At 38.2% G+C, this 72,089-nt stretch overlaps 2 protein-coding genes across 2 annotated transcripts; one reads left to right on the forward strand and one right to left on the reverse strand.

Moving 5' to 3' along the window:
* Positions 1-9,566: 9,566 nt before the first annotated feature.
* Positions 9,567-11,436, reverse strand: LOC134805978 (uncharacterized). Its single transcript, XM_063779152.1, has 2 exons — positions 10,698-11,436; positions 9,567-9,721 (listed from the first exon to the last, which is right to left on the reverse strand). Exons 1-2 carry the CDS (start codon positions 11,434-11,436, stop codon positions 9,567-9,569), a joined length of 894 nt encoding a protein of 297 aa, XP_063635222.1.
* Positions 11,437-26,148: 14,712 nt separating this feature from the next.
* LOC134805981 (uncharacterized) lies at positions 26,149-29,180 on the forward strand. Its single transcript, XM_063779155.1, has 3 exons — positions 26,149-26,295; positions 26,438-26,554; positions 26,661-29,180. The coding sequence occupies exon 3, from the start codon at positions 26,838-26,840 to the stop codon at positions 28,983-28,985; it is 2,148 nt and encodes a 715-aa protein (XP_063635225.1). The 5' UTR covers positions 26,149-26,295; positions 26,438-26,554; positions 26,661-26,837; the 3' UTR covers positions 28,986-29,180.
* The last annotated feature ends 42,909 nt before the right edge of the window (positions 29,181-72,089 follow it).

Genomic DNA, 72,089 nt, shown 5'->3' on the forward strand with positions numbered 1-72,089 from the left:
TACTAGAAAAGTAAGTTAAACTGCTATCAGTTACGTGGGTTAGGTTAGGTTAGCACTGCGACCCTTACAGAAACGAAATGGTACTAGAAAAGTAGGTTAGGTTAAGTTTCAACTGCTACCCATACAGATACGAAACGCTACTAGAAAAGTGAGTTAGGTTAGGTTTGAACTGCGACCCTTACAGAAAAGAAATGCTACTAGAAAAGTGGGTTAGGTTAGGTTTGAACTGCGACCCATACAGAAACGAAATGCTACTAGAAAAGTGGGTTAGGTTAGGTTTGAACTGCGACCCTTGCAGAAAAGAAATGCTACTAGAAAAGCGGGTTAGGTTAGGTTTGAACTGCGACCCTTACAGAAACAAAATGATACTAGAAAAGTGGGTTAGGTTAGGTTAGAACTGCGACTGTTACAGAAATAAAATGCTACTAGAAAAAGGTGACGAAGTGGATTAATTAATTTTTTTTTTTTTTTTTATGTGGTTTTGTGATCATTTATTATTTTTGCGTTTACAATAATTATTTAGAGACATTTGCTTTAATAGGATAGCAAGAATTAAAAATTTGGTTATCATTTTACATTAAAATGGAGTTCTAATTTTGGTGGTCATTTACTATTTTTGGGTTTACAATGATTATTTTGATGTCATTTTCTTTAATAGGATAGCAAGATGTAAACATTTGGTTATCATTTCACATTAAAATGGGGTTTGAAGTTTGGTAATCATTGACTATTTTTGGGTTAATAATGATTAGTTTGGTGTCATTTCCTTTATAAGGATAGTAAAATGTAATAAAATTGGTAATCATTTCACATTAAAATGGTGTTATAATTTTGGTGATCATTCATGATTTTAGGGTGGTAAAATAGATTTTTTTGGTATTAAATTTTACTAAATCTGGTGATCAGTTCAATAGCAGCCAAAAAGTAATCAGTTTGAAATTATTATTTTCAATAAAAGGGAGGGAGACGAATGACCCAAATAACACAGGTATGATTGACTCATTGTGGGTTTAATTTATAGCTCTGAGCACATAAATATCTTTATAAGGTACACTTCTGGTATTTAAACTATATTATGGTCGAGAAAAGAACTATTTTTACGCTAATAGTATTACTATAGGGCACATTTCAACGTCTTATTCAGTTTAAATACTATTTTATGCTTATACCTTTCCAAAAAACGGGTCGATGAACAGAAGTTAAGCCAAACACGGTAAAATAAGTTATTATAAAATAGAACTAAAACTTTAATAGCGACTGTGAATTTAAGGAAGCGTGTAAAACCATAAATAAGCGACACGTATAATAAATAAACTGTCGCGCATATTGCTGTGTAGTGCTGAATATGTCTGTTCACCGGTAATTTACTACAGGTAACTAAGTATACCAACGTGGTGCTATCTGCGTTAATCGTTGTTGAAACAGTATCTAGGTGCGCTGTAGTGCCTGTAGTTTATTATTAGCTCACAAATGTTTCAAATTGACGACAAATGCTTAATAATAGTTCACATAATAGGTTTATTACTTTTAACCAGAAGTTATCTACCTAAATAAATAATAAGTGTACGCTTTATTTAGATTCAGACTCAATAAAAAATCAACTGATCAGCTGTTATACAACATGTGCTACTTAGTTTACGTGTGCTACTTAGATATGCATTTAAATGATTTAACCAAATCAGCATAATATTTATCTGGGTCTGGTTTCTATAATGCAACAGGAAAAAATAAGTAAACAAACTGATACTGTCGGTGAAATTTGTCGTAAAGCTTAAGCTTAATACGAGTATTCTCCAAAACAGGGAATTTATAGTTGTCAATGTTGTTGTGTTAATATTGCACTTACCCTCCTGGGGCCCAGTCATACAAGGAAAAAGTCTGAAATTTGCTTTTGAAATCTGAATCTATAATGTAGGATTTAGGGTTGATTTTGTTTTGTTTAAAATGGAACGAAGCAAAACAGGATGCAACTCTGCTTCAATTAAACATTAGGTTGTGACACTAAGGAGCAAAATGTCATGGTTACGGCGACGGCGAACATTGAATCCTGAACGAAGCGAGGGATTCTAAAATGGAATACTGACCGTAGTGAGGGATTCAAGTGTTAACGCCCAAAGTGAAAATAATTTTGCTACCATATGACCCATACTGCTTTCCACATCACATAGTATATAAGGAAAAAAAACAAAATAAGTCTAGTCTAAAGGACCTAGAGAGTCTAAAGAGTCTAAAGCGTATAAAGAGTCTAAAGAGTCTAAAGAGTCTAAAGAGTCTAAAGAGTCTAAAGAGTCTAAAGAGTCTAAAGAGTCTAAAGAGTCTAAAGAGTCTAAAGAGTCTAAAGAGTCTAAAGAGTCTAAAGAGTGTAAATAGTCTAAATAGTCTAAAGAGTCTAAATAGTCTAAATAGTCTAAATAGTCTAAATAGTCCAAATAATCCAAATAGTCTAAATAGTCTAAATAGTCTAAATAGTCTAAATAGTCTAAATAGTCTAAATAGTCTAAATAGTCTAAATAGTCTAAATAGTCTAAATAGTCTAAATAGTCTAAATAGTCTAAATAGTCTAAATAGTCTAAATAGTCTAAATAGTCTAAATAGTCTAAATAGTCTAAATAGTCTAAATAGTCTAAATAGTCTAAATAGTCTAAATAGTCTAAATAGTCTAAATAGTCTAAATAGTCTAAATAGTCTAAATAGTCTAAATAGTCTAAATAGTCTAAATAGTCTAAATAGTCTAAATAGTCTAAATAGTCTAAATAGTCTAAATAGTCTAAATAGTCTAAATAGTCTAAATAGTCTAAATAGTCTAAATAGTCTAAATAGTCTAAATAGTCTAAATAGTCTAAATAGTCTAAATAGTCTAAATAGTCTAAATAGTCTAAATAGTCTAAATAGTCTAAATAGTCTAAATAGTCTAAATAGTCTAAATAGTCTAAATAGTCTAAATAGTCTAAATAGTCTAAATAGTCTAAATAGTCTAAATAGTCTAAATAGTCTAAATAGTCTAAATAGTCTAAATAGTCTAAATAGTCTAAATAGTCTAAATAGTCTAAATAGTCTAAATAGTCTAAATAGTCTAAATAGTCTAAATAGTCTAAATAGTCTAAATAGTCTAAATAGTCTAAATAGTCTAAATAGTCTAAATAGTCTAAATAGTCTAAATAGTCTAAATAGTCTAAATAGTCTAAATAGTCTAAATAGTCTAAATAGTCTAAATAGTCTAAATAGTCTAAATAGTCTAAATAGTCTAAATAGTCTAAATAGTCTAAATAGTCTAAATAGTCTAAATAGTCTAAATAGTCTAAATAGTCTAAATAGTCTAAATAGTCTAAATAGTCTAGTCCGTGCATGTTAGAACCCCAGGGTCTTAGTCGGACGGACGGGAAGAGGCCAGACGGTCTCACTCTTGTTCCTTGGGCTAAAGGTCGGAGTCTGCTGTGGGATGCTACATGTGTGAGCACCTTTGCCGCATCGCATCTTGCACAGACGACACGTGCGGCTGGGGGGGCTGCGGAGAACGCCGCGAGACGGAAGCATGCCAAGTACTCAAACTTGAAGCCGGTTCACGATTTTGTCCCTCTCGCTGTTGAGTCGGCTGGTCCTTGGTGTTCCGAGGCGAAGGTTTTTGTGAGGGACCTGGGAAAACGCATGCGGGATAGGGGTTGCGATCCTAGGTCTGGTTCGTACCTGGTCCAGCGTATATCGTTGGCTATTCAGCGCGGGAACGCCGCTGGTATTTTGGGGACGTTTGTGCCGGGTACTTACCGGATTAGGATATAGGTTTATGGCTTGCTTGTGTTTTGTAATGACCAATTTCCTTTTAAATTTGACGATGCATGTTGCAGATGACATATGTGAACGTATACATTTTATTTTGACGAAACCTGAGGTGGATGAGCTATCTGTATGATGACGAAGCCTGCGCTGTGGATCTGAAGGTACCTATGCTGTTATTATAATGTTTTTCTTTTTTGGGTCAATAAATTATTGTTTTATCAAATAGATCAAGTCTAGCTAATTCAAGAACTAATAGTTTTAATATGTTTATGTCCAAAACAGATAAGTTCTTATTGTTCTTAATTACATCATCGTTTAGCGCGAGATTAGCGCTGCGTGATCTTTGTGTATTCCACGTTTTTCGCGTTTTTTGCGCAAATGCGTTTATAATTGCGTTTTTGCACGCACGTGCTTCGCACAATGTTCAAACAGGAAACAGGAAACGCCAAACCAAAATTCGCTTAAAGGAAATTTTATTACAAATAACTTTAGGCAATGTCTTGCGAAAGAAAATCTGGTTTTGTTGTAAACAAATAAATTTATTTTGGTATTGTCACATTATTTAATTCATCAAAAGTACTCGAGCGCGGGTAACGAGGAGGCCTATTCGACATTTAAAATCTTAGCTTATTATTTTGTAGATATGATACGAATATGACAAGACTTGGGGTGCATCTCCTATGAATCCTCAAAATACACTACAATAGTCTAAATAGTCTAAATAGTCTAAATAGTCATAGTCTAAATAGTCTAAATAGTCTAAATAGTCTAAATAGTCTAAATAGTCTAAATAGTCTAAACAGTCTAAACAGTCTAAACAGTCTAAACAGTCTAAACAGTCTAAACAGTCTAAACAGTCTAAACAGTCTAAACAGTCTAAACAGTCTAAACAGTCTAAACAGTCTAAATAGTCTAAATAGTCTAAACAGTCTAAACAGTCTAAATAGTCTAAATAGTCTAAATAGTCCAAATAGTCTAAATAGCCTGGAGGGGGAGGGGGCCTGGATGGGGAGGGGGAGGGACCTAGAGGGAAGGGTAGGGGCCTGGAGGGGGAGGGGGTGGGGCCTGGAGGGGGTGGGAGGGGTTAGGGGTCGGGGAGGGGTCTGGAGGGGCAAGGGGGTGAGAGGGGAAGGTGAGGGGAGCAGGGGAAGGGGTGACGGGAGCAGGGGAAGGGGTGAGGGGGAAAGGTTGAAAGGGGGAGAGGTGAGAGGGGCCAAAGGGGTGGGGCGAGGAAAGAGGAGAGGTTCAGAAATGCTCCGCTAGATGGCGCTACTTGTTAGTTCGGCAAACAATCCGTCGAATGACGTCACTTGTTCGTTTGGCATAGATCCGTTAGAGGGCGCTACTTTGTGTAAGTGAGTTTGTTTACGGAGCTTTTAAAAAATACCTACCACCACCTTCCTATATGGCGCCAGTTCGGTGAGCGAGTGCATCGGGCGGAAGCCCGACGACACCCAGGTCACGTCGCGACATTAAAACGTCGTAAGCGCTGTGAAAAATTCGTGGTGCTTACGTCGGTACGGAAGCGGGGCGTGAACGTCGCGACCTAAACGTGTAAGCGCCGTGAAAAATTCATGGCCCTTACGACGTTTTGATCCATGCCCCTTCGTTCGAGTATTTTTGCATCGGGGTCGGCCGGCCGGCCACGTGCGCGCTCAAGATCGCACAGGTGCAAGCTACCTGCGCATTGTGGAATGCGGTGGCACGTGCACATTCGCGTCACAAAACGTCGTAAACGCCGTGAGATACTCATGACGGTTACAATGTTACGGAAGGACCTACATTCTAAATTAGGTATACCTACTGAAATAAAAAAAGTTTAAAATTGAATGAGTAATTATTTATTTATCAATTATTTAGTTATTTTACAATGTCCCCATGCAAGGGTTTTAATGCCATCGTCTAAAATTAACCTCTTTTCATCTTTACCACATAGAATTTTCTTTCTTTTAATTTGGGTGTACATATTGTGCTTATTACTAATTAAATTATACATACTATCGTACACGGTTTTACTCAAGTCTAAACAGGTATAGTATTTATTAAAATTTAACCGACGGACAGCCGCGGCGCTAACACCTTTGTTTTTTTTTATACATTCAATTACGTTTTTGTCATCAGAGTCTAGTACATAGGCATACATTTTTGCCCTTAACGCAACAAATTCGCTCACTATTCTTCCATTGCTTTCGTCCTTCATCATGCCAACAACTTTTTTATTGACTTGTGGTAAATTATATACATTGTTTTGAGGAAAGTCTGAAGTGTCAAATCTACTATGCAAGTCAGGTTTAATGTCTTCGTAAAAGTTGTCTGTTTTGATATGATAAACAAAAGAGTCGGTGTTTGTATATAAAAGCCTTACATTATCACCGTATTTGTTTAGCATGTACTGGTAATGAAAATTGTACATGATTTGTTTACTTTAATACACTAAAACCTACATAAATAGGTTTGTCATATACAATTTTGGTTTTGTTGAATTGTACAGCAACCAATTCTTCAGAGAAAATAGAGGCACTGTGGAAATTTGGTCTGGAAATATAACGATCAAGACCATATATAGGTTTTGTTCGTTTCTTGTGTTCCCTGTGTACAGTATCCCACTGTTTACACAACTTTACATCAACCCTTTTCTCGACATTCTCAATAGTTTTCCCGAATATGGAGTTATTCATGAGCTTAAAGAAATCTTTTTCAAAACTGTTTTTAGCTTGGATTCTCATTTGCGAATTCAAGTCAATGTATGATTTTAGCCAAGATGATTGACGAAAAGTGAGAATTCTATGAATTTTCTTACAAATCAATCCATTTTCAATATATTGTTTGAAGTTAGTATAGTGCACAACATAATTCGTTTTGTCATCAAATGTCAGTAATAACTTTTTAATTTTACCCTCAATCGGTAGTTTAGTTTCCGCACATAAAGGGTAATCATTATGCAAGTCATGTAAGCTATGCGGATACTCTAAATCTACTTCTAATATATATCCAACATTAGAGTCTGTCCGCAGTGTTGCTATATTAAACAGTTTAATCTAGTCTTCACTCATCCACCTAAAGTTATCGATTGGAAGCGGGCGACGCATGGCATCACCGTAAAGATTATTTATATCCAAATAGATGATAAAACTACTGTCCTGATTCGGGTCATAATCATGCATAAATATATTATTGGCCTTAGCATAGCGATTAGACGCTTGGCAGACACCACCTCTTATACCTTTCTTTATAAATTGAATCATTTCATAGTCTATAAACAATTCTAGCCATACTCCGGTATATTTCAACATTGCGTCCCAACTCAAACCGGATGCAGTGAAATATTGACACGGATCAAATTCATACGCACCTATACACACTTGTCTAAAGTTTTCAAAGACTTCAGTCAATATTAGAACATCAGTCTTTAAATATAAGTCACAGTATTCACCCAGAGTTCTAATATTGAATGCGTCCCAAACATCTTTTGCATGTTGGTAATCCTCGTTGGAAATATTTAAATCGGTGAGGCTGCTATAGAAAGCGGGCTGAGGGGGTAATGCAGTCTCCTCGAGCCGGCTCCAGTCACTTACATACTCATAAGGGAAAACTCCCTTACGCGTAAGCAACTTTATATATTTCTCACGCTCGTTACTGTTATCGGATGGTGGTAAAAAATGTGGTAGTATTTTGAATTGCTCCCGTGAAAGGTTTGAAGCTAGTTTATCCAAGCTACTTGGCATGAATTTATACGAGTCGATAAACCTTAGGCTGTATTCGTTTATTTCTAAATTAAATGAAATATATTTTTCCTTGTTATTGGGAATGCAGGTTAACTTTCCCTTAATCTTAGCCAATTCTTTAATGAATAGATGACAATCGTAACCGCTTAAATTGTGAAAGACGATCGGTATAAACTTTGGTAATTGGTAATTCAAATTACATGAATTGTGTGTTTTGCCTCTTATAATACCCGTTAAATGACAATGGTCCATTACATACGCTTCATCTGTTCCAATTATTTTCTTACAAATATGACATATATCGGAGGAGGTGTTTGCACCGCTGTTATTTTTTGGTGGCACGACTTTTTGCAAGATTTCTATAATTCTGTCAGCGTCTTTACGAATGCTCTGTATAAATTTCTCCACACAATCTTCACCACGATATATGACAAATTTTGATAAATTACTATCATAATCACAATGAATATAATAGGAAAAACTACATGGCACATGTTTATGGGTGTTATAAGTAGCATTTGTAGACTTTTCACTATCCAACGGAACTAGAATCGATTCAAAGTCACCATAAACTACAAATGGTATTTTCATTTTATTTTTATCCTTCCTTCTTCCTCGCGTTATCCCGGCATTTTGCCACGGCTCATGGGAGCCTGGGGTCCGCTTAACAACTAATCCCAAGAATTGACGAAGGCACTAGTTTTTACGAAAGCGACTGCCATCTGACCTTTCAACCCAGAGGGGAAACTAAGCCTTATTGGGATTAGTCCGGTTTCCTCACGATGTTTTCCTTCACCGAAAAGCAACTGGTAAATATCAATGATATTTCGTACATAAGTTCCGAAAAACTCATTGGTACGAGCCGGGGTTTGAACCCGCGACCTCCGGATTGAAAGTCGCACGCTCTTACCGCTAGGCCACCAGCGCTTCATTTCATTTTATTTTTATAATTTTTGAAATGTAGGTATTTATCATTTTGCTCGGGTAGCTCGACAAGTATCTCCCCGCAACCAATTGCTCGGTGTTGGCCCAGTTTATTTTTATTTGCAAAGGGGTGTAAACACCCATCACATATCCATGTAGCTTTTCCATGCTTACTAATTTGCGAACTCACCAAACGAGACAAGTTCTTAATCCAACAATAATGTGAAATATGACCCCTCTCAAAATAAGGCAAATTTACATGGTTTTCGAGTGATATTTTCGAAATACGTAGAGGTACAATAGTCAGGCCCCTATCATTCCTTTGCTCATCTATTCCATAAACATTAACACTCATTTTATTTAATTTTTCAAATTTCTTAATGTCTGAAATACAAACTGGATGTTTTATATCTGTCACATTTAAAATGTCCGTATAATGTGGGTACGATGAAATACGATCACTATGGTTATCGGCGGGATAGAGCGCACTAATGACAGCCCAGAAAAAACACTTGTCATCACTGTTTTTCACGTTAACACATGCCTTCTTCGCACGCACCTCGGGCGGGAGCGGTATATATGTTGATCCTTTGAGTGGTTGGTATTTATTAATGTTCACATTAAGATACTCAATTTTCTCGAGCGCCCAACCGCTGTCGCGCTCTGTAAAATCTTCACATTTCTTAGAAATAGACATGGATATTTGTTCAAAGTACGATGGAAAATCCATACTCTCTTTAAGCATAACCACGTTTTTAGTGTTGAAGGACTTTAGATCACGTATCACTTCACCTTCAGTATTGGTTTTCATAAAAGTACCAAAAAGTTCCACATTTATTTTTACATTTTTATGTCTTTCTAATTCAATGTTGATCACCTTTTCAAGCTTTTCTCCAATACTCAGCAAATACAATTTAGGATCCAAAATGTCTGCACTCCCGTTAATTCGGTAACTGACAATCCTACATTTAAATGCACTTTCCACAATGTAAACAGCACAATCGTCCGACTTTTCTTGCTCATACAGCAGATTATGACGCTCACTTTCCGAGTGAAGTATTAATTGATTTGATAATACGTCTTCGTGATAAAAGTCGCAGTGAAGTAACAGCGCCATGGTGATGATTTAATTCACGAACGCGCTCAGACGACGGGAACGGGTGGGCTGTGCGGCGAGCCACGTGCAACTGAGCCAGTTGCGTCAGCCTTGCAGCGCGTGAGTCTGCGGTGCGCGGCGGAGGGGGCGAGGGAAATTCTTCTCTCGCCCGCTCCGCCGTCGCCTCGGCCGTCTAGACTTACTGGCGAGACACCGTCACGCATATACCTAATGTAATGTTGTGGAATTTGCACGTGTTTCGGGGAATTCCCCGCGGGTAAGTAAATTAATGCATATTATTTATTAATCCGATGTTCGAGTAGATCGCGAGATTCAATTATTACTACATGTAGGGGTTTATATTGTGTTAAAATAAAAAATAGGTTAGGTATTGTTATTTTTTTTATATTCATCATCATCATACTTTAACCAATTAATGAAAAATATAGGTATTACACAAAATATCGGCGGCATAACACTTGATTTCAGAGTCGACAATATCGTTGACATTGCACAAACTACCTATAATATTGCGTGCCTGTTGAATATTTACGGGGTGATATATCTTGAAATGTTTCTTGAAAAAGTTGAGACGGTTTTCGTAGGTAGACTTTATTTTGTTCAAGTATCCGATACGTGCGTTAATACACTCCACGACATGTTCGATATGGCTCCATTCCATGTGGTTAATCACCAAGGGGTGTGAGTTTGTCATGGGTTCGTTGTCGTCGTCACAGGTGAGTAAAAGTAACGGTACTGGAGAGATACACATCCGAAGACGATCGCACTGAATCAGCTCTGGTGAAACACTCATTGGGTTATGAAAGAAGTTTCCAATGACTTCAACTTTTTCCGCAAACATTGCATTCCATTCTTCACAGGTGAGTTCATATCGTCCATTAAAACTGACACAGGCATCTAGTCTGATTAAACTGGAACTTCAAGTATACATGGATATTTTCAATCAGAGCACTTGCACCAGCAGGACAGCGTTTGAGATTGTAGACACTCTTGCTCAGCTCACAGCAATCGGGACCATCACCGCCGGAACAATCAATCGACGGTGTGTAAGAAGGTGAAAAAATATTTGAATAATTCATTTTTAATTAAAAAAGCTCCAAGGCACGTTTACAAGTGAGGACGGTCAATGGTCTACTGAATTATTTTACGTGTGGTACTAGTGAGAGCGTTGTACTCAAACAGTGAATCGTTGATAATTAGACAGTATGCCGTGGTGTTAGAAGGCATATTCTCCTTAAACTCCATTTCCAATTTAATATCAATAGCACCAGCTCCCGAGTTGTAGCTGTCACACTGTCTTGACGCGTCGATGACTATTAATGGAGACTGTGTCTTGTAATGAGCATAATTCACTTGAGGGCTGGTATGATCACGGTTGTAGTACGACCGTTGGAAATTGGTAAATGCGTCATATAAGAGCGCATAGTTGTTGGTTTTAAATTCGGCCGAAAAGGGATCGTATGGATAATACTGTGCGTTCAAATACACCCTGCAATTGGTAAGATTACAGTGGTCGAATATGCTCATATCTTTGGTCTTGTCATTTCTACGATCCGTTTGGAAACCAACAATGAGGTAGCGAGGTTTCTCCAGCTGAGTGCTAGTCTTGATGCACCAAATATGACGTTGTGAGGCAGGTAGTATGGGATATTCGTACAGTTCCCATGTACGGAACGCTATCTGAACCGGTATGCTCCTCTCAACATACGACATTAAACGCAGTTTCTCCTTATCAGATACTTTTATGACTGGCATCCTCCATGTGACACGACTAATTTCAATCTCACCATTTGGAATCGGCGGTTGCGGTACCTTGTCCGCATCAACGGGTGCTAAATCTAAACAGTTTACATCTGTACTGGCGCGATTTAATATCAACTCGTGTTTCCCATTCATAATAACCTTTTTATAGTCCTCGGCGAAACCCAAGAAATGGGATAGTGGTATAGTTATAGTAAACTTGTCATGTATTTTTTGGCACCGACTTCCCATCCCGCTGTCTGAAGACTATGGTCCATTTCCTTGGTGTATGAGACTAGTCCCTTAATGGTGGACGTGATACCGCAGTTTCTCGCTCGATCAATCTCCACACCGTTCAATTCATAACGAATGTCTTGAAATAAAAATGCAGCACCGTTGTTGACCAGTAGACATCCTTTCTCCACTGTGCCTTCCACTAATATTTGACTCTGACTCGGTAGTAGGATTAGATCTTGCCGGTTGATGCATATGTGGATATTGTGGATGTTGTCGTTATTTTTGAAAGAGTCATTATACGGAGTGTACGGGTGAAATTCAATACTTTCTATTCTATCATCGAATAACACCTTCTCACCAATGTCTAATATAGATGACGAGGACATACTTTAAAACCGATACTCTGTAAAAATGCACTATTTTCTCTAGTCAATTTCTTTGGTTGTTGTAGTGACTGGCGCTGTCTCTCGTTGTTAATACGACGATGACGACGACGAGTAGTACTTGCCCCAACGAGAGCAAGATCTCGACTAATTGTAGAGGTGATGTTACCAAGGCTTTTATTGTTATGAATAATCATTTCTTTTTTTACTTTTTACGAATATGTAAACGAAGTGCAATGCTTTCACCTCGGAAATTCACCGTGTTACCGTGCTCGTTTAGAATGCGCAATTCAATGTTTTGTATGCGATTGTTACTCTTCTTGACCGGTAGATATATAATGTTGGTAGGTTGTTCAATAATTTGATAGCCGGGCGGGACGTCAGGTGAAAACTCGTGTAAAACATGTGACGGCTTGTTGTTTACGAATGAGCCCTCCACAATATTGCACTCTATTATTATAGTGTTTGTAATGATTATGTTGATTGTTTTATCCGACCAATGTGATGTGTTTGCTTTAAGCTTTTTCGGTGAATAACCAAACAATGACCCTATGCTGTTTGGTTTGTCAAAGTGAATGTCATACTTTGGCGAGGATATCATACACTTGGAGGTATTGTTGTTTACAAAGATATCTGCCACCGCCATTCCTTCACCCTCTGGCCCTTTGGCCCTCTTTGTCATTTCCTCCTTCAAGAGGTGTATTATAATTAATAATCAAACGAACTTACCTGTGAAGTTTGATTACAATTATACGAGTATCCAAATCCAAGACAACAATATAATTTACTGAGCAGCAGTACATGGAATCATGCCGTCCTTGTCACACATTTTAGAGATATAATATTTAAAAAAACAAGTTCGCACTGTCCCTCTCACTCGCTACGCTATCATCCCCCGCCATCCCACTCCGACACCGCTCCTCAGATACCCGTCATTATTTCAGAGTGAATCTTTTTGTGTTATGCACTGAGACTATTTTATTTTTGTTTTCGGGGTTGGGGGGCGGGACTTTGTTGTCTTGGATTTGGATACTCGTATAATTGTAATCAAACTTCACAGGTAAGTTCGTTTGATTATTAATTATACTTCCTATCCAAATCCAAGACAACAATATAATTTACTGAGCAGATGTTCAGAGCCTTGTATCTAAATACATATGCGAAAATAAAATGAAATATCGATATCAAATCAGTAAGTTACGTATACCGTTACTGATATTACTGATTTCAGCTGAAGAGAACAACGGTGTCTCATAAGTCATAAGAGGTACATATTAATTTATACCAAAAAATTGTAATTATGTATCTACCTACAAATGTAATTTTATGTAGATATATATATCATAATAATATTATATTATAATGATGGGCGTCATTAATTAACTTAAATTATTATTCTTAAATTACTTGAATCAATATTCCTTTGTGGTGAAAGTAAAAAACAAAAAAGTAGGTATAAAACTTTCTTTGGTTACATTGTAATAACTATTGGTAAGTTGTTTAAATGTAATTTTGCCATTGCTTATGTACTTAAACCATTACGCCATTGAAAGGTGTGTTCAATCTTTAGTTAGCTCTCAATCAATATTGGACCCATTATATTATTGATATTTCAATTTCATTAAAATACGAGTATACAATGTTTTAATTTTCAAGATTATAATAACTTCAACGGTTGAGGATGTGTGTTTTCTGTCAGACACTATACTTATAAATAAGCCGTTTTGTATCATTTAGATTTTTCCAACCACTCACTGGATGTAATTATTTTATGCGTTATGATTTAACTATGAATGCGTGTCTTTTTAAGTATTGACACTAAAATATAACTTTATGACACTTTGCAATGAATATTCAATACAACAATAAATACCCTCTTCTATACACAGCTTATAAATGTGGGTAAAGGAGATTTTTCTTCATTGCAAGGTTGTCGTTGAAATCAAGTTTCTATACTTTTAGACTAAGTCCGGACAACGACTAGTAGAAAATCCTGTAGGTATTGTTTTGAAACTTATCATTTTTCAAATTTTCAATTATAATTCAGCTTTAAAATATAGATTTATATAGTTGGTCAAACCAATTTGTCAGTCAGTAACAACCAGGAAAACCATACTTATCCTTTTCTTTTGGGTACTAGTACTAGTGTAAGACAAAGATAGTATGATTCTCTCTGTCCTTGATTGAAATGAGACAGTCACATTCTCAAACAATATGTAAATAGCTAAATAATATATATAGATAGACTTCCTTTATTAATAAATAAGTCGTCTTTCTTTACGTATCTTACGTATCTGACCGATGACGACTACACGTGATACAAGTGGTAAGTAAACTTTGGTAGATTGTAGTGTAGGTAGGTGTTAAATTATGATATTATATTTGTGAACGAAATATAAGGCATTTACTTGAAATTTAACTTTCAAGGAGTAACTTATAGTAACATTTTTTAACGTTACAATAAGACTGTGCAGCGTGCACAGTATTCTTGTGATACCTACACAACCAACAATAATTAGAAAAACACAGATAGGAGTTATTTTTAAACACAAGTTCTATTTAATAAATCAGATAGAAATATAAAAATTAGGTGAGTTGACCGTGACGTCACGATGTAAATGTTTTATGTAAATTCCATATTATTAGCAAACCGTTTTGACAGTTCAAAAAAAGTAGGAAAATACCCTATTATAACTGTACAGCAAGACAATATGACAACCTAGAGGATTTAAATTAATGACAATATTAAATTTTATTATTGTTTAAGGATATCAATCCTTTATTGCGATTGTCAATCTAGCTATTTAGCGAAAGCGATTCATGTAACAGGTTACAGCATTTAACTCTGGTTGCAAGGTTGTACAATTGTGCATATTGGTTTTCAGCTGAGGTTTCCAGCGTTGATTTCGCGTCGTGGGATGTATGCGTCAACCACGGCGCAGCCCTTGTTAGTTGCGGCGACGACGGTCCCCTGAAGTTTAGAGCCGAGATAACCAGTAAGCAAATCGTACTGGATTTGTTACGAGTAGGTAAATTGGGCTCGTTGAGATGGTATATATTTGACTGCAGGTCAAATATTGAATGCAAAATCGTTTAAAGGGTTACATATATCACTTTCCATATATTGTTCACTCGTCAATCTCGTCATACAGCACCGTTTGTGTACATTTTGTTACCAGGATTTTAGCTTGCATTAATACCAATTAAATTACTTCAACATAACTAAAATCTCCTCTGTATTTCACATACGTAAAGCCACAGTCACATCACTATTAAAGTGGAGTCAACATAAAGATCTGGATACAGACTATGACAAGTACATTACATTGGCATCAACACTGTTACAGTGGAGCAACGTTATATATCTTTGACTCAGTTTACAACGAGCAAAGCGTCTGCAGACCAAACATACCGAAGAGCGTAAAGACCGAAGAACGAAGTGACTGAAGAACGAAGTGATCGAAGAGCGAAGCGGCTGAAGAGCGTAGCATCCGAAGAGCGAAGCGACCGAAGAGCGTAGCATCCGAATAGCGAAGCGACCGAAGAGCGAAGCGACCGATGAGCCAAATGACCGAAGCAATCGAAGAGCGAGTCAATCATTATTATGTAGTTTTAGATATTACGCAATAATCATCATAAATCTTCAACACAATAAATGTGGAGTAAAGATAGCCTCGTCACTATTAATGCGGGGCAAATTTAACCTCGACGCTGTGAAAGCGGAGCTCTCGACACAATTACTGTGGAGTAAATATAGTCTCCTCACTATTAAAGTGGGGCAAAGTTACCCTCAACGCTGTTAAAGCGGAGTTCTCGACACAATTAATGTGGAGTAAAGATAGCCACGTCACTATTAAAGTGGGGCAAATTTAGCCTCAACGCTGTTAAAGCGGAGCTCTCGACACAATTATTGTGGAGTAATGATGGCCTCTTCACTATTAAAGTGGGGCAAAGTTACCCTCAACGCTGTTAAAGCGGAGTTCTCGACACAATTAATGTGGAGTAAAGATAGCCACTTCACTATTAAAGTGGGGCAAATTTAGCCTCAACGCTGTTAAAGCGGAGCTCTCGACACAATTATTGTGGAGTAATGATGGCCTCTTCACTATTAAAGTGGGGCAAATTTACCCTCAACGCTCTTGAAGCGGAGTTCTCGACACAATTAATGTGGAGTAAAGATAGCCTCTGCACTGTTAAAGTGGGGCAAATATAACCTCAACGCTGTGAAGGCGGAGCTCTCAACACAATGATTGTGGAGTAATGATAGCCTTTTCACTATTAAAGTGGGAGAAATTTTACTTTTAATCTCGTTTTTAACTAAATATTTATGTGATATGAATTTTAATTTATACGTGTTAATTAATGTGCAATATTATAAACTCTCCTTTTGTCATTGACTTTTATTTGGTAACACGTTTAATACCGAGTACCTACCTGTTTGATGATCATCTTGTTGCATAGTTTACCTAAGCTTGTAAAGTACTCACTCTACTTAAATTACCAAATTCTGAATCCCAGTTGTCATTAGAAGGTTTTACTTATATTTCCGATACGATTTACGCATGGGTTAACGATCCTCGACGCTATTGTACTAGCGCAGTATTATTGTTGGACGTAGTCCATAATATTACAGTAATCAAGTACCTATACTCTGTCCATGATTTATTTCATTCTAAAATTACATTGAGTTGATAATGTGCAAGTGTCTAAAAAAAAATTATGTAAGCACATTCATGAGGTTTACACGTACAGAGTAGGTACTATTGTAGAGAGTAACTAATAACTGGCTATGTGATGTTTAGCTTATTATAGCATTGGTACTTAATACTGTCAATCAAGAATGTCTAGTTATCACAAAGCAGGAGATTAACTGATGAGCAAAGGGAGGCGACCACACCGACTGGACCCAAGACTCGACGATACCGCGATGTGCGATTAAAGTACCTAATCCGTTTTAATCCTTACGATCCATTCACTATGTCGGTATCGAAGCACGCATAGCGCGTGCTGGTTGTATACATCGGTTACTGGCATTAAACACTTTAAACAGTCGCTCAAACTATTCTTCAAGTATCTTGTAGATTGTGTATTTAATGAAATTTTTCATTTTACATATAAATGTAGGTACCTGTAGGTATCTTCATAAGATGGTAATTAAACTTGTTGGTTACAGAGTATGTATATTTGCACAAAGACACATTTGCTACTGTTCATAAGCACTTATTACCAATCGGCAAGGATTAATATTGTTACCTATCTTTTTTATTACACGGTAGGGTAGATCGGACATGGTAAGGGCCGTTTTCTTGAAACGATTACGTAGTACGTATAAATACCTAGGTATATAAAGTTTGTTCAATTCAGATATGGTTTGTATACTAGTATACAGTATATAAAATCTGTAGGCGAAAGCATGTCAATATAATATAATAATATAGTGTTCGCATTCGTAAACAATTTACTGAGCGAACATTACATAGTATGAATGTACCATTTTTTATTCAAAACATGAAATGTAAGTAATATCTACATATAACTATAACCTTTGGATTTTGATTTAGTCATATAACTGGGTTAAAGGTCATTTTGTGATTTATTTATAGCTCCGTACTTATTTTATTCTAAAAAGAAGGTAGTTGTAACAATTGATTTCGTACGAACGCAAAGATTACTTACTTAGTTGATTTCTTAGGTAATGAGTTTATCACGCTAAATGAAAATACGATTACAAATTAAAGTATACCAGCCATGTCAAGAATTGTAAACGAGACTAGACTTGCCGTGCCGAAAAAACATAAATTTTTCGCTCGGGGGTACGGCGGCGGCCGGCAGTACAAATAATGTTTTAATTCTATCATTATTATCATTCAGCGCTCAATAGACATATTAAAATTACTCATCCTAACTTCATCAATCGAAACACACACACAGATATTTAGAGGAACACTATTTTGGCGAAAATACGTGTGACTCGGACTAACACAAAAACATGTAATGACGGGTATCTGAGGAGCGGTGTCGGAGTGGGATGGCGGGGGATGATAGCGTAGCGAGTGAGAGGGACAGTGCGAACTTGTTTTTTAAATATTATATCTCTAAAATGTGTGACAAGGACGGCATGATTCCATGTACTGCTGCTCAGTAAATTATATTGTTGTCTTGGATTTGGATAGGAAGTATAATTTATACTGGAGAGCTCGTATGAACCTTCAGGAATCGCGATTACATAATCCCCATAGTGAAACAGATTATTGCTCTTATCAACATTGGGAATAGTGTTGAAAGTCTTAAAGTACACGAGAGCACACTCGTAAAAACCATCATTGTCCAATTCTAGAGCCGGTTGAAAGTCTACATTCAACACAGACTCGTTACCGCTCAGACTAATTGTGAATGATGTCATGGACATTATAGCTGCTGCTGCTGACGGGTAGGCGTTTAATGTAAGAATGAAACTACACATGTAATGCTCGTGATATTTATTTAAAACAAACGCTTAGCATTAGTACACAGGAGATCCAAACACAAGTGTCCACAATTTACAGTATTAAATTTCTGTAGGCGATTGTAATTATACTCTATTCGCATGTTGCGCTGTAGTTTGGTATTTGCGGCGCCGTTTATATAATCAATAAACTCTCGAGGTGGTCTCAAATCACCAAAGCTATCAAAATATAGACCCTTTTCAGTAGTGTTGAGTCGCTCACTCGTGAGGCACCTCATTTGTACCACTCATTTTGTTAATTTGTCGCAGTACTTCATACCGCAAAAATGTCTTACATCACTCCTCTATTCATTTTACTCATTTACTCGCGCGCATCACAAACACCTCTTGCCACACAAATCATTCACACACTTCAAATTTAAAAAAACTCTTATCCTTTCAATTTCACTCGCGACCTTCAAAACTCATACGCTCCTCATAACCTCGCAAGAGAGTCCCTGGATCGCGCGAGGCGCTCGAGGTGCTCGCCCGCTCGCCGACACTCAAAACTCAAATGAAGAAACGAGTAATGGACGTAATGGTCCACACTGTCAACTGCCGAACTACAAACCTTATTGCAACGACAAAAGGTCCACCGAGAAAAGCATTGAGTTTGTACCGCTCACCGCCTCTCTGTGACATGAACACCTCAATCCTTTCAAAATGAAACAATGAATTAGAAATACCCAAAGAGGGAGTGAGACAGACACGCGCCGTACTTCAATATCGCCTCGCGTCACCACCGAAAATACGTTAAAAATTAAACACGAAAGACAACAAGCGTAAGCGCTGCAAGCTTTCATACATCTTACGCCTTTTTGATCCTAACTTACGTGTCAAAATGGCGCGAGAAATCAGTCTCAAAACGAATTTCGACGTGTTGCTTCTCTGTCGCACTTGTAAATTCGTACGTAAGTGTGACAGGAAGGCAACATGACGAACTTGGTTCGCGGTACGCCCTCTGTATACCAGGCGGGCATTTACGAAGCTTGCTTAGAAACAGAAATCCCTTAAGTAACTTAAATATTATTGAAATATAATACGGTAGCGTACACAATTTATGATAATTTCAATACGTTTCAAGTTTATTAAATAAAAAGTAAGTATAATTTTCATAGGTAAAATAAAAATGTAGATGTAAATTATACCGATTTGAATTTGCAATACTTTTTATTAACATTCTTTGTAAACGCCTTCGAACTGTCAAGTTATGATTATGACATATTTATATTTATTTTGTTCGTACTTCGTTCACTACCTAGTTAATTTTAGTTCTCTAATACCTAGTGATAATTCTTATAATCATAACAAAATATGGACATAGTTTTTGCCAGTAAATATACCCGCGGATCTTCCTTGGTGCCTTTTGCATGAAAAAATGAAGTGTAAATGTAGCCGGTGCGGCAGGCGCGAATGGTGCTTTGTTTATTATCATATTGATGATATTACTGTTAAATTATCTGAGGTGGTAAGTTAGTCACTTCTATATAATAATGACTAGTGAAAATATTGAATTTGTTCTGCTTAGTTTGTTAAAAATGTGGTAGTTTTATGGTTAATAGGTACTTATGAAATATATCACTACATATTATAAAACAAAGTCCCCCGCCGCGTCTGTCTGTTTGTGGGTTTGTTTGTATTTTCGCGATAGACTTAAAAACTACTGGACGGATTTTCATGTGGTTTTCACCTATCAAAAGAGTGATTCTTGAGGAAGGTTTAGGTGTATAATTTGCTAACCCGTGCGAAGCCGGGGCGGGTCGCTAGTGATTATTATACTTAAAATTATATCAAGTAGCAAGGAGGAGGTCTAAACAATCTAACAATAAAAAAGAGCTACATTAGAACAAGTTTCATAAAAGCAGCAAATTAAGTTAGGTACTTTATGTTCTTAGTTTGATTCTAAAATTATCTTTCTCCTAAAAGTTCTATTCTTAACCTCCAGAATTGCACTCCAATTAAATATTACTACTTATTTATTTATAAAGGAAGTGATGAATACATAAATATGTATATACATTAAATATTTTTGTCGCCGTTGGAGTTAATGGAATAGTCGACGCTGAATATATGCTAGTACCTCACCTCATTTGAAGTAAGATATTGTAACACCTCATTTTAGAAAATGAGGTACTCATACAAACTCATTTTAAATTGATGTCCTACCCATCACTACTTTTCAGACCCTTTTTAGATCACCCTTTTTCGCATAGGCACACCAATGCGTTCCTTCCCCCGCTGAGAGTCTAAATTGATGATACCAGTTTCATAATAGTGAGGTTTCTTTGGGAGATTATCTCGCATGAAAACACCTCTAAAGTAGGGGATTTTCTCTCTACGTGCAAATGTCACAATGTCCAAATCGGTGAGAGCTTTGCCCATTGGAGGTAAAATTAATTTCTTGTTTTTTTTTTCTTCATCAGTTTTGCAGTTGCTGCCACTGCTGCCGCTTCTGCTTCATTAGCCGGTGTAACGTAGAGCCCCATTCCACGTTTATAAGGTGCCAAATATAAACCTCTACCGACAATCTTGCCTTCGGTATCATTATTATTTCTATTCTTTACCATTTCATAAATATTTTTAGCAGCAGTGGTAACACCACCGGCCAAGGTTCCCGTGGCGGCTAAAGCACCCAGTAGCGGTATCAAAGCTGGTAGGAAACCGCCTCTCTTAGGTATTGGGACGACTCGCTGTTTCTGTTGTCCCTTGACAATTTTCCCTTTAACAAAATGTTTTGCCGCTTTTACACCCACTTTGAGTAGTGTATTAGTAGTCGTATCCTTCTTTTTTGCAATTTGTTTTTTTACAGCGTCACGACTTGCTTTTATTACTTTTGATATGGGAATCATGCCCATAGCGTGTTTAACTTTATATTTCATAATCTTATCTACCGCTAACGCGGCAATACGTTCACCAATTGAATTTTTGCCACGCCAACGATTTTCAGCAGCTTTGGCCAATCGTAAATCTGCTTGATGACGTCCCTCCAATGTGTTGTCACGCGAGTAGGCAATATCGTGTAATTTACAAGCTTCGTCGAGCGGATTCACACCAGGATCGTTGCGAGCCAATCTCTCCTTCAATCTAGTACCCGGACCGCAATAATTGTAACCAGGTATGTGCGCTTCGAATGGTAGATTATTAATTAAACTATTTATAATACCAGCGCCGCTTCTGTAAGGTTGATGCCTACGTCTACGTAGTTTGGGATTATGTTTAACACTAACCCCGCCAATGTGTGTTATCATCTCAAGTACCTATACTTGACTGTGTACGTGAGTATAAAGTATGCCTATATATATATCTCTATTTAAACTTTTAAAATGTGTGTGTGTCCATGTGTGAGTATAAAATACACGTCCTAATGATTTTATATGTCACAGTGAAATGAAGCTTAAAAAACAAAACACGTCGCTCGCTATTAAAAATTGGAGTGTAGTTGATAATGTGAACCCAACAATGACTCATCGCTCCTTTAAACATGGCTCCTTACTGGCGAATAACATTAGATGTCTCATCTGTGGGCCTTCCAACTGTGGCAAGACAAATGTTCTGCTGTCTCTACTCTTACATCCGAACGGTGTAAAGTTTCATAATATTTATCTTTATTCGAAATCATTGAATCAACCCAAATACAAGTTTCTGAGTGAAGTTTTAGAGCAAGCGGGTGACATTCCGTTTCACACGTACAATGATAAGAGTCAAGTCGTCCCACCGGAAGAAGCCGCCGAGGACAGCGTCATTGTATTTGATGATGTGGCTTTGGAAGATCAAGATGCTATTCGTCAGTACTTTGCAATGGGCCGTCATCGTTGGTTAGATTGTTTCTACTTGTGCCAGACATATAGTAGGATACCTAAACAGTTGGTACGTGACAATGCCAATCTTATATTGCTATTCAAACAGGACGAGTTGAATTTAAAACATGCCTACGACGATCACGTGAACACCGATATGAGTTGGGAAAAGTTTAAGGAAATTTGTCGCGAGTGTTGGCAGAAAAAGTACACTTTTTTAACAATCGACAAGGAGAGAGACATTAACAAGGGTCGATATCGTAAAGGATTTGACGTTTACATTATTGTATAAAATTTAGTGTCATCTCCGGTTTATCATCAGTTTTGTGTTGTCAGCTACTGAGGAACAACCTCTTTATCTAAAAAAAAAGCAAACATGTTTGGTAATAAAAAGGTGAAACGGAAACTCGTAGATTCCATTGAGAGTGTAAAGAGAAAAGTTAAAGCGTTGCGAGCAGATAAGACATCGCTTGACACTTCGCTAGCGCAAACCTTTGAGCCAATCACAAAGCCGCTCAATGTTTTAATGAATAAAGCTTTGGAATCCAAGGGTAATAAGAATCGTGATGATGATGATGATGATAATGCTAAACCAGCAATTATGAATAAACCTCATCCCCCCTTGATAAAAACCTCCACACCATTGCCACAACGTTCACGTAAAAGGAAATATCTGATCAAAACCGAAGAACCCAATAGTAAATTGATCAAGTGGAGTAATAATCCTACAACAAAAACACACCAGTTTGATAATGATGATGATGATTCTAAAGATTCTGATGATGATGATGATGAAGATGATGAAAGAAAAACAGGGGGAGATGAAGAGCCTAGCGATGATGACGATATGAAGTCGGCTCTTGAACTTGATGAAGGTGGCGTTGGTGATAGTAGTATTGATGATTTACAAAACAAATATATTAAACATCTTGTTAAAACACCAAAAATACCATTTGGTGTTTATCTCGAGGATGATAAAATGCATATTGGTAATAGTCGAGTTAAAATCATTGATGACGTGTTATATGTTAAAGATGCACGATTCAACATGACTCCTGGACTGTTGGAACTTGTCTTTAAACGAGTACCAAACAATAATATAATTATGAAAAAGGATGTAGAGGATTACAATAAGATTTTAGACATGACAAACGCTCATCGTAGAGGATTCTCACCCAACGGCCAATTGAGTGGAGATAGAAGTTTAAAGTATCTGCGCTACATTAAACAACCACAAGAATCAAAGAAACATAAAGAAGGTGGATGTTTGAACTCTGGTAGAAGAGATATATTAACAACTAAAACTTTTTACCCAAAAACTGATTACATCTATTGGGATGACCCAAACGAACTGGTGAGCCGTTTACAGCTTTTGATAGCATCACAGAATGCTGGCAACACCTCTCATTCGAACGAGATCAATGCAATCGTTGAGGAACTGACCGAGAGCGGTATAATATTAAAGTAAGAAAACCGACCCTCTTCTGTTTGCTGTTTTAAAACCTGTTATCTAATAAAACAGACCTGTTTTGTATCCTCCCCGCTTTGCTGCTACCTTGTTATAAATACGAATGGGGCTCCCTCCGTCGGTCACTTTCACAATGCCTCTTAACAAGTTTGGACAATACTTGGGTAGCGAATCTACAATACGTGACGACATAAAAGTGGAACGAGATTTAGTAAATTTTGAAAATAGACGGGTGGCGGGAATTCACAAGTCTTTTCTCAAAACTGATGCCATCTGTAGAGCTGAATTAGATGAACAAGTAGTATTTTTAAACGCAAAAATTAAGGCAAATATTAAAGATTTAAAAGATTTACGAGTAAAGCTTGAAAAATTATCAGAAAGAATTACTACGCCAACTCCACCCCAAACACAATCGGCTCCGGCAACAGTTCCAGGAAAGCGTATTACATTGAAGAAAAATGAGTAAAGCTCAAGTAGTCAACGATATACACAAGTATGCGAGAAAAACATTTCCACGTCGCCGATTCATTCAGAGGGGGCTCGATGACACATGGCAAATTGATCTAATTGATATGCAAAAGTACTCTAAGGATAACAACAACTATAAATACATTCTAGTGTGTATTGATACCTTTTCGAAATACGCTTGGATGCAACCGCTAAAATCCAAGAGCGCTGACGATGTTACAAAAGCAATGAGCAGAATTTTAAGTGAAGACGGGAGAAAGCCCAAGAATATTCAATCAGATGATGGCAAGGAATTCTTCAATGTCAAGTTTAAATCGCTCATGAAACGTCACCATATCAATCACTACTCTACCTATAGCGTTATGAAAGCTTCCATAGTGGAAAGACTAATTAGAACCTTAAAACATTGGATTTGGAAACAATTTAGTATGAACGGATCCTACACGTGGCTACAACTGATAAGCGAAGTGGGATCATATTACAATAACAAACCGCATCGTACCATTGGTATGGCGCCGGCGAGTGTGAATAAAAACAACTCTAAGCAGTTGTTATTGTTACATAAAGTCTACGATAACATTAAGATTAAACCACGTGCCAAGTTCAAGGTGGGTCAACATGTGAGAATTAGTAAATATAAATCCACTTTCGCGAAAGGCTACACCGGCAATTGGACAACGGAGATATTTACAATAACTAAAGTGCAGACTACTAATCCAGTGACATATTTACTTGAAGACGCCAATCACCAACCCATTTCGGGATGTTTCTATGAACAAGAGTTGCAGAAAAGAAAACTAAACACAATGACATTTATCTAGTGGAAAAAGTTTTGAAACGTCGTGGAAATAAAGTGTATGTAAAATGGCATGGCTTAAATGAAAAAAGTTGGATAGATAAAGATAACATTGTGTAACTATTTTCTTTTTCTCAATAAATATTTATCTACTCTAAATCAATGAGGTTTCATTCAATAAAACATCCATATATTCAGTAATATTATATATTTATTATTAATTATGAAGTATACGTGTACAATAAAATATACTCATAAAATTAAACAATGAAAAGGACAAAAATGCTCCGTCACCTTTATTCGCACCTTTAGAATTATACTGACCTTATCCAAAATTTACGGATTTTGAGTTTCACTTATAAAAAGTCCTAAAATGATGAACCTCATCGAACCTTAATACAAAAGTGGCCTAATACAGCGTAGAAAGGGATGGACTGGGACTTCGGTCTTTTTTCCCCTCCCTCTAACCTCGCGTCATGTTCGGTTTGAGCGAGACGCAAGCAGTGATGTGCCGCGAGTGTTCTGAGCAGGTCGTTACGTGTTCGGTTTTGTGGCGACGCAAATAGATTTGAGTCAGTTTAGTAACAAAAATAAGGTAAGTAGACATTTTTATTTTTAATACAATAAAGACTGAATTCATATTAAGTTCATTTTATACCAAAATTGCTTCATTGCCATATGACTTGTTTGGCTTTAAGTCAGTCTTAGATTAAAAACTAGTTCGATTTGGACGTCGCAATCATAAATGGGTTTTTATTATAACAAGAATCATATTTATTTAGAGTGCTATCCAGGATACCGTCTTTTTTATAATAAAAATGAGTATATAATTAGTGACCATTTCAATCATGTGTCTGTGTAAATTCGAATACTTGTTATTTAATTTATAAATGGGTCTTTTTATACAACCAGTTAAATTGACAAAATAAATGCTATATATACTTTAATTAACTTTCTAGGTATCTAAAACAAAAGAATTGAGCTTCCTATAAAAACACATAGAAAATGAAAAAAAGAGCGGATTATATTTTAGATAAACTGAAAAAAAGTGGAAGCCAGGTGAGACTGTACATTTTTATTTACATAACTTATATATACATTCGTTTATGTGTAGATAATTCTATCTTCATACACTTAGTCTGATAATAGGTCTTTTTTTTCAGGATAACGATGTCAGCAATAAACAGCAATTTACTACACGGCGAGGACAACAAAATATTGAAAAAATCAAAGTGTCTGACATAAAAATTGTAAGTATTTGCTTTACAAAAATAATACATATTTCATGCTTATTACAACAACAATTATAATACCTATTACTTATTTTTCAGAACACTGCTAAAGATGTAAGACTATCGTTGGCGGATTATACGGACAAGGAAGTAATATAATAATTATTTTTTAACTATTCATAAAATACTTAAAAAAGGAATATTAATAGAGAGGTTTAATTAAGCACTATAATTTTAGAAGTTCTCTCACTGTTGAATAATATTTTTAAGATATATAATATTTATGTTTCAGTATAATCCTGACAAGGAAAACAAGTCGTCAAGTTACTGTTCAATAATAGAACGCTCTCCGGAAAATTCTAGGCCATACATTGACCCAAAGACGTTTCTTGCTAGTAATAATAATGAGGTGAGTTTATAAGTTTACGGTAAATTATTCGATTATTAATAATGTTTTATAATTCATTCCCTGGCGAGAATTTAGCAGAAATTAATCTTGTTATCTGTGTTTTCAGATAAACGTTCAAAATAAAATCGAGGATATTGCTCAAAAACCAAATCAATTGGAGTTATCATCATCTCAGCAGGATGTTTTACGAAATAATACGCCACAATCCACAAGGTCATCATCTTCCTCCTCTTCTTCAAGTAGATCATCATCTACATCTTCCACATCCAGCAGCTCTGGTTGCATGAGTAATTCCAACGCAAATTCCATCATAGATGGGCCTTCAACATCTAAATGCACAGGACAAATTGTAAGCAGTAGACCTACAAAGAATTATCATCAATCACCTCTAAATTCCGATGAAAGCGATGTTGACTTAAGTGACTCAGACCCGACTTACACTATCGATAAGCCTATTCGTAGCGAACATGTACGTATATCTGAATCTAGCCCCAGTTCTAGTTCATCGGCTCCTTCCAGATCATCTTCCAGGGCATCCAGAGATAACGGTGAGTCTGTTCCAGAAGTAACCAGAAGATCCAGAAAACGTACCAGAAATCCATCAAAATGGAAACAAAATGTCGCAAAAAGATTGAGAAATTCAGGAAAATCTTACGTCTCGTCTATAACTAAAAAAGAAGTTCCTGCTCGTTCCATCAAAGGTGTTTGTGAGTGCAAACTCAAATGTTCCGAGAATATAAATGACACCCATAGACAGACCTTATTTGACAGATATTGGTCTATAGGTAATGTTGATTTACAAAGGTCTTACATAAGATCATGTATGATGGAGATTAAGCCAAAGTACAAATATACTAATGCTGAAAAGCCTAGATTACCGAATAATGCATTTTACTTTACAGTAAACAATAATAGAATCCGTGTTTGTAAGACCTTTTATATTAACACGCTCGGAATATCTGATCGTCAAATCAGAACAGTGAAACAAAAAACTGACCCACATGGTTTCGTCAGTACGGACAACAGGGGCAAGCATACGTCAAGAAAACCTACGGATCCTCTTCTCATTGAGCAAATAAAACAACACATTGAGTCTATTCCCAGAATAGAATCTCATTTTTTGAGAGATTCAACATCCAGAGAGTATTTCACAGATTCTAGTGAGCCTGTCTCTGCTTCCAGTGAGAATGGTGGTACTTCCAGAGAATTTATAAGTGGTGAGAAAACTATAACGGAACTTTGGAGAGATTTTGTTAAATTTCAGACTGAGAAAGGTGAACCTACTTGTGAGTATTGGTTGTATTATGACATATTTAATAAAGAATTTAACATCGGATTTTTCCAACCAAAAAAAGACAGATGCAACCTTTGTATGAAATATGAACTGGGAACCCCCCAATATAAATTAAGTATCCAAAAAAAATTTGAAGATCATATGAATGAAAAAGAATGGTGCCGACAAGAAAAGCGCCTAGATCGTCAAAACATAAACGAAACAAATTTATGTGCAGTCTATGATTTGCAGGCTGTCCTGCAATGCCCTACTGGTGATACGTCTGCTTTCTTTTACAATTCTAAATTAAATTGCCTTAATTTTACTATAGTGCAAATGTTAAAAAAAGCAGACCCAACACGAGATACGAATGACAGAACCGCTGAACAGGTAATTGGGGCATACGATAATGTGCATTCATATTTCTGGGATGAATTACAGGGTAAAAGGGGGGCCAATGAGATTGGATCATGTATTTTTGATTACCTCAAACGTTTAAATGACCAAAATCCAAACAAACAACTCAATGTGATATTTTACTCAGATAATTGTTGCGGCCAAAATAAAAATAAGTACATCGCGTCGTTGTATTCTTATGCAGTAACTTGTTTTGAGAACATTCACACAATTACACATAAATACTTAATAAAAGGGCACACACAAAACGAAGGGGACAATGTCCACAGTCTAATTGAAAAGGAAATAAAAAGAAATAAAAAATCGGGACCCATATACACGCCATACCAATATGTTACTTTAATAAAAAACTCTCGTAAAACTGGTAAACCTTTTCATGTGATGGAGTTGACTTTTGATTTCTTCATTGATTTTCAAAATTTGCAAGAAAACTGGGGTTATAATTACAACGAAGATGAACATAAAAACATTTTGGCGTGGAACGCTATCAAGGTTCTGAAATTTTGTAAGGCTGAACAGTTTGTGATTTATTATAAGACATCGTACAGCCAAAACGAATTTACTAAGATCAATATCAGAAATAAGCGAAAGAAAATGCCAGGCCCTGGAGAAATAGCCCTCAAAAAAGCTTTTTCTCAAAAACAGGAATTAGGTGAACATAAGAAGAAAGACTTACGCGATCTCATTAATCATAACTTGATACCTAGTTATTATGCAGATTTTTATAGTTCTATTCTCTAATTTCCAAAGTTTATGATTACATTGATAATTATTAATAAGAAATATGTAGTTACAGTGAGCATAAACATAACTAAGGTGCCTATTATTGTGATCTCTTTAGTATAACATATTTATAAGTAGTAGAATGGACAAAATGATCTTGTTTACGATCTGTATTTTTGTTTAAATCTTTTTTTAAGTATATTAGATTTATTTGTTAACGGTTGTTCTTTAAGATGAACATAACTACTTATATGATCTCAATAGGTACTAGAAAAGTGATTAGGTATTTTTCTAAATTTATAATTATATATTTCAGTAGTCCTACAGAACATCTATCAGAATGGACAGGAGCATATTGTTAAAATTAGTTTTTTTTACTATTTTTCTAGAAGGATATTTGATTTGTTTGTTATGATTGTTGTTTATCATGAAACCATCTATTTGATTAAAAATAAATCGTGTTCGACTATTACTATGTTTTATTAAAAATATGAAGTGTCCCTTAAAACATTTGTAAGTTTACTATTGTATTGACTTAACTTGATATGATACGTTTTAAATGTGTTATTGTTCAGTAATATTAAGACCTATGTAAATATAGGTCTTTTAAAAAAATATGATTTCAGTCGTAAAGAGACCTAAAATTGATGCACTTTATAAAAAAAATAAAATAAAATAGTTAATACATTTATTTTACGTGTTTATGTGTAAAAGCGTGTTAAGAAATAAGTAAAGTTTAATTTAAGACCAGTTATAGTAACTATTTCTCAATCAAAGCTTACCAATCTTTATTTTTCTATGAAATTTATGAACCCGTCAATCTTCATTGAACGTTTCCCAAAAATTTGCATTTTTCAATTAGGTCAGTATAATTCTAAAGGTGCGATATGTACCAGGATTCTTACATACATTCATAATCACCGGAAGCTATTATGTTTGGACCTACCACACAAAAGATCACATTGATTAAATAATTAAAAGATTTCGCATTGAACACTGCACGTGAAAAAAGTTCCGCTGTAACACCGCCTAATAAGGCAATCCAGTCTTGATAGTTGATTTGAGCGTCTCCCACTGTCTCTTCGACTTCATCGTTTAAATCATCCCACATTACAATTAACCGGTAAACATGACAATCGTCATGGTGACCTTCGACATATAATTGTTTCAACAATCTCGCTACTTCCGCTCTAAATGTGTGAAATGGCATGGGGAGACGCCATTTATTAATCAGTGTATTCTTCTGGAACGCTTTCATCCACTCGTTTTTACATTCTTGATAAAAAGATTCCATTTCATCGCTGGAATCGCTCTCGTGGCCGTTGTCCCCATCGTCTTGTGTTTTTGCTGTTGCCATCGGTTTTGGTGGTTGCGCTTGTGAAGTGGAACTGCTACAGCCACCGTCACAGCCGCCGCCGCCTGTGGTCGTGGACAACCAGCACTGGCAGCACCAAGTGGTGATGGTACTGTTAATGTCAGCTGGGGAAGATGTAAGAAAAATATAGTTATTGTTTATATTAAAAGTAAGCAAAAAGTGTTCCCAATTGAGAATTTTAAAATTACAAAGACAGAACAGAGTTGATATACTAAAAAAAAATTGTATGATACTACTATACTTAAAAAGAAACTTACATTTGGTATGTGATGAAGCTTGCGGATCCATTTTTGTAGAATATTATTTCAACACGATGTGACACTCTAGTGGGAAAGCGTAAAGATGACTGTTTACTATGGCTGAACATTTTATTTTATTTTATTTTATTTCCACACTTACAACTATTTTTACAGGTAAACCTAAGACAATAGTGTAACTATTAATAAAAATATCTAAAGTATGTCATTTCGTCTATAACATAATATATACAATGCTGCTATTGTGAATTCATTCAAAGAACATGAGAATATGTCAATATTTTCCGCTATTCTATTGAGGATCCGCACAGTGCGCGTCAGTGGCGCCAGCCCTAGCAGGTTGGTGCGCCCGCGCGGCTCGGCCAGCAGTCGCGGCCGACACCGGCGCCACACATACCTATCGGGTACATAGACACACACGTAACTCAATACCTGACTATTGTACAATTTGCCCCTGAGTAGCTTAAAAATATATGTTACCAGGCATAGTTCCCTGCGCACCCGCAGCTCGTTGTACCCTACCATGCCAAGCACAAATAAAGTCGGATACATTAAGGGGTAGAAAGGGTATACACCGTATTTCCGCCAGTACAAAAAACGAATAAACTTGTTCTGGATACGCTCCACCATTAAGTTATATTTCGCTTCATGGGGTGCCCAGATCACTGCGTTGCACTCAAGCCTACTGCGGACTAATGCATTGTATAAGGCGATAATAGCGCCAATATTTGTAAAACCATGGGACCGCCGAAGCACAAAACCCAACATTCTATAGGCTTTCTTACAGATATTGACGATATGATCCCTAAACCTCAGATCAGCAGTAAATTTAACTCCCAAATCTTTAACTTCTGTCACTCTATTTAAAATCTCCGAGTCAATTTGGTAGTCATGTACAATGGGGCCTCGCGCTCGAGTGAAAGTAATAGTCACGCATTTGGACGTATTAAAATACAACTTATTAGCTTTACTCCATGAAACTACACTATCTATGTCACTCTGTAATTTAGCACAATCCGAAATATTTTTAATAGGTAAATATATCTTTAGATCATCCGCAAAAAGCAGGCAAGCCGAATTTTTGATAACCTGAGGCAAGTCATTGACCATTACGATAAATTCCAACGGACCAAGGTTACTTCCTTGACTTACGCCAGATCTCACAGTATAAGACTCAGACCTGAATCCCGCGTACTCAACATACTGTCGTCTATCACTCATGTAACTCGCAAAAAAAATTGAGTAAATGAGGGGTAAAGCCGACGCCAGCTAATTTTCTTAGCAGCATATCATTATCAATGACATCAAACGCTTTACGAAAATCAAAATAAGCGGCGTCAACCTGCCCCCCACTATCCCCTTTCGGTATAATTTGGGCCACGTAACTAAGCAAGTTGCTAGTTGTACTACAACCCGGCCGAAAACCGTGCTGCGCATCGGACAGCTGACCCCGCAATTGGTTATAAATAATATTATGCAACGCGGATTCAAATGCTTTAGCGGGGGTAGACAAGACTGCGACCGGCCTGTATCCCTCAACCCCTATACTTCCCCCTCCTTTCGAAACTGGAACTACACGGGTTGTTTTCCACAAGTCTGGAAAAGTTTCCTTCTCTAAGCATATATTGTAAACGTGCAGTAGCGGTTCGCCTAACACATAACGACAATCTCTAAATATAAACGCGGGGATGCCGTCAGGTCCGGCCGACCGCTTCGGTTTAAGGTTTGCAAGTGCACGCATAACATCAGCCAGATGTAACTTTTCAACGTGTATGCGCGCCGAGTTTGTAACGTAAATAAAATAAGAATTTTAACTAAAACAGTTGCGGGATAAGATTGTAAATTTGGAAGAGACGTTACACTAAATACTTACAGATACTTACTAAATTAAGCCGGACAAATCTCTGGAGAGCAACGGACCTTTGGTTCAAGGACCGTCCTATGCTGCGCTGGATATAACTGGAAAGGATGCTTTTGGCAGAAGTGAAAACAAGATGGTCAATTAATACTTGTATTGCGGACCCGCGCACATGGCAGCCTTCGATACCGCTTTGTATAAACTAAGTAGTTGTTTTTATATTACTAAATTTACGGGGCCCCCTATAACGCGCAGTTCGGCTTCCGAGCCGGCCTGTCGACTGAAAGTGCGATCATTTGTCTAAAGAACACTGTTGAGTACTATACTCGGCGTAATACACCTATTTATGCGTGTTTTCTAGATCTCTCTAAGGCATTTGACCTTGTAAATTACGATTTACTTTGGCAAAAGCTTGACGAGACAAACTTTCCTAGGGAGTTAACACGCATATTTAGATACTGGTACGCGAGCCAGAGAAATAGTGTTCGATGGGGAAACGTTTTGTCAGATGAGTACGGATTAGATTGTGGCGTCAGGCAAGGCGGACTAAGTTCGCCAAAATTATTTAATCTGTATGTTAACGAGCTTATCGGTGGGCTCAGCAGCACGCATGTCGGATGCCACGTGAACAGGGTAGCATTCAACAACATCAGCTATGCAGATGACATGGTGCTGTTGAGCCCATCGGTTGGCGGACTGCGAACCCTAATCAATATTTGTGAGTCATATGCTTTAAAACATAATTTAAAATATAATGTGTCGAAAAGCGAATACATGGTTTTCAAGGCGGGAACCAAGTGCCCATCTCATGTCCCACCCATTCGCCTGAATGGAGAGCAGCTTAGGAGAGTCAATTCGTTTAAGTACCTTGGGCACTTGGTAACCGATGACTTACGCGACGATGCGGATATCGAGAGGGAGTGGAGGGCTCTGGCGATCAGAGCCAACATGATAGCTCGCAGGTTCAGTCGGTGTACAGCGCAAGTTAAAATTACGCTATTCCGTGCGTACTGTACATCGCTGTATACCTGCAGCTCATGGTCGAAATACACGCAGCGCTCGATCAATAAATTACGGGTGCAATACAATGACGCTTTCAGGGTGCTGTTGCGACTGCCGCGGCATTGCAGCGCGTCTGGCATGTTCGCGGATGCGCACGTTGACGGTTTTCATGCGACGCTGCGCAGGCGCTGCGCCGCGACGCTCCGCAGAGTCCGCGACAGCCGCCACAGCCTCCTGAGCGTAGTAGCGGGGAGGTGGGACAGTGGCCTAGTCAGGCACTGGTCCTCTCTTCACTTAGGTTTAGGTACTAATATAGTTGTTTATTAAGTATGTTCTTGTTACTAACACACTATGGACACTTATTAGTCTGAAATAAATGCATTTTATTTTTATTTTATTTTATTTTATTTTTATTTTATTTTTTATAACTAATTACTAAGGAACGTTCGGACGTTGGATACGCGCGCAATCATGGCCATGAAAGATAATGAGAACGACTCACGAGTGTCCCGAGGATCGGCGCTCCACGCCGACGATGCCTCGCGCAGGGAAGGCGATGGCGCAGTCGCAGGGCCCGCGTCTTGCGGCCCTACGCGTCTGGTGTGGTGCACGCCGGCGGGGGTGTCATGGCGGCCGTTATGCGTTTCGTGCCCTCAGGCACGGACGGCAAGGTGGAAGCTTCGCGGCGCGGAGGGGGCGGTGTCGGGCCGCTACCTGGACCCGCGCCGTGTCCCGCGAGAAGCGCGTTGATGTAGATGGGCCCCTTCTGGCCCGTGGGGGCAGAAGATGGCGCACGTTGTCGGCCGTAGCTCCGACGCTCCGGTCTGCGATCTCTTGCTGGCCGACGAAATCCGGGTTGCCTCTCTTAGGCCCCGCCCGTCGCCGTCGCGGGCTGCATCGCCCCGTCCATAAGAACCGCACTTTCCCACGATTTTACTCGATTATCTTTTCCACCGCGGAACGTCTGCCACTCGATCCGATCATCGGGGGCGAAGTTCCCCTTTTTTTCTTTTGACACTTCACTCCTTCATTCGTCTATCCCGGTCGTTCCGTTTTACTCGATTCCCATCACTGTGTCTATGGTCGGTCTGGAACGGGCGGTCATAGGCCAATGTAAGGTTTTGTTGCATAAATGATGAATCAATAATTATCGAGAATACATTAATTTATATCTTAAACATTTTCGAAGCGTTCTCGACAATGGTATCTGCGTGTGAGGCCTCCATTATAATACCGGTTCTAATCGTAAATGTTAAGACAGAAAAGCGCATCCCTACCTCGGTGACTTTGACAAGTGTCAAACCTACGAACGTCGGGATTACGTGGAGGGGTTACTATGCTCAGTGAATGATATCTTATGTTTGTGGAGTGTTTAAGGCGAAAGCAGAAACTACAATGATGAGGACAAGCGCACTTTCTTGGTTGGTGTTGGTGATATGTTGTTTAAGGTTCCAATCGCAACTCGGAGACAAGCTTGCATGAGAAAGCCTGCCCCGGGTCAGATGTTGTTTGGCTTACATTGTACACCTTTGACTTCCTTCGTATTTGTGACACATACCTGTGAAGTATGTGTTACAAGTTGAACGTGCATTCCGCCTCCATCACCGCTGCGGTTACGTTAAGTTTAGCCGGAGTGTCACTATACACGCTTTGAAAGAACTTTGCAAACTCACTTGCACCCCTTTTTCCACCGATAACTACCCCATCCTTAGACAGCTTTTGAGTATTGCCATGTTTAGTTTTTGATTTAACATAGTTCCAAAAAGCTTTAGGGTCCTCTTTTAAATGTGCTTGAACATGCTCTTTTATAACCAAAAATATAGTAGAGGGGAGCGGGGCATAGGGGAGTGGGGTGTAGGGGCAGTACGTAAGAGGCGAGCCGTAGGAAATTGGCGTCGATACACGCGATATTCGGATAATACCCAGTCTGACTAAGATATGGCTCACATATAGTCGAGAAATTGGGACCAGTTCTACCGTGACAGGGTGGCCTAGAGGTTCAGACAATGACATTAGCCCGGTTAGCTAAAGACGCGCCGGTTCGAATCCGACCTTCGCCACTGGAGGCCACCCTGTCACTTTTTGTTTTTTTTTACAAAGTAGCGCGGCTGTTATCTTCGGCGTGAGCGTGAGTCTCTTGTCTAATCGCATGACGTCATCGGGGTGCTACGGGTGCGCTCCGTGGTTTGCTATTTTAGCGGCATTGAGCAATCGGTGCAAGTGTACTCGGTGCCGCGCCGATCGAACGAAGGGGCATGGAGCAAAATGTTGTAACCGTCATGAGTATCTCACGGCGCTTACGACGTTTTAAGGTCGCGACATGGGTGACGCGAATGTGCACGTGCCGCCGCATTCCACTATGCGCAGGTGGCTTGCACCTGTGCGACCTTGAGCGCGCACGTGGCCGGCCGGCCGACCCCGATGCAAAAATACTCGAACGAAGGGGCATGGATCAAAACGTTGTAAGGGCCATGAATTTTTCACGGCGCTTACACGTTTAGGTCGCGACGTTCACGCCCCGCTTCCGTACCGACGTAAGCACCACGAATTTTTCACAGCGCTTACGACGTTTTAATGTCGCGACGTGACCTGGGTGTCGTCGGGCCTCCGCCCGATGCACTCGCTCACCGAACTGGCGCCATCTAGGAAGGTGGTGGTAGGTATTTTTTTAAAGATCCGCCCTCTAGCGGGGGCTGGCGGGGATTTTTGGAACTTACTTGCGCATACAAAGTGGCGCCTCCTACGGACGTTTTTGGTACTAACCAGTGGCGCCATCTAGCGGGGAGTAGTGCGAACTAAGTGGCGCCCTCTGGTGGCACAGTTTTGGTCCAGCTCTCTCATATTTACCCTACTAACGTGCCATCCATCCCTTGCTGCGTAAGCTTCACCTAAATTGCATTTTGTTTTTCGAACGTTGTCTATCCAACGTTTTTCATTTTTGCTTCTTTTTTTCCCAGGATTAGTTTTTTTAACACCCTTGCGTGACCTTTTTTTGTCCACTTGGGTTGATTCATCACTCGATGCAATCTCGTTTGAAGAATCTATAGAATCAGATGATGAATCCAAACGAAGTCGCTTGTGTTTGAGATGGCCTAACTTTTTTTCGTTTCTTTTAATGAAATTTTTAACAGAGAATTTTTTCTTTAACTTGTCACAAAAATGAAATGATGATAACTTTATGGTTGATATGATGTATAGATATTAATGACTGGCTATGACAACAATAAAACAACGCCACCAAAGAGAAGAAGGAAGCAGCGCAACAGAAAGCAAAAAATAAAAATAAATGCAACTAGTGTGTACTGTCACAATAATAAAATTCAATAAAACAACAATAATAATAATATCGCCTGCGTGCCTCAACTGAACTAGAGTTCTACAGCTAAAATTAATTAAAATTCAATAAAATAAACAATTAGTAAAAATAAATATATCACAGTATAAAATCCGTAACACTTGTGGTGCCTACTGTACGTAAGATGCAAAACAACACAGAGTATCAGAAAGTGCGTTGAGTTGTATCTCTGTTGCTCCGCCTTGTCGTTGAGAAGTAATTCCAGTTCTCTGCATTCGCTGATTTATGTGTTGTGTAAGTATTGTGTTTGTTATTTTGTGTTCTGTGTTATTTTCTTATTAACATGTATTTTCTTGTGTGTGAATGCTTTTTTACCTCACGCTTTCTTTTCTATTGTTTACCTAAAATTGTACTTTCCTAGCGATAATGTGGTATAAAACATGTATTACTCTCGGCAGCAAAGTTTGCTCGCTTCTCGTGACTCTGCAACGGTCAAGATTCCACTTTTTTAATCTCTCTATACACTACTAATTTTGGAATATTTCGCATGTTTTGACCTCGATATAAGCACGAGAGGTAAAGAGAACAAGTTTACGAGTACACTTACTCTGTTGTCTCTGTTACTATTTTCCCTGCACTTATTTAATTACTTACGCTATCAACAAAATTAAAGCAATAAACATTTTACTTTAATATTCTGTTTTTTTATTCCATTATTGATAACATTAACCTTTTCCACATAATGTTAGGTCTACTTGGGCGGTTTACAAGTACATTTTTTGTTTATTTTCTTGTAAACAATTAAAGTTATTTGTTACAAGAAGCCAAACAAAAATGGACTTGTAAACCGACCAAGTAGACCTAATATTATGTGGGACGAAAGTACACGTATGGATGCATATGTAGTTGTGCACGCACACATACATACTTAGTTTCGGGGGACAATCAGAGATGGCGATTTCAAATGAGTTTCCATAAAATGCTTCAAGAGGGCTCTCTTTACCTATATACTTACTTTACTCTTTGACTCGAACTACCCGGAAGGTGGCGCTGCGAGCGCTCTCATCTTCTAACGCACTTTCCGATTTTAAAGATGGCCGGCTGTCACCTAAATATATCACCTAAGCGTTTATTACCTGGGGAGATACTATGGGGACGTAAATAATCAAGAATATTTAAATCTAAATAACAATTTATTTAATTAACTCTAATTCTAACATACACTATCTCGTTTAATGTTTAAATATAAGGTTCAATTTTTATATATAAGTAAGTCGTAGGTATTAAGTTTAGATTAAGTTTGAGCCTAGTAATTAAGTTTATAGCATAGAGTAGTAAAGTAAGATTTTATTTAATAAGTTAAGGCGTTAATCCTATTTTAGTTAAGACTAATTCTAAAAATTATACTAGGACAAGAGTGGGTTCGAAGCCTAGATTCTGGGTCTGTCTACTAGAGAGTTGGCCGGTCTTCCAGTACAATACCCCACGTCCCTCGGATGTGCGTAGCGTGGTGGAGATTGACTTAAGGCCACGAGTCGAGGTGAAGCCAAGGTCAAGGTCAACCAAGGTCAAGGTCATCCAAGGTCAACACGGAGGCAGCTCACGACGGTAGCTGAGCCATCGGAGGTAGCGCTTAAGGCTTCATCAAGCCCAAGGTCATGGTGGCATAAATGCCAACCCCGTAGGAAGTTCCTGGAACGCGTCCAATAGTAAAATTAGGCCTGTGTTCAATATTCGCCCTGGACTGGTAACCATCACACGCTAGCACTAACAAGGGTGGGTATTTATTTACAATGAAGCAATCATTTAGTGTGATGGGCAGTCCAGGTACATGAAAAAGCGGTGCGGTGAAACGAGCATCAGATACTGGCATAATCATACTACAGTATGGCAGACAAGGTACGAATTTAATTAAAATAGCGGTTTGAAAATAAATTGCGCAAGCAAACCCGCAGGTAACGCTAGTATTAGGTTGTAGCAATATCAGATACTCGTAACATTACAAGAGGAAAGCGGTGCAGCACAGTAAGAGAGTGATTATATTTATTAAGCGAACCTTTCCTTATAAACAACGCCTACATGTGTTGCGAATTAAGCAGATATCTTTTATTTTCTAAAAACAAGCGCTCTAGCACATCTTAGGTATTATCTATAAGCAAAAGCAATACGCAATTAAATCGGGCAAAATCATCTTGCGAAGAAAAAGCGGAAAAGAAAGAAATAGAAATGTAAGGATAGAAGAAACAACAGCCCTTTTATGCAGGAGAAAAGCTTATGGTCTAAAATTATGAAATTAGTATTATTTCTACAGCACTACTGATTCACATTAAACATTAATCAATAGTACAAATGTTTCCCACTATTAAACATGAAGAAATTTAAATGAAATGTATGGATAGCCTCGAATATTAACACGTGTACAATCTAGACAAAGAAAGTCCAAAGGTTACAGCTAGCGGTATTTCTCGGTTGCTAAGTTACATCAATTGGCTAAAACAACTTAGGCAAGTTAAAATGATTAATGCAACACTTACCCAATATGGGAATCACTGATTTTAATGTACTTAATTAAAATTCAAATTAAATATTTAACACGTCCGCGCAGTAGCGATCGCTCCGCGAACAGGATTTAATATAAAGAGACGCAGCCTGTGCGTAGTAATGCTGAGAGCGGAATGCCGCGAGCCGCGGCGCCCGCGAGCGCGGGGACTCCCGCGGTGCGCGACGGAAGGGCGGGGTGACCAGCGGCCGGGACCGGTCGGCCGTACGTATATATAAAATACCTATCACAGCGTAGGATATCTGTCTGTGCGTTGAAGAAAGAATAGTTATTTTATTATTATACGTATGAGAGTATAAATAAAAATTAATAGTAGGTTACAAAATATAAGTATTTGTTTACTATAAATACAAATACTTTTATTATTCGATGAGCGTAAGTAGTTATAAAATAAAGATATCTAGGGCAACAAATAACTTTGCGAGCGTTAACTATTTAACATTCACGTTATACGTGACACGGCACCCATCTAATGGACTTCGCACGTTTTATGATCGACTTTTCACTTTTGCTCGCAAATCCCGCACTCGAGCATCGTACGCACTGAATTTAACGGCAAAATGAAATAATGATGACCCGATGACTACTTTGACGAGATGATTATGTTGACCCGATGAAATGCCGATGCGACGCGTGCGTCGTGTTACGTAACCCGCCGTTTTTTCTTCGACTACCGCACACGACCCGCGTTGATTCCTTGAAATCTTGATAAATATGGATAAATATGATAAATATGAATATGAATTCTTTTACTGCGACCGCTCCGGTGCTTCTCCTGCGTAGACGAGCGTCGATGACCTTCGGCGTTGTCTCTAACCTTGAAATACCGCGACGATATGTTACCTTCTTTTTACTTCTTGATTCTTCTTTTTCGTGCTGATGACTTCTGTTTATCGTGCTGATTCACTCCCCATCATGGGATCACCAAAATGATGCGGACAAATGCAGTCCCACATGGTTCCGCCTAAAATGAGTAGGCCACAAGCGGGCAGTCCTAGATCCCCGATTGGGCAACCATAATGATGACTGTGACGATTACACAATAAACAGTACGACGCAACTACCCGCTAGCTTCACTCCGTGGAGAAGTGTCATGGCCATGGTATAATAATATACTCCGCCTGGTACTCCATTCCCGTCTTTTCTAGGTCACCTAACTGACACGGGCTTACGTCATCATGCGACAGCGCTATATGATAATATGCGATAGCGCTATATATAGCGGCCATGTTGTTGTGACGTAGCCCCGTGTCACTCTGGGAATGGCAGACCATGTTTTATTAGACTATGGTCATGGCGAGTGGGTGGCTGGCGGAGTGCACAAGTGATAACAGTTGTTTCATTTGATCACCCAGTACACAACGGAGCCTGGACGTCACAGATGGCGACGAGGGTACAGAGGGTAATATTACAAAAAATTACGGAAAGGAAAGGTAACGGTGGCGGAAAAAAAAAAACAAATCTAAGGTATGGAAATCCTAACCTAATAGCTACCGTATTTGTCCATTTCCTCCCGAGCTGCCGATTGTATTCAGGTCATACAAAATTTTGGGCGAGGTGATATTCTGTGTAACGAGTGACGTACGGTTGTACCTAATACGAAAATATTAAAACTGCAACGATTTTGTTAGGCGGTACTTACGTAAGTAGGTTATGAAATTCCAAACTCACGTAAGAGGAGTATTAAAGAAACTAATGCAGAATTTAAATATTACTGTAAAAACGTAGATCTAGTACCTATACCTAATTTTACAGTTTTGTTTACAATCAATGTTAATAAAAACAATTATGTATATGCACAGTTGGTTTTGTCGACTGTTTACATAAGAACAGTGGTTAACTTTACAACTATTATTGAGTAAATAATTGATGGTACGTAGCTCGGGAGGAATGTTTACTAAGCAAAGAAGAAATATACGCGTGCTTATTACACTAACTCTTTGACAATGGCTACTGTGCGTGAGCCTAGTTACCAAATGTAAATCCAAAAGTGTAATCAATGCAAGATAGATCAATCATTGGGGTCACTACAAAAAATAATGTACTCATGTTACATTATTCCTATGATGTGGCACCGACGTATTAGCCATGAATTTTTCCATGAAATGACAGAAACGAATATGCCGATGGTTTGCGTGTTACAAATACAGATGGTACATGGTTTATTTTCTGACTCAAAATCGTGTATTAGAATTCATATGATATAAAGGGTAAATAATCAAACTACCTTCGCGGAAATCATGATTATTATGAGTTGTGTATTTACCGTTCATACTTAAAATATACCGACCTACTTAGTCATGTAATTAAATACTAAGATATTTTTACATGAGCGAACGTATAGAGAAACCTGCATATCAAGTCGGTATAGTTGTATACATTTTATGGACCTTATGTCCTAAAAGAAATATTGTTCGGTTAAAATAACCAGGTATAATCAATTGAAATGCTATTTATAGCACGATATGGGTATGAATAGATGTTAACTTGGTGTCGACTTAACATGTATTTATATAATTTATATATACATAGGTATGTGCTGTTTATGATAATAAACAATGCTAGCAGGTAACGCACCAGCTAAATTATCAAGGACCTTTACGATGTCAAGTGAGTCAAGAACTATAGATAGCGTACTTAGACTGATGAATGCCAAGGGCTTTGTTATTGTTTTACTGTAGGAGTAGACACGTAAACTCAGCATCAAATGAATTGAGTAGTGAGTCGGAGTCGGACTAACAAGAAAAATAAATTGCAAGAAGTAAACTGTACATCACATCTATGCTGCAGTTGGTATAAGAAATAATTAGTAGGTTGAAACTTTCAACCGGTACTAGCAAAACAAATAATTAGTAGGTTGAAATGTTCAACCGGTACTAGGAAAACAAATAATTAGTAGGTTGAAACTTTCAACCGGTACTAGCAAAACAAATAATTAGTAGGTTGAAACTTTCAACCGGTACTAGCAAAACAAATAATTAGTAGGTTGAAACTTTCAACCGGTACTAGCAAAACAAATAATTAGTAGGTTGAAACTTTCAACCGGTACTAGCAAAACAAATAATTAGTAGGTTGAAACTTTCAACCGGTACTAGCCAAACAAATAATTAGTAGGTTGAAATGTTCAACTGGTACTAGCAAAACAAATAATTAGTAGGTTGAAACTTTCAACTGATACTAGCAAAACAAATAGTTAGTAGGTTGAAACTTTCAACCGGTACTAGCAAAACTAATAATTAGTAGGTTGAAACTTTCAACCGGTACTAGCAAAACAAATAATTAGTAGGTTGAAATGTTCAACCGGTACTAGCACAACAAATAATTAGTAGGTTGAAACTTTCAACAGGTACTAGCAAAACAAATAATTAGTAGGTTGAAACTTTCAACCGGTACTAGCAAAACAAATAATTAGTAGGTTGAAACTTTCAACCGGTACTAGCAAAACAAATAATTAGTAGGTTGAAATGTTCAACTGGTACTAGCAAAACAAATAATTAGTAGGTTGAAACTTTCAACTGGTACTAGCAAAACAAATAGTTAGTGGGTTGAAACTTTCAACCGGTACTAGCAAAACTAATAATTAGTAGGTTGAAACTTTCAACCGGTACTAGCAAAACAGTAATTAGTAGGTTGAAATGTTCAACCGGTACTAGCAAAACAAATAATTAGTAGGTTGAAATGTTCAACTGGTACTAGCAAAACAAATAATTAGTAGGTTGATTGTTCAACTGGTACTAGCAAAACAAATAATTAGTAGGTTGATTGTTCAACTGTTGCTAGAAAAACAAATTATTAGTAGGTTGGAACTTTCAACTGGTACTAGCAAAACAAATAATTAGTGGGTTGGAACTTTCAACTGGTACTAGCAAAACAAATAAGTAGTAGGTTGGAACTTTCAACTGGTACTAGCAAAATAAATAAGTAGTGGGTTGAATGTTCAACTAGTACTAGCAAAACAAAAGAAATGATAAGCGAAATCATAACACTTACCTACGATACAAACAGAGAATAATTAGTTAGTTGAATGTTCAACTGGTACTAACAAACCAAAAGAGTCAAATGTACCTAGTAACTAGTCTAGTAGACGCGATAGTGGTGGTTGGCACTAACGATAGGACCTTTTGTTATAGGTCGTCCAAATTAGTACAACATAGTACTTAAAAGTAAACTGACGCGATATAGTGTTGGTTGGTACTAACGATAGTATCTTGTTTTAGGTCATTCAAAATGTCCTAGATACCACCATTAGACGGATTCTTTAGCCCACCAAAACTTAATAGGGAGGCAAAATAGTCATAAACTGACATTATGTTAGTATAGAGTGACCTCCTATTATGTAATGTATTTACTGAATTCGAAATTATATAATAAGCAGTTTAGTGCCTCTGCCTACTGTTCCAGTTAACTTAAGGCGTAGGTATAGATGGATGGCCTCGGGAATAGGCATATCTACTAATGTAGATTCAGAGTAGATTTCAATTATAAAAAAAAATAAAAATACGCCAGTTGGAAACATTTTCTGTAAAGTATTACAATTTAACCTTCTTCTAACCTATACCCGTATCATAAATTAACTGCATTTTGCAAGATGTTCGTATGGGTAAGAACCGAATGTATCAGCTTAAATAAAAACGGACAAAGTATATATAAAAATATATTATACGACGACTTAGACGGTATTCCGGTTAAAGATTGTTGTAGCAATCCTGTTGGAACAGTTAGAAGACAGGTTAAATTATAGTTTAAGAGAAACAAGCAGGTGACCAGGATAAGAGTAATAATGCATTCTGCGTAAGTAGCCGTGTAAATTGTGGAACACAGAGGCATGCCTAAACTGCCCAAATAAAACCTATAAATAGATGAGGATATACAATTCTTCAAAATCGTATATGACCCAGATTTCATATAATAAATCCCAATTCCAATCTATTTTAGAGCCGGAATACATGATTCTATAGAATAATAATCAGGGCAAAGCTCAATTACAAACCCAAGTACAACAGGTACGTAAATAGACGCGGGGCCTACATCATGTCATGTAGTACCTAAAGTCAATGCTGTAAAAACTGAAGTGGCGATGCGGGGAGCCTTACACGGTGAGGAAGCACTGCTTACTTAACTAAACTACGAAACTATACCCAAGGCAACCATGACTAAGGTACTAACAGAAAAAACTCTAGTGACCAGCAGTTAACCTAATGTCTTGTAAATAGACATACGACTTTTGTCGGTTAACAGTGTAGATGACGAAGTCCCTTTTTAACTACCTAGGTAGTAGGTACACCTACTCAGATGAAGATGAGTGATGTGTGTGATGTGATGACTAATTATAATTAAGTGTAATTAAAAAGGCACTTTACCGGAAAATATATTTCCTTATTTCAGTCACATGCATAAACTTACAATAATTAAGGATGCCAAAACTCTTAGGTATGCGGTTGAGACAATACATACATTAGAAATTATACATTGTCTCAGAACCGATACATTAAATCAAAACAGAAACAAATAACTAAATACTGTGTGTAGGTACCTACACATTATAAAATAAAAACAATAAGTATTCGAATTAACCGTGATTTTGATCGCTCTCAATGACAGTTTGCCTGATGTTTAATTTGTTGAGGCTAACTAATTAAGTAAAACTAGTAGATTAAAGTTGTAGCTTGAACCACTTTGTGACATAGCTATGTCACCAGCGCGCCATGTCACCGCAGCGACGCGCCCTGTACGGAATCCGGCCACACCGACACGACGGCGCGGTGCGGGGCGCGACGGAGGGGAGCACCAACCGGCAGCTATATAACCGCGCGCAGCACTCAGTACAGGACCCATTCCGTCTCCGCCGCTTCTCGGCAACACACCTCTCCTAGTCCCTTCCTGTGGTCGCGGCCGGGGTGACCTATGTGCGCCTAGGCCAGGCTGTTCCCTTCCATCACGGGCTGGAGCGGTCACCGCCCGCCAGTGAATCCTCATACGCAAGGCCTGTAGCGGACACCGCCGGCCGGCGTAGCCCCTGCCCTCAATCTAACCTTCCCGCCGACCGCCGACCACGATTACTTACACCTCTCCTAGCCCCTTTCTTGCGGTCGCGGCCGGGGTGACATATGTGCGCCTAGGCCAGGCTGTTCCCTTCCATCACGGGCTGGAGCGGTCACCGCCTGCCAGTGAATCCTCATACGCAGGGCCTGTAGCGGACACCGCCGGCCGGCGTAGCCCCTGCCCTCAATCTAACCTTCCCGCCGACCGCCGACCACGATTACTTACACCTCTCCTAGCCCCTTTCTTGCGGTCGCGGCCGGGGTGACATATGTGCGCCTAGGCCAGGCTGTTCCCTTCCATCACGGGCTGGAGCGGTCACCGCCTGCCAGTGAATCCTCATACGCAGGGCCTGTAGCGGACACCGCCGGCCGGCGTAACTCCTGTCCCCGATCGTCCCTATCACTCCCGCCTACCACGATCTAACCCGGAGCTAGGTTTGCGTGTAGATTACCTAGGGCACTCGCGTATCCCGCCGCTACTATAGGGAACCGGCCCACCGGGGCATAATAGTGATAAGTGTTAGCTATTAAGTGTTTTCAATAAACGGCATAAAGCCCCGTCTATACCAGTGTACTATCCGTGTTTGTGTTAACAACCCGTAAGTCCCCTTTCTCCCAAATCTGAGACTAGCTCGGTAAACCTCTCCAGCCTTCCAGGCCGAGGGGATATGTGACTCCTGCCCAGGCAGCACATCACAACTTTATTGATCTACCCAAGAGTACACATTTATTGTACTAATTGAGCACTAAGACTCAAAAGACCAAAAGCCTAGGTCTTATCATTTAGAAACGTTAAACGTAACGATAAAATGGTAAAGTACCTAAACATTCGAACTGTACTCTGGTGTACTCAGTATTTCATGGGATCATGGTTAGAATAATGTAATTCCATTGGTTCGTTGGAAGATGTTTATTGAAGTCAAATGACATACTTACCAATGGCAGGATAGGAAGCAGACATACAAGGTGTATACCTATGTTTCAGGTTTATAAAATATGTTGCAAGTAATTGAAATAAACCGAAGAAAAAGTGTATAAGTACAAATAATAATATTTATGTGATAGTCTGACAGTAATTATTGTGGAAATAATAATACAATACTTACTGGTCACAATTCAATTGAAAAATCAGCTTTCAATTAGTAAGGTGTTACGTTATTTTCATAACATAAATTGTAATTATGATTCTTCGCATAAGTAAGTTGCTAGAATAATATTACATTCGATATTATATTTGCTGTGTTACTTTTTGAGCAATAAAATGTTTGACATACCTAAATATTTGGATTAATTGATGTCAAGATTATATTATTCAAGTATTATAATTAAAGAACGATAATTAGATATGTATGCAATGCAAATAATAATAATAATGGTCAAATAGGCAGGTAAATCTTAGTAGGTACCTAACAAATTAATAATATATAAATCTATTTATATAGATTATTGTTCGCTTAACCTATTCACAAGTAAAATCATACTTGACGTGGTACCTCTACAACATTCCTACTTTATTTGACCTTGGATTATCTACAAGTATTTTAAATTGCATTATATATATTAACATCATACAAGACAAGTAATACTGAGTCAATCAGTTATTGCCAATAAGTAACTAATGTCCAAGACGCTTGGCAAGCTTACAATGTTATTGTACCTAAATCATGAAATAGGTATTAATTAGTAAAATATTATATTGTATGCTAATGGAAATACCTGGAAATGTGTAAGCATCAAAAGGAAAATGTAGTAATTAAGGCGTTTAAAGTAAATCTTTGAGTTATAAGCAATTGAATAAAAAACTCAAAACTGCAAATAGGAGAAGGAGAGGGACTGACACCTAAGAAGAAATTGTAAAAGTAAAATAATAGATTTAAAGGCTTGCTAGTGTTGGAAAATATTTATTATTTCACTGTTGTAAAATGAATACATCCACACCTCGCCGAGTTTCTTACGCCGGTTCTTCTCGGGTCTGAGGTTAACCTTTCCGAACCGGTGGTAGTATACCTAGATTGGAAAAATAAATTAACCTAGCGAGTATAAGATAATACGATAAACTGAACTATTGTTGCATGATAAATATATAAAGTAAAATAAATAAATCGTTATAAAAAGGGAGAGATGTGACGATTACACAATAAACAGTACGACGCAACTACCCGCTAGCTTCACTCCGTGGAGAAGTGTCATGGCGAGTAGGTGGCTGGCGGAGTGCACAAGTGATAACAGTTGTTTCATTTGATCACCCAGTACACAACGGAGCCTGGACGTCACAATGACGACAAAGGCGGGCAGCTGCGTCAGCTCCTCTCTCTCTCTCTCGTCCCTCTTACTCTAAGCATGGGCCACCAACATGGGTTCCTGGCGCTTCCCTGGCGCGCAAGTACACATGTACTATAGGAGCTGCCCCAGCTATCTTTCCTATTATCTAGTACTTAGCCTTCCTTATACTCTTGACCTGGAGACATGTGGCTGCGACGACCAGCTTCCGGCCGTCGTGTTTGCCGTCGCCGGCCTCCGCTGACGACCTCCAGCTCTCCTGCCAGCTGCGGGACGTACAGTCGCTGCCCTAGCGGCTGTGATGAGGATGGAACCCGTTCAGGGTTAGGAACACGTGACGTCGTTATTGAAAGGCAATGAATTTACTGAACTATTATAATAACTGAACTTAACTCTAGCGATACATCTTATTTTAATACGTAAACTACTGACTTGTTACTAAGGCCCGCAGCGGCAAGGTCTAAGCAATTATACTGAGAACAAAATGGCTGAGCTGACTTGCGGGTCAGCTCCCGCCAGCGCCACCGGGCGCGCGTCCGCTCGCGACGAGGATTCGGATAGAAGAGAGCGATGCAACGGCTGTATGAATGTCCATTGCAACGAGTGATTGAACGAATGAATTGACTGACTTTACTTATACCTTTTAATTACATTGAGCCATGGATTCTCGTTGATTTGGCCTGAACAATAGAGTTATTGGATTAAAACCAAAATATTATTTTGCTAATCCGCGAAAAGATAACGTGCTAGTCAATCAGTGCTAACCCGTTATACTTACTTGCGTATTTTTACATGCAATTAATATTCCCACCCTCCCACCGCAAAAATAAATACGCAAATAAATATAACAAACCACCACCAAAAGAATAAACCTCGACACGTGTTTCGCCTCTCTAAGAGGCATCCTCAGGAGTTGTTGACGGTCTGACGCGACGCCCAGCAACGGAATGACCTGTCTAGAATGGTCGGCCATATTTATACCTTGACCACTCCCCCTACCGTGCAAGTGTGAGTGAGATGGAAAAATTCGTAATAACGGCGATGACGCAACATTCAATTGTTCGTTAAGAATCATGCCCCTATTGTTGTACCTAATTATTTCCAGTTGTTCCAGAACACCCAAACGCAATCCCTTTTCACAAACATGTAAAATATCAAAAGAATGATTCTCAGATAAAGTGTGACCTGTATCTAATAAGTGCTTTGCAAAATTGGACTTCTCTGGATGGTTATGTCTATATGACGCAACATGCTCTTTATACCTAGTAGTGAAACTACGGCCCGTTTGCCCCACATACACTTTATTGCAATCGTCACAGGTAAGCTTATAAACTCCAGACTTTTTCCCATTCTCGATCTTATCTTTGCCATTGCAAAGCTTTGAGTCACCATGTTTTCCATCCTCGAGTCAAGAATTTAACTAATGTGGAGTTCTCAGAAAATGAAATTGGGCTTTTAGATAAAGGTTTGAAGTATAATTTCCAGACAAAAATTACTCATAGAACATTAGAAAATTTGGCAGTGGATTCTGAGGTTGCAATAGTGCGGGGCCGTGGTGATGTAGATACAAAGACCATGGTGGCTAATGTTATCAAGAGTACTAGTCCAGCACAGAGTGCGTGTGTTGATTCTGATGTTTTGCTGCTAAGATCTATACAACAGAAAGTGCAAGACAGTGATTTGGTGGTTTCAAAGGCAGATAAAGGCAACTGCATTGTGATTATGGAGAAGGGACAGTATAATCAGAAAGTACTAGACCTTATTCAAGGTGACGGATTTTCGAGATTGCAAAGAGACCCAACTCCAGGGTTCCAGAAAGATCTTAGACAAGCAGTTAAGAATTCTTCGTTTGTTTTTGAAACCGAACATCAGAAGAGTATGGTTGTGCCTATGAATCCACGAGCTCCTATTCTTTATGGACTTCCCAAAATTCATAAGGATAATATCCCAGTTCGTCCAGTGGTCTCATATTTGGGTGCGCCAACTTATAATCTGGCAAAAAGGTTGAATTCCATTATAAGAGACAAGTCCCAGTTCCAGCCGAAATATTGCTTGAAAAATAGCTTGCAGTTAATAGAAAAGATCCAGGACATTAACATACCAGATAATGCTGTTCTTCTTTCATTGGATGTAGAGAGTTTGTTTACAAATGTGCCTTATGGAGAGACTTTGGAGATTATTAAGGGTCTTTTTGAAAGGCAACGTTTACATCCAGGGGAAGTAGATGAATTGATAGATCTAACAGCGATTTGTATGAAACAAAATTATTTCAGATTTGGGGGACAGTATTATTTGCAAAGTGATGGTTTGGCTATGGGTTCACCACTAAGTCCTTTAATGGCTGATATTTTTATGGACCATTTTTAGAACCAGCATATTGTGGGCAACAATAATATATTATACTATTTTAGATACGTGGATGATTTGATTATTTGTTGGACGGGTAGTATGGGCCTGCTGGATGCATTTATTGCTGAAATTAATGGTAAGCATCCAAAAATTAAGTTTAAAAAGGAACTAGAGCAAGACAAATCATTGAATTTTCTAGATTTAACAATCACTAAAGTAAACAACAGGCATCAGTTCAAAATTTACCGTAAGCCTACACATACCGATACAGTTATCCCGGCTTCTTCCACGCATCCGTGGCAGCATAAGTTGGCTGCTTTTCATTGTTATGTGCATAGAATGTTGACTGTGCCTCTTTCTGATGAACACTATCAGATTGAATTAAATAATATTTATCACTTAGCAGTTTCGAATGGTTACGATAAGTCTGTTGTGGATGGTATCATCAAGAAAAAGCGGAATAGTATGGTCAACACTATGTTGTATGCGGCACGATCCTCTGAACCGATTAAAAAATATAAAGCGAGCATAACTTATGTTGGCAAGTTGTCTGATGCAATTTACAAAATTTTGAAGTCTAACGACATTCCTGTGGCCTTTAAGACAAATAATACTTTGCACTTAAAGCTTTGCAATGGCAAAGATAAGATCGAGAATGGGAAAAAGTCTGGAGTTTATAAGCTTACCTGTGACGATTGCAATAAAGTGTATGTGGGGCAAACGGGCCGTAGTTTCACTACTAGGTATAAAGAGCATGTTGCGTCATATAGACATAACCATCCAGAGAAGTCCAATTTTGCAAAGCACTTATTAGATACAGGTCACACTTTATCTGAGAATCATTCTTTTGATATTTTACATGTTTGTGAAAAGGGATTGCGTTTGGGTGTTCTGGAACAACTGGAAATAATTAGGTACAACAATAGGGGCATGATTCTTAACGAACAATTGAATGTTGCGTCATCGCCGTTATTACGAATTTTTCCATCTCACTCACACTTGCACGGTAGGGGGAGTGGTCAAGGTATAAATATGGCCGACCATTCTAGACAGGTCATTCCGTTGCTGGGCGTCAGACCGTCAACAACTCCTGAGGATGCCTCGTAGAGAGGCGAAACACGTGTCGAGGTTTATTCTTTTGGTGGTGGTTTGTTATATTTATTTGCGTATTTATTTTTGCGGTGGGAGGGTGGGAATATTAATTGCATGTAAAAATACGCAAGTAAGTATAACGGGTTAGCACTGATTGACTAGCACGTTATCTTTTCGCGGATTAGCAAAATAATATTTTGGTTTTAATTAGTATGGATTTCCGCAAAGTAACGCCTGATTCTATTCACTATTTGAGTTATTGGATTATAGAGTTATTGGATTATTGAGTTATTGGATTATCGAGTTATTGGATTATCTAGTTATTGGATTATCGAGTTATTGGATTATCGAGTTATTGGATTATCGAGTTATTGGATTATCGAGTTATTGGATTATCGAGTTATTGGATTATCGAGTTATTGGATTATCGAGTTATTGGATTATCGAGTTATTGGATTATCGAGTTATTGGATTATCGAGTTATTGGATTATCGAGTTATTGCATTATCGAGTTATTGGATTATCGAGTTATTGGATTATCGAGTTATTGGATTATCGAGTTATTGGATGATCGAGTTATTGGATTATTGAGTTGAGTTTATTGGATTATTGAGTTAAGTTTATTGGATTATTGAGTTGAGTTTATTGGATTATTGAGTTGAGTTTATTGGATTATTGAGTTGAGTTTATTGGATTATTGAGTTGAGTTTATTGGATTATGTATGATTAGATGTGTGTGTGTGGGTGTTGAGAACAGTACCACTGTCAAGTGCTCTGCCTAAATTTATATTGGAATACTCGAAAAACTATATAAAAACTCACTAAATATCACCAAAAACACTGCCACTGTTACCCGGCATAATATGAAGATCAAAACAACACTGTGGTGAGCCAAATCATGGATATTTTGTACATAAAACGAAAGTCATATCTAGTTATTATTATTTAAGATTACGCACACATAGAAAACATTTGAAATAACTACTTATTTTCAATTAAAAAAATAAAGAAATTAAGGGTCAACGATCAGCTGTTTCGACAATTTGACGTCAAACTGTCATTGTGAGTTGACACTGCGCATGTTTCGTTCAGAAACTATTACTTTGGGTGCGTTCATGTTCATACGATACCATCATTGCGTTTAATTATTGCAATAGAAAAAAAAAATATTATAATGGAAAAACAATGTGGTAAATGCGACAAAATTATTAAAGGGAGACATTTTCTTACTTGCTCTAATTGTAAGCGCTTTTATGACCTAGAATGTTCCAACACTAAGAAAAGGTATAATCTAATGAACCCAGCTACAAAAAAAAATTGGAAATGCATGAACTGCTCTCAAGTGAGTCCAGCAGCCACAAAAAATCGGGCTTTGTCCCCAGGAAGTAAATCTTCATCATCATCATCAGGGACAAACACAAACATAAATGCGAAAGCAAAAAAGAAAGAAAAAGTGAGTGAGGTAATATCAATGAGTCAACCAGAAGAACTTCCACAATCCACGCCAGATAACAGAGAAATTATTGCCAATATACCAACTCAAAACTCTTTTACTTCCTTATCGTCGGAAGACGAAAGCGCTGATGACTCATCAGATGATAGCAGGCTGAACAGGAGTTGTCCTGATACTAATAGATGCGAATGCGATAGAGTTCCAGACATGGAGGAAAAAATTACCCTCTTATAGACTCGCTTATTGTCGGCAGAAAAGGAAATCGAAGATATTCTCTCGGAAAACTTCGCCCTTAAGGAACAAATGACCCAATACAAATTAGAAATAGAAACGCTAAAAAATGTATGCAGATCTACCTCATCACCGTCGACGAAAATCAAGAAAAATACCCCCATGAGGAATCGTAACAAAAATAAAAGAGATCCTAAGATAGATATCGACCAAGAAATGCAAAATGATGAAAAAGAATTTCTAACTTCTGCGATAGGAAAAGAGGTGTACGAAGAACATAAACAGAATAAGCATCTCAATGAGCACAACACGACCTCAGAGAGTACAAGTACTCATGATCTCCAGCCGAAATTGCAAACAACTAAAGCCGATTGTCAACCAAAGGTTAAAATGTGTATTTTAAGTAACCACAAGAAAATGAGAACACTTCAAGCTATAGAGTCTTCATTTGAGGACAACATAAAGTACTGCCACTACAATATACCTGATGGTGGAATAACTGAACTCTTATGTAACTTAGAGCGTAAATTGCACAATTTTACTATGAACGATTACTGTGTCATATTTATAGGGGAAAGGGATATTATTAGGTCTGAAAACAGTATAAGCCTAGTAAATTGTTTACGAGAATCACTAAAAAAAATAACTCACACCAATAAAATTATTTGTGTTCCGACATATGTATGTGGAGCACTCATATACAACTACAAAGTCGAGATGTTTAACAACTTACTAACAATGGATATGCAGAGCAATAACTATGCCTATATTTTCGACACTAACTTCGATTTAACACTGGACATGTTTTCTTACTACTCAGGGAAAATTACTAGATACGGTATCAAAAATGTCTTTTCGTGCCTTAATAGATTTATAAGCAGCATTCACTGCGAGTCTACCAGTGCATATGAAAATAATCAGAATGATCAAAATAATACTGTATGTGAGATTGATGATAATGATGATATTACTGGTGAGGAGGATACAAGTACGTTTTTTCGATCGTAACGAACAGCTTGTACAGTTTAGATTATTTCATCAAAATATCGCGGGCTTACTCTGCAAAAATGAATTAGTAGAATTAACACTTGCGGAGCTTTCTAGGGAAATTGGCACCATTGACTTTATATGTTTTTCGGAAACTTTTATGAAAAATGGATCAGAAAGTAACTTAAAATTGCCGCAATATAAACTCGCCGCATATTTCTCAAGGAAGCATCACAAACGAGGTGGCTCATGTATTCTTGTAAGGCATGGGCTAGAATATTCACAGCTACAAATTACTCGTGAACTATGCAGTCCATACTACTTCGAATGTTGTGGAATTGAATTATGCAGTTTTAATGTTATCATAATATGCATTTATAGAATACCTCAATATGACATTCAGCTATTTATTTACAAATTAAAAATAATGCTAAATAAACTGACATACAACAATAATAAGAAAATCATTATCTGCGGGGACTGGAATATCGACATGTTAAAATCAAGTAACCAAGCTAGGGAACTAACATCATTGCTAAGTAATTTCAACTTTACCATACACGTAACTAAAGCGACACGGAAAAAATCATGTATAGACTTAATAGCTTCAAACATAGACGTTTCCTCCGTAATAAGCAATACACATCAGCTGGCACTGTCTGATCATGATACTGGACAGTCCTTGTCATTCCTCATCCCAAAACCAGACCATGTAAAACGACGTAATAAATACTGGATTGAGGAGAGACGCGACTTCAGCCAGGAAAATGTCGATAAATTTTGCAAACACATGTCATGTCTAACTTTTAACGAAGTATATGAAGAAACAGACTGCAATACTTCTTTCACGGTATTTCATGACTTACTTGTACTCTTGTTTAAACTGTGTTTTCCAATTATAAATGTGAAATCACAGGATAAACCAATCAAAAACAGATGGATAACAAGAGGATTAAAACAATCCTGCAAAAAAAAGAGAATGCTCTACTTTAAATATTTAAATGACCATACAAATAAAAAATACAACAACACCGTGTATAAAAAGTACTCAAGGCTACTCAAAAAATGCATGTTACAGTCGCAACATATTAATAATATGAAATACATAAATAAATCTAACAATAAGGGCAAAGCCGCATGGAACATTATAAAGGATAACCTAAATTCTGTTAGTACTAAAGATACCCAATTAGACCAAGTAGAATTAAACGGCATAACTTATAATGAACCTACAGAAATTTGTGATTTATTTAATGACTTTTTCATCCAACAAACCGAAAAAAGCACATCCTCTGACTTTTATAATGCACGGATAGATACGTCCCCACGTAGCATTTTTCTCGCACCCTTAGATGAGCATGAAATTCTAAAAGTCATTCGAACATTGAATAACACTAACTGTACAGGTTATGACGAAATACCTACTAAAATAATCAAATTATGCTCCAACTATATAGCGGCACCCCTTAGCCATATCATTAATTTATCTTTTGAACAAGGATGTTTTCCAGAACGACTAAAAATTTCGATAGTTAAGCCACTTTTCAAAAAAGGCGACCCGAAACTAATGAATAACTACAGACCCATAGCTTTAATACCTGTATTATCAAAAGTGTTCGAAAAGGCAATGTATGTTAAACTAGAGGATTTTCTAAAAAAGACTAATGTTTTAAACCCGAACCAGTTTGGTTTCAGGAAAAATAGCTCCACTTCTCTTGCATGCTTTACCCTAGTCGAAAATATTAGTAAGTGCCTCAACGAAAAACAATCAGTGCTGGCAATTTTTCTTGATATGAGTAAGGCTTTCGACCTGGTTTGTCATAAAACCCTACTAAATAAAATTGAAAAGTATGGTATTAGGGGTAATGCTTACTCCTGGCTACAAAATTACTTGTGCAGACGTAAACAATACGTTGAAATTGCAAATATTATGAAAAATAAGAAATGCATTTATAAATCTGTTCCAAAAACAGCCAATAGTGGCGTTCCACAGGGTAGCGTTTTAGGTCCCCTCCTATTCCTGCTATACATTAATGATTTACCGGCATCCCTAAGTCACAACTGTATACTTTTTGCCGATGATACCACCTTAATAATTAAAAGTAGGAGTACGACTGACCTAGAAACCGAAGCAAATAGTGAAATATGTAAGGCTATTAAATGGCTAGAGGATAATAAACTCAAACTGAACGCAGACAAAACTAAAATAATACATTTTCAAAACTATAATTCTCCAAATCTAGATCTCAAAATCAATTTAAATTTCAATTTAATAAACACAGTCGACTCGGCCTCTTTCCTTGGTTTGACAATAGACAAGCATCTTAACTGGAAACTACACATCGATAACATATGTAACAGATTAGACAGATTTGTGTTTGCGCTACGAAAGCTCAGAACTTTAACATCTAAAGAGGCCGCCCTCTCTGCGTATCATGGGTATGTATCGTCTGTGTTACGCTACGGACTGATCATTTGGGGCAACTCAGTTGATATACAAAGAGCATTCATTATTCAAAAAAAGTGTATTCGAGCTGCATCTGGCGCTCAATATTTAGCCCATTGCAGACCAATATTTAAGGAGCTAAAAATTCTTCCCCTGCCTTGCTTGTATATATATGAGATTGCTAAATTTGTCAGAAAACACCCGGATCTATTTCCTTTACATGATGCCGTTCATAATAAAACGAATGGAAGGTATCCTAACAAACTATATGTTCCTAGACAAAGAGTGAACATATTTAGTAAGAATGTATATATCATGGCAATTAAATTGTATAATAAGATTCCAAATGACATAAAATCACTAGATATAAATAAATTTCAAAAAAAAATGTTTGACTGGTTACTTGACATCTGTTTTTATTCAATTAATGAGTTCCTTAATTATTAATAAACTAATTATTTTATTGTACTAATTATTATTGTAATATAAATTAAATGTAATGTAAATGAAACCTGACTTAACTGCTATTGTGCCAATATGTTCTTAGGTAATTATAAGATTTATAAAAAATGGACATGTAAATACTATAATATATATATGCATGTTAGCATAAATAATCACATAGGTATAGCAATTTTACTGTAATATTTCTACGCCGATAGGGGCAGAATATGACGCACTTATTGTAATTTGACCATCATTGTACTACCATATTCTAAGAAATAAACATTTGTATTTGTATTTGTATTTGTATTATTGAGTTGAGTTTATTGGATTATCGAGTTGAGTTTATTGGATTATTGAGATGAGTTTATTGGATTATTGAGATGAGTTTACTGGATTATTGAGATGAGTTTATTGGATTATTGAGTTGAGTTTATTGGATTATTGAGTTGAGTTTATTGGATTATTGAGTTGAGTTTATTGGATTATCGAGTTGAGTTTATTGGATTATTGAGATGAGTTTTTTTTTGGATTATTGAGATGAGTTTATTGGATTATTGAGTTGAGTTATTGGATTATTGAGTTGAGTTATTGGATTATTGAGTTGAGGTATTGGATTATTGAGTTGAGTTATTGGATTATTGAGTTGAGTTATTGGATTATTGAGTTTAGTTATTGGATTATTGAGTTATTGGATTATTGACTTATTGGATTGAGTTATTGGATTATTGGATTATTGGATTATTGGATTATTGGATTTTTGGATTATATAAATCCCAACTAAATTTATAACTAAATTAAAATCACAAAATTACAAAAATCTTAACCTAAACTAACAAGTTAACAACTATTAACTAACACAAAAACTATTTACAAAATTCGCCCCGCGCCCCTCCAGATGCAAAAGAGCCCATCACGCTCGCCGCGTTGCCACGTTGAACCGCGATGGACAACCTTTGCATAAGGAACGACCCGGAGCGAGGGTGATGACCACTCTCTCTCAAACGCCTGCCCACTTCCCCAATAAAAGTCTTGGCCTCAGCGCACCAACAGCCAGTGGTTTCCACGGCAAGAGGGACAAACAGGTAGTTCCCTAACACCGCATACTTTTCTCGCTTCCGAGCCGCCGCTAATTCAGCCGCTGCCCCAGCCGAACGCACGGTGCGGCTAATATGCGACCTACTAAGTCCCGGAGGCTCCAGCACACAAGGTACATTCGCCGAGACCAACGCCCTCCGAAAGATATCATTCAAGGCGTGGTGGCGTGGGAACCTTCCTGCACACCGACAACAACTCAACGCGTGATGGCCGTCCCTCTCCACCATAGAGCCGCAGATGCATACATGAGGTTCACACACATCACAGCCCAGGCGAAGAGCCACGGCCACCCGCATCGAGTCATTGTCAAGCAGGGTACCTAAATGCGGGGAAGGAAGCGCCAGGAGCCACGCCCCGGATTCTGGATACTGCGATAAGCCTCGCCCTATCCACACCCGCCGCAACCTCCAACAAGCCCGCGAACACCCGCTTCACCCCAATATCGTCCCATGAGCGCTGACGATCCGGTATCTCCGGCGCTGGCGTTCCCGGGTTGAGAGTCGACCATGCCGCCAAAGCACCCGCAGCATAGGGTATGGCTACCTCGTCACCATTCGAAGATACAATTTGAGTGACCAGGCCGCCCACCCCAGCTGCCGATGCCAAGAAGGCCGGCAGGCTCACATCCCGCGCGCGCCGAACGCCCAGACCACCAGTCCGAATGGGAAGTGAGGCCAGATCCCACTGATTCGAATCAAGGGAGACATTTAACAGAAACTCTAATGACTCCCTTAATAGTTAATACACAATCAATGTGCACGGGGTAAAGCCAAGTCGGTACGGTGCGCAAGAAGTATGTCAATTTGGGAACGGCAAAACAGACCCGCAACAACAAAAGAGCTACGTGCGCAGAAATATGTTTTAGCCTTTCTCTGGCGGTCAGGAGAAGCTGCCTTCGCACCTCAAAGGCCTCTGGAATGGCTTCAGGGAAAATGGGCGACCCCAGAAGATGAAAGGTCCGAGGGGACAGCTCCTTAAGCCCAGGGAGAAATTCACAAAATGATGGTGAAGAAAGCTGAGACTCAGCGCCGCAAGGAAAAAATTCGCTCTTATTCGAGTTCACTTCCAGTCCCAGTTCTCGAAAGCGTGGAAGCAGGCTGATCATATCCTGCTCCACCACCTCAGGCCTACCCCCGAGAGTACTATCGTCTAAGTACCAAATATTCAACGGGGATTGAAGCACTGAGATCGCCTTATGAATGGCGAGACTGAAAACTAGAGGGCCAAGCGGGTCGCCCTGCTGCGCGCCGACCTGGGAAGAAATGAGGGACCCATTATAAAAAAGATTGGAAGGGGACGCATATACCTGAAAAAGGAAGGGATACAATGAGGGCACCCTTTCCTTGACCTCGGTTAACAGGACATCACGCTCTATGGTATTAAAAGCATTTTTTAAGTCCAGCTTGACGATGACACACCCTTCGTTGCTCGGATCTGACGCAAACGCCCGCGTTGCGTGAATGGCGGCCTCACACCCCAACCTCGTGCCCCAACTGAAGAGGACAGAGATATGTGGCCATTTCCTCTTTCACAGCTCGGCACCCCAGTTTAGCTGTCAGGCGACGAAAAGTGCCACCTATCGCAATTGGCCTCATACCTCCGTCCTTCTTCGACAAGGCGCACAATGAGGCCCCATACATAAAAGGGCAAACCACCGGATTTAACTGACCACTGAGCAAGAAGTTGCACAACTTCGTCAAGGACCCCAGCAGCCGCAAGCCATTATCACCCGCCGAGCCGGACGTAAGTTCCTTTAGGTGCGCTGGACGGAGGCCGTCCAGACCAGCGGCAGAACCGCTGTTGAAGGAGAGCCTGAGCTACATCCCTCGGCTCTACCGTCAGTGCAACAAAAGACCTATCTGGCTCCTGCGGAAAAACTAGCGTTCGAGAAGGGGCCGGGTGTTTAGACTGCAAGGCAACAAGAGTTTCAGTTGACGATGGGGCCATTGCGTCCTCCGACATTAGCACCCGTACTGCCCCCCTGAGATCACCTTCGAAAACTTTGGATTCGATCGTTTTAAGTACTGAGGATGAACTAGAGGCCCTTGGATTCGTCCCCAAAGCATCCATACCGTCACAACCACCCGTTGAATCTATATTCCGCTTGACCTTAGTGGTCAGGTTACCCTTAACCGCTGCATCTGGCACTCGCAATGCGGAATAGGCGAAGGACAACAAGGCAAACCATTCATTTTCACAGTTCGCGCTAACACAACTATCGATCAGCCCACTCAGCTTACCCGCCGCCAGACTCCGAGCTCCCCTAGGAATATGACGCAGCACACGCACCGACTTCTTGAGGACCGCCAGATCATCCAGCCCCAGAGCACCGGGGACGTCCGTTTGCACTGGCTGTGGCACCGCTTGCGCGGATCCGGATGAACTCGCACGAGGCGAACCCTTGTGCTTGTGCCCGATGTGCACTGCAAGTCCATGAGGGGTAAACTCTTTTGTTGAACTGGGGCAGTGGGGACAACGAACACGTAATGGAGAGGTCTACTTAAATCGCGAGCCTACACTCAGTATAAACAAAAAAAAGTACTACTTCAATTCTACAAACAATACAAACAACCGTGCGTAAAATTATGACTCAAATTATACAAACAAGATCGTTAAATTAAGAAATAGATATGTATCAACAAATACCTACACTAAATACAGTAATACATCTGCAATATAAATGTCAAATAATTAAAATGCAATATAAATGTAAAATCAAAATACATCCAACCAAAACAAAACAACAAAAAAACAATAATAATACCTACACTATATGTATATTTAGGTCTCCGTGCCTTCGCTTGAACCACATTATGAGATAACACCCTTGTAACTCAGCCCTAATCAAGCGAATTCATCAACTAGTAGCGCCATCTATCGCGCTACCCAAGTACTAATGTCACCCGGTTGCCAGCGCGCGGCTGCTTTCTCTTCAGTACGCTTTTGTAACTCAGCCGAGCAACACGTTTACAAAGCAAGTTTAAAAAGATCAAGAAATTTAAACCGTAAAAATATTTTGAAAACCTCCGACTTCGTGACATTCCGCTCGGTGCCCATGGCCCAGCGACGAGACGCAGTGACCTTCCTACAGGCACCGTCACAAAAAGTACACGGGTACTTACGCCTCATGGCCTCGTCCTGTGGGACAACAAGCGTCGTCCCGTGAGACGACATGGCGTCGTCCTGTGAGACGACATGGCGTCGTCCCGTGAGACGACATGGCGTCGTCCCGTGAGACGACATGGCGTCATCCCGTGAGACGACATGGCGTCGTCCCGTGAGACGACATGGCGTCGTCCCGTGAGACGACAAGCGTCGCCCCGTGAAATGACATGGCGTCGTCCCATGAGACGACATGGCGTCGACCCGTGAGACGACGAGGCGTCGTCCCGTGAGACGACAAGGCGTCTTCCCGTGACATGACATGGCGTCGTCCTGTGGTATCGTCCTGACAGACGACATGGTATTGTCCTGACTGACGACATGGCAGCGTCTTGTAAGACGACGAGCATCGTCTCGTTAAAAGACCTTGTGACATTCCGCTCAGTGCCCGTGGCCCAGCGATGAGACTAAGTGAGCTCTTATAGCCATCACCATAAATAGAATACCTACGGGTATAAATGGCACACGGCGTCGTCCCGTTGGACGACAAGCGTCGTTGCGTGAGACGACATAGCGTAGTCCCGTGAGATGACATGACATCGTCCTGTGGGACATCAGGCGTCGTCCTGTAAAACGATAAGGCGTCATCCTGTGATACGACAGGCATCGCGATGAGTTACGTCATCATGTGAGAAGACATTGCGCCATCCTGTGGTATCGTCCCGTGAGAGGATATTGCGTCCCATAGGACTACATCGCATTGTTCCATAAGACTACATTTTGTCGTATCGTGAGACATTAATGCGTCGTCCTATGAGACGATATCGCATCGTCCTATGAAATGACATTGAAATGACGTTGTCTTGTTAAACAAAAACCGTTGTCTCATGGTCTACCATTAATACGGTAGCGGACATCTTATTGGTCGCTTTATCGTTCGATGTCTGCACGGTGGGCCTCGCATTTAAGATCTGCATGGTCATGAACCAATGCACGACTTAGTTAGTGGCGTGATCATCATTGTAGCCGACCAAATGGTGTGTCACCTTTTAGAACGACGAGCAGCAGAATTTCTATTAGCGGGTTTGGCGCGAAATTGATAACGAAATACAGTTACAGTTATTGTCTCAACCTGCCAGGAAAAAGGAAGGTTTCCGTCTTGGTCGTGTACAAATGTTGGTCTGGGTCGATAACAAACAATTGCCGTGAGATAGCAAACAAATCAAAAATATACATTCTGAGGATCCTAAACTGTATGACTAACCGGCATGAAAAATAGCAGTTAAGAAACTGTGAAAAGGGAAAAGTACAAAGTGAAAAACCTTGTGTTATACTTTGCCCAACTAGATCCTATACCAAAAAGAGAGAGGGGGAGGCAAGAAAAATTGACGTTAGCCTTAAAGAAGGAAAGAAAACTAAAACTCTCTCTTCTGAATAGGAATGCCAATTCATTAACGGCTCTGTCATAGGCTAACAAGAGATATCTCTTTATTGCGGCTCTAAACCTGAAAAGAATAGAGTTTATGATACTCATATATATTAGTGAAAAATCATCGCACTAAATCCCTCTTTTGAATGATGAATGACTAGTCAGGTTGATAGTGTCTTTGGGAATACTGAAGCATCTCCTGTATACTCGCTAAATATTGACCATTAGCTAAAAAATTGCGGCCTGTTACAAAGAGAAATCTTTTACTTACTTTAAATCGTCTACTATGTAGCTGTGAAACCGAGACCACTGAACTAAGAGTAACACGTAGAAAACAGCAAGTACCTTCCATCGCATTCCGTCCAATAGACCGAACTGACAAAGGCATTTATAATGTAATTAGTGCTCTATTCACATCAGTCAGGTAGAAACTTGTGAAATTAGGTTCAAAATTCAAATAACAAGCTCCACTTCGGAAGATTATCTAAGCAGCGGGTTGTCAATCGACCTGCCGTTGGTATAACAATCATACATAATAAAACGTTGACCATAAACGTTACATAGTTCAATTTCAAAGGAAATTAACTCTTACTGGTAATATAGCTATCGGAAACAGACGGTATTTGTAGGAGGTGCTTTCACAGAATATCTAAAAGGACCAACTAGTAAAATATTAAATTAGTATGACAATCCGCATAGTTACCCATGATTGTTCAATTTCTCCAAATAGACAAATTAAAATGAAGTCACTTCAGAAACTTTGAAACCATGTGGACTGCGGGGCAAGCCAACGTACATACAAACGTACAACGTACGGAAACGTACACACATGCGTAATATGTAGAAAATATTTGCAGGCAGTCACCGATAGCAGATATCGGATTGTGAAAGAACACGGATCAGAAATATCCTTCTTTCGATTTCCAGATGAGAGGTTTCCTTTGCAGATAAGGAAGTACTCACGTGATTTTATAAAAGAACAACAACATACGGTGGTTCAGGAAAAAATGCAAGATCTAAGTGAAATATGATCCCAGTAGTGACTCATGACTACAAATATGTTCGCTGGTTAAATAGAGCCTGCAATTTACTCTGAAAATCAACACTAGTTCTGCTGTCATTGCCAGATCTAAGTACAATAAGCTTAGCTGAAAGGTAGTAGTCCAGGGTTTACAGCATACTGTTGTAACAGGTCTCGTAGGGCATGTAATTGGAAACGTCATCGTCAATGCAATCAATTAGAGTTCCAGGTGTAGTACCCTACAAAATCATCGTGTCTTGGTTATAGGGCAGATGCGCTGCTAATAGAATTACAGCATTAGTTGTGAAGACAACTACAATTCATATATTTATATATTCATTATAATATGCTTATATCATTAAATACAGTAAATATGAGATGTCAGTAGATATATATCAACGTTACGTCAGGCGTAGCTCACTCCGCGATTTCGTCGCGTCGCTACAAGTACATGCGGCCCACACCAATTTTGGTGTCTAGCACTAGTAGTTGCCGCGCACCGCTATGGAACGGACGCCTGCTCGCGCTTGCGCCACCTTGCGGTCATAATCTGTCGTAATAGTACATACTATTATTTATTGTATGGTTACGTCAAGGTAGTGACATGAATATAATATGTCGCAGAAAGGCCTAGATCATCAAATAATTGTTTATTTGTGGGCATCATGATGCCTAATTAACCCTAGGGTTCCCTCAAGGTCATCAAATGATACACAACTTGATTGCACGAAAGCCAATAAACAACATACAACGTCCTTGTATTGCTAAATTTCTAATCAAAAGTACCTACAAATTAATAATAATAATAATTCAGCCTATATACGTCCCACTACTGGGCACAGGCCTCTTCTCACTCGCGAGAGGGCTTGGGCTATAGTCCCCACTCTGGCCTAATGCGGATTGGGGCTTCAAAGTACAAATTAAGTAATCAAATTAATATTTGGTAATGAACGCGTCTACACGTGTTAAGGTTTGACAGGAATTGTGCCACAGCATATCCCGCGCGCGCCGGTGCTGGCGCAGCACTTGAGATTAGATGACATCATGAGACACCCGTGGTTTGTGCCACTGCAATGGTATAATGCCAAGAACTTACTGGTTCGGACCAATATACAAATAATAATGTTTTAATTTGTCTGGGTGTTACGAAAGTTCCGCAATTGGTTTGAAAAGGTTGCACTACAATTTAAAGTAGATAGGTCCACCTCCTCTACTCTTACTCAAAGAGTCTTTCATCGTCAGTCAAGAGGTTTTTACACTCTTATTAGAAGATCGTATGTATACGAAAGCATTAAAAACTCACAAATCGTGCTAAGTCTAACAATAAAGCACAATCCAGCGCACAAGCACAAGCGCGAACCATAAAATCTTCAATTTGGGAATCAGCTTGCCACCAGAAAGAAAGAACATTAAACAACCTACAATTACAAGCCTTTATTATAATTAGCCTAAAAATTATGGGTGAAGGCATTGGAATTATTCAAAGATTAAAAAATCTTCTAAAATATCCTACTTGGTAGACGGATCTTCAGTCTACGCACAACATCATGGTGAGATGCCATCCACAATAACTGGAGTTGTCAGCATCACTTTAAATTCATAATCATCGCCTCCATACGATTGTCACCTTCGTGTCAGTGATTCTGTTCATTCTTTACATTCGTTTGCATGACTGACAAGCATATAATATAAGCTTGGTTGACCCGGCACCAGCCTAATTGGCAAGTTTTCAGTTATCTGTGGGGAGTAATAAATTTAGCAGCATAATTGACACTTAAAATAGGTAGGAGCCCACTATTTCATATAAGAATTAATATCTATTCATGGCTTACTATTAATATGGTTGTTTTTAAAGCAACCCTCACCTAAAACTAATCAGTAAGGAAGGATGTATTATCGCCTCAGTTGAAACTACTGCTAGGTTGTTGAGAGTTGTTACTTGTTAGTAACGCATACATTAAATCATGAAGTGTTGTATTTTCTTCTTCACTTTCTGACGCTACTTTCAGGCAGAGGAGTACTTGATTCGAAATAAATCTCAATTGCTTCCACAAATAAGAACATCATGTTTATAATTTTTAACACATTTACGGAATAAGTTGTCCTTATGTAATGATAGCCCATTAAAAAATAAACCTGGTATACCTAGTCAATAACTATGTATTAATATCTAAATAATGTCAATATCGTATTGTAGTGGGTACCTATACAAACCTTTGGTTATTTGTCCACATTAAAAGTCATATTACATTACATCTGGCCTATGATGCAACTTACCAATTTACATTAAATTGTTGGAAAATACGATAAATCAGAGAGGACCCAAGCTTTTCCAATTAGTTACAAAATTTTTAAACAGTGGATGGGCCGGCAGTGCTTTATTTGTGTTAAGCAGTAGATAAGCAGTAGTAATATCATGACATCATACAACAAAACCTTTTTATCACCTAGTGGGCTATTGTAATGAAAGAATCAGGTAATTTGGACGGGTTTAATGTAAAACTCACTCGATGAGGTTCACGTTACCTGCATCAGAGCTACTACTTCAGATAGTGGTTACACTTAAATTTGTACGACCTACAAGTACCTTCTTGTCTTTAATTATGATTTTAGGGACAGTCTTTCAACTAATAGTCACACAGTTTTGTTTTATATAAAAAGTTAAGTAGTTTTATAGTCGCAATGGATAACTTATGTTGCCATTCAGTGCTAACAATTGTGTCGTCTATCGGTAATTACAAATAAGGAAAATCTAGTCAAGGTTTGACGTAAACAATCCTTTAATATATCAATACGGAATAAATTTCAAGCCCATATTCTTATCAAGTGATTTTTGCATAAATTTAAATATTATCTATCAGTCACAGTACGCCCGGGCCAGCGCCGGCAGAGGTTTAAACACGTCTCATAATGTGGTTCAAGCGAAGGCACGGAGACCTAAATAGAACCGTTTTTCCCCCGAAGGGTAAAAAACGGATATTTAGGTTCCTGCCGAAGCTTGAACCACACCTAAGGGCCTTGCCGGCTTATGTGGTACTGAAGAGAAAGCAGCCGCGCGCTGGCAACCGGGTGACATTAGTACTTGGGTAGCGCGATAGATGGCGCTACTAGTTGATGAATTCGCTTGATTAGGGCTGAGTTACAAGGGTGTTATCTCATAATGTGGTTCAAGCTTCGGCAGGAACCTAAATATCCGTTTTTTACCCTTCGGGGGAAAAACGGTTCTATAATCAAGACAACAATAAACGACAACAACTCATTACAAATCTCTACTAACTAATTAAATATTTTGTTTTAAAATATGGCTGTGTAAAACTAATCCTATTATATTAAGTTACCTATTTCAAATAAACTCCTGAGTACATAAATATAACGTAAAACCACATTGTCATATTCAAATATTAGTAAAAAGAAAAATGTCAGCAAATAAAAACAAAACTAGTCAAACATTAAAACGATAAAATAATACAAATAGTCATTATAAATTAACTACAAAAACTTCTATTACACTTTTATCACTTAAAATTTATAATTATCACTTATAATTAAAATAACTGACATCATAATTACACAAAAAGACTAGAAAAAAAAATCAAATATCATTTAATAAAATAAAAAAAACTAGATAAAAATAAAATAATGTCCAGAAAAAAAAATCAAAAAGTTCGTTGTTCCTAATTTCTCTGCCAATCGAGGACTCGAACCCACGCACACTTACAGCGCGGCATCATCTACGTCGAACGGGGTATCCACTCGGCTATTCCGACGACAACAAAGTTGACGAAAAGTTAAGGCGTATAGCGCATCAAAACTTGTTATGCTAGAGGAGTAATTTATAAGCATACCCTCCGCTAAAATGACGAAACCGTAATATAACGCGCACAAAAACACAAGTCCTCCTAATATAACTATCACGTAAACACTGTTTATCTTCACTAGTTATCAGGAAAGTCAGGAAACTCGACAATCGAAGAGAAGTTTTCTGCGTGTTTCACTAATGCGTTTTGGTTGTTGTGCAGGCGGCCACCGCCGGCTAACAAAACATACGTTTTGCATCACTGTTACCGGATACTGACGCGGGATAACATTTTCACTTGCTTGTTGCGCCGTAGACTTAATAAAAAATTACAAACTAAGGTGATTTTCCAACCAAAATAATTTATAAGGACAAAAATAAACACAGCTGTTATTGACAGTGCGGGTGATCTACCCTCTCTCTGCGGAGGATTGGATTATTGGATTATTGGATTATTGGATTATTGGATTATTGAATTATTGGATTATTGGATTATTGGATTATTGAATTATTGGATTATTGGATTATTGAATTATTTAATTGGTAATTTGCTATGGATGGAGGGACGGATATATGGTAACGATGAAAAAAAAAAGACGGAAATAGAGAACGTTATGTTGTGATGAGACACGTTTGTGTCATGAGAGTGATTCAGTAAGTAGCACATTAAAAAAATAAAAATGGAATAAAAAAACAAGAGAAATAATGTGCTACACGTAAAATTTGATTAAAATAAAAACCGGCCAAGTGCGAGTCGGACTCGCGTTCCGAGGGTTCCGTATATTACACAATTTTTAACAATCAGTGCCGGATTAAGATATGTTGATGCCCTAAGGTTTTCTAGGTGCCCCCTCTCCCTCGGGTCATCAAGATTACATTAATTTTTTGGTAAATTGAGAGAAGTTCATTGCCGCGTTACAGCTGAGAATGGAAATCAGTCACATCATTTTATCACGAAAATTGACAGTGCCGCAGCAGTAATGTTGCAACAGAGTACCTAATGCTGTTGCAGTCGCCACCCGAATGTCACCTTTATCATAGCTTAGAAAGTAATAGAAACGCGAGCGAAGCGAGCGCGGAAATTTTTCGATATAAAAACGCAATATGATAGACAGTTGTAAATTTTTACTTTTAGTATGGAAATCAGTCACATCATTTTATCACGGAAGTTGACAGTACTGCAGCAGTAACGTTGCAACAGAGTAATGTTGCTGCAGTCGCCACCCGAATGTCACCTTTATCATACCTTATAAAGTTATTGAAAACGCGAGCGAAGCGAGCGCGAAAATTTTTCGATATACAAACGCAATTTTACTTTTAGTCCCAACCAGGCGCGAATCCAGGATTTCATACAGAGAAGGGATGGGACAGTTTTCTATCAGCCTAGCTTCGCATAGGGCTCGATATTTCTTAGGCTTCGATATTCGAGGTTGTTTTCATGCATAAAATATGCAAGAAAGCAGAGCTTGGAATTGAATTGGCGAAGTGTGAGAAAGGCAGTAGGCCTAGCTGCGCAAGAGGAAAGCTTGGATTTGGATCCACGCCCAAGTGTAATTAAGGCAGAAGGCCTCGCATAAGACCTAACGCCGAACCGCAAAAGAGTGGGTTGAAATCGAATCTATACATGTAATCACGACTCTTCTACTGCTACCGATTGTTTCCCAAAGAATTACGCGCCATTATTTTTGCAAATTAGCTTTTGGACAGCTAAAAAAAATCGTGTGGTAAAAACGATGTGTCTGTCCCTAATTTTAAAATTTGTTCACCTTTTTCAACCTGGCATTTTGGTGCCCCTCCTGAACGTGGTGCCCTAAGCACGTGCTTGTTTTGCTTATTGGTTACAAAGTCTTTATTAATTCAACCATTAAAGTCGACGAGTATAAAAAACTTTAAGCTAGCTCTCAATTTAAATTTTTTTTTAATTTGACCTTACAATTACTCGTAAGTAGGTAAGACCGTTAAATATTTAAAATGATTATCTTATCAGAAAATGATCACCAATTACTCTAAGAAAACTACTACTCTAAGTAATCCGGCACTGTTAACAATGTATTTTTTATGTGAAACGTGAGTGAACTCTCTTTAAAAAATCCGTAGGGGTCGGATTAAAAACTGTAATTAAGTCCGACTCACGCTTGACTGTACATTTCTAATAGGTTTTCCTGTCATTTATAGGTATAGACCTATTTTATGTATTTTTTTCAAAATTTTAGACCTAGTAGTTTCGGAGATAAGGGGGGGGAATGGTCATTTTTTGCCTATTTTCTTGAATAACTTCTAAACTGTTGATTAGAAAATTATAAAAAAAAATATTTGAAATCCTTACAATAAGCTCTTTCATTTGATATGTAACATGATATAGTTTGAAATTATTTTTTTTTCATTTTTTCATTTACCCCCCAAAAACTGGCCCCCATGTTTAAAATTCATTTGTTTACGTTACATGTCCGTATTCGGGTCACAAACTTACATATGTGTACCAAATTTCAACTTGATTGGTCCAGTAGTTCCGGAGAAAATCGGCTGTGACAGACGGACAGACAGACAGACAGACAGACAGACAGACAGACAGACGCACGAGTGATCCTATAAGGGTTCCGTTTTTTCCTTTTGAGGTACGGAACCCTAAAAATGGTATGTTGTGAGACACGTTTGTGTCATGAGTGATTAAAAAAAAAACACAAACGGAATAAAAAAAAACACGAGAAATAATGAGTAAAAAAAAAACATAGCAATCGAATATGTTAAGTAATGTACTTTATATGTATTGATGCATAAAAATTATTGTATATTGTTGTATAATTATTTAATATAAACTTATATATTTAGATGGATTTATTGGATTTGAAATAATTATGTGAAGATATAGATTAATTCAATAAGTAATAAGAAAAAATTATATAGACAGACAAAGAAATTGTATTAAATGGGTAATGAACGATTAATAATTTTCTTACTGAATGCCCGATGATTTGACATGCCGAGTGTAAGATTAGATGACAGACGCGATTAGTATGACTGTGCATGCACAATGTCAGGATGGGCGAGTGTAAGATTCATTAAAATTACTAATTATTAGAAACAAATTTAATGAAATAAAGAGTTGAATAATCATTGGTAATCTATAATTTAATAAATTTAAAAGTAACGTGATTGATAGTTGACCTTTGTAAATAGAAGGTAGTTGGAAGAAAGAATAAAAGACGACTGGCATGGCGGTTAACGGGCATTCGGTTACGGGCAGAGGTGAAGGGAGGATGATTGTGAAGTGAGGTGATTGGAGATTGAACTGTAACGGAATATTGTGATCAGGAAATATATTGCTGTTATGAAAGAAGGAATTTTTATTACAAATGTCAATACAGATTCAAAATACAATGCAATTAAAGGCTTTCTTACAGGCCTCTGAGCGACTACAAGTTAATTTAAATCGGAAAATACCTGCTAAAAAAATTCTCTTACATACCTAGGTGTTTGGATCATTTGGATGGTTAAAGTTATATTATTTCACGCAACGACGCATTTATAATAAAAGTTTTATCTAGAAATATTGAATACGTCTTATTTTTGCGTTTTACTCGTTTTTATAAATGTGGGCATCTCATAGTAGGATGATAAAATCTAGTCAGTTATGTGGATTTCTGCAAAATACCTGCAAGTCGACATTCTGTTGTCAACTGTCATGGCGTGCGGGCGGGTCGCAGAGCACATGACTGACCAACTGAGTTTTATTTATCACCTTGTAATTAGGGCTTGCAAATATTCGAAACTTTCAGGTATTCGAATATTCGACTTTTTCTGACGACATATTCGAATATTCGAATAATTATTCGAATATTATAAAAAATAAGAAAAAGAACGAGAAATCGGTTTATTATCGTTTTATTCAAAAGCTTATTTCACATATTGCTAAAACTAATGATATTTTGCAGAAATCCACTTAATTGACTAGATTTTATCATCCTACTATGAGATGCCCACATTTATAAAAACAAGTAAAACGCCAAAATAAGACGTATTCAATATTTCTAGATAAAACTTTTATTATAAATGCGCCGTTGAGTGAAATAATATAACTTTAATCATCTAAACCAAACCTAGGTATGTAAGATATTTTTTAATACAGTTGCTCACAAAGTGCTACTTTACGTAGCTGTTTAGCGTGCGGAAAGTTGGTTATGTCGAACTAGTGCTTTTTACTTTTCCAATTTTTTTAAATTTATACTTGTTCCAATTCACGACTACTTATTGATGAGTGTTAATATTAGTTTCCTTTAAACGTCGTAATCAGCATAAAAACCTACTGTTAATGTAAGAATATGAAAAATATACATATTTCATATTTTAATACTTACCTCTTCATCATTATAACACGTTTATTTTTTAATATTGAATATTGAAAATTCCGTTCTTAATAAGGTGTCTGAATGGAACGGAATAGCTGCCAAACGCCCATAGATATAATATACTTAAAGACGACGTCTAAGCGAGCTGTCACTGTTACCACTTTTGTTTAGTGTACGATTAACAATGTTTTACTTATTTTTTCGCAACTGTATTAAAAAACGTCGTTCGATACACGTGCGGAAATGTCATTCTTCACTCGTCCCGAGTCTTCCCACTCGCCTGCGGCTCGTGGCAAGATATCTCGGTACTCGTGAAGTAATGACATACCTTCCGCACTAGCATCGAAATGTACTATTTTTTAGTAGGTAATTATTTTCTGATTTAAATTAACTTGTAGTCACTCAGAGGCCTTAATTAATGGTCGGCTTAATTATATAATATTGGAATATTTAAGGGAAAAAGTTAGTTGACTACTGGATTATTCGTCAGCTAAAGGTGCATAGTTAGATTACCTAGTTGGGCAGGTTTGGTATGATCAAATTTGAGAATTGCGATAAGTGCGGGCAAGGTTTAGTCTTAATAAACAGAATGACCCTTTAACTTAAAACTTATGCACCGTAAAAATAACATACTTTTTGATTTCGTTTTCTTTCAAATTG

Source organism: Cydia splendana, unplaced genomic scaffold, assembly GCF_910591565.1.
Source record: "Cydia splendana unplaced genomic scaffold, ilCydSple1.2 scaffold_97_ctg1, whole genome shotgun sequence".
NCBI lineage: Eukaryota > Metazoa > Arthropoda > Insecta > Lepidoptera > Tortricidae > Cydia > Cydia splendana.

Coding starts and splice junctions, on each gene's coding strand:
- LOC134805978 (XM_063779152.1), bottom strand. CDS start 11,436: ATGAATGGGAAACACGAGTTGATATTAAATCGCGCCAGTACAGATGTA. Junction 9,722..10,697: donor TGAGTACAACGCTCTCACTA/GTACCACACGTA, acceptor GTGTCTCGCCAG/TAAGTCTAGACGGCCGAGGC.
- LOC134805981 (XM_063779155.1), top strand. CDS start 26,838: ATGAGTAATTCCAACGCAAATTCCATCATAGATGGGCCTTCAACATCT.